Source organism: Pipistrellus kuhlii, unplaced genomic scaffold, assembly GCF_014108245.1.
Source record: "Pipistrellus kuhlii isolate mPipKuh1 unplaced genomic scaffold, mPipKuh1.p scaffold_m20_p_10, whole genome shotgun sequence".
Classification (NCBI taxonomy): Eukaryota; Metazoa; Chordata; class Mammalia; order Chiroptera; family Vespertilionidae; genus Pipistrellus; species Pipistrellus kuhlii.
Genome location: NW_023425405.1, coordinates 22,153,485 through 22,224,856, shown reverse-complemented (window position 1 = coordinate 22,224,856; position 71,372 = coordinate 22,153,485). Strand labels below are relative to the sequence as shown.

At 40.2% G+C, this 71,372-nt stretch overlaps 3 protein-coding genes across 7 annotated transcripts in view; 1 reads left to right on the top strand and 2 right to left on the bottom strand.

Annotated features, from left to right (window-relative positions):
* LOC118711193 (olfactory receptor-like protein OLF3) overlaps window positions 1–1,304 on the bottom strand; it is a 1,626-nt gene extending 322 nt beyond the window's left edge. Inside the window, exon 1 of one of the 2 annotated variants that reach the window (XM_036424210.1) lies at window positions 383–1,304. In XM_036424210.1, coding sequence (XP_036280103.1) covers window positions 383–1,304 — 922 coding nt within the window. Of the gene's footprint in view, window positions 1–371 lie in introns of those variants that run through there. The other variant, XM_045578675.1, reaches the window with a different exon arrangement.
* A 9,360-nt stretch (window positions 1,305–10,664) lies between these two features.
* LOC118711199 (olfactory receptor-like protein OLF3) lies at window positions 10,665–11,769 on the bottom strand. Its single transcript, XM_036424224.1, has one exon. It carries the CDS (start codon window positions 11,706–11,708, stop codon window positions 10,755–10,757), a length of 954 nt encoding a protein of 317 aa, XP_036280117.1. The 5' UTR covers window positions 11,709–11,769; the 3' UTR covers window positions 10,665–10,754.
* Window positions 11,770–28,441: 16,672 nt separating this feature from the next.
* Window positions 28,442–65,590, top strand: TCAF1 (TRPM8 channel associated factor 1). Of its 4 annotated transcripts, none has more exons than XM_036429130.2 (9): window positions 28,442–28,600; window positions 44,002–44,633; window positions 52,299–53,293; window positions 53,564–53,661; window positions 54,673–54,886; window positions 55,175–55,414; window positions 56,215–56,552; window positions 58,695–58,945; window positions 62,598–65,590. In XM_036429130.2, the coding sequence occupies exons 2-9, from the start codon at window positions 44,014–44,016 to the stop codon at window positions 62,605–62,607; spliced, it is 2,766 nt and encodes a 921-aa protein (XP_036285023.1). In that variant the 5' UTR covers window positions 28,442–28,600; window positions 44,002–44,013; the 3' UTR covers window positions 62,608–65,590. The 4 variants fall into 4 exon arrangements, with proteins under 4 accessions (XP_036285023.1, XP_036285022.1, XP_036285024.1 ...); XM_036429129.2 differs by lacking the exon at window positions 28,442–28,600 and adding an exon at window positions 34,850–34,988; XM_036429131.2 differs by lacking the exon at window positions 28,442–28,600 and adding an exon at window positions 36,897–37,039.
* The last annotated feature ends 5,782 nt before the right edge of the window (window positions 65,591–71,372 follow it).

Here is a 71,372-nt window from a genome sequence, read left to right as displayed (position 1 = left end):
GTCAGTTTAAAAAGGATATACTCACTATTATCTATCTTATCAGCAAATCTGAGGACAAAGGACATGTCAATCATTTCCTCTTTGAAATGTTCTCTGGGCTGTTGAAGATAAGTAGGATCCTTTGTGGTGTTTTTTGTTTTTGTTTTTAATATGTTTTATTGATTTTTTCAGAGAGGAAGGGAGAGGAATGGAGAGTTAGAAACATCGATGAGAGAGAAACATCCATCAGCTGCCTCCTGCACACCCCCACGGGGATGTGCCCTCAACCAAGGTACATACTGTTGACAGGGATCAAACCTGGGACCCTTGAGTCCACAGGCCGACACTCTATCCACTGAGCCAAACAAGTTAGGGCAGTCTCCTTTGAAGCTTCACCTTTTTTCATTAAGTTTTCTCAACACTCTTCTTAGGGCACTCTTCACCTCCTTGTTCCTCAAGCTGTAGATTACAGGATTCAGCATTGGAGTCACCACAGCAAAGAAGAGGGTGGTCATCTTCTGTTCTGCTGGAGAGTCAACCTCAGGTCTCATGTATGTGAAAATGGCCGTTCCGAAGCACATGGACACCACAGTGAGGTGGGAAGCACAGGTCCCAAAGGCTTTGCTGCGTCCCTGAGCAGAGCGAATACGCAGAATGGCAGCAACTATATGACCATAGGAGAAGAGGACCAGGGCACAGGGAAGCATGATCACCAGAAATCCTGAGATGGCCACCATGACCATGTTGAAGGAGATGTCCACACAGGCTAGCCGCAGCACAGCCAGGGTCTCACAGGCAAAATGGTTAATAATGTTGTGACACAGGGGAAGCCGAAAGGTGATGATTGTTTCCATCAGGGAATTCATGAAACCAGCCACCAAGCAGCCGGCAGCCAGCCCCAGGCACAGCCCTCCATGCATGATGACTGTGTAGTGCAGCGGGTGGCACACTGCCACATAGCGGTCATAGGCCATGGCTCCCAGCAGAAAGAACTCAGACCCTCCCAATGCCAGGGACACATAGAACTGGAGCACACAGCTTTGGAATGGGATGGTCTTCCAGGCTGACAGGAAGTGAACAAGCATCTGTGGGACAGTGCTGTTGGTGTAACAGATGTCCACAAATGACAGGACACTGAGGAAAAAGTACATGGGCGTATTTAGGCTGCTGTCCAGTCTGATAAGGAAGAGGATGAGAAAGTTCCCCAACATGGTCACCAGATACATGGCCAGGAAAAGGAAGAAGAGGGAGAACTGAGTTTCCCAGCAGCTGGACAGGCCCAGGAGAATGAACTCACTCACCCAAGTCTGATTTTCCCTGCCCATGAGCCTCTGAAGACAAAACCCAAGATATAAATCAATAAATACCAGATACTTAAGGTGGCAGAGAGCCTGATAGGGCATGTAGACCAAATACTAAATGGTATGGTTTCCCTAATTGTTTGGGACCATAGTGAAACACATTAATATGACTCAGGTTCAAGGAGAAAATAACGTTTTTTCTTTTCTCCTTCCTTAAGTAGGAAAGGTTTTATTAGAATACTTAGACATTTATCGATAATTAAAAGATTAACTGTAAAACAAACTTCTCTTCCTCAGAGCCAATCCCTAACCCTGAAGTTTATTTATTTCTCCATTGGAAACCCATTTTCACCTCTTTACTCTATCAAAATCCATATTAACCTGTTAACCAAGCAGGACGTATAAATACGTCAAACATAAACAATATCGGATATGGGTAGGACATATGAATACGTCCTTGAAATATATGTTGCGCCCTGAAACGGGAGGGACATATATTTCCAAACAACAAAGGTATTAGTCATCCATACATGTCTTGACATGAATTTAAGACACAGAGGGAATCAGTATAATTTCGCTATTGAGAGTGGTGGACGTGTTCTGGGTGAGCAGTGACAGGTACGTACTTACACTTACTTACCTATTTTCGTATTATATATATTTTTTTTTTTATATCTCCAACCTTTATATAATAGAAAAACATATAAAATCGATCCAATCATCAATAATTTGTTAGAAAAGTTTAAAAGTTTTTATGTATGTGAACGAGAAATATGCGTAGATGAATCTTTTTTATTATGGAAAGGGAATTTATCTTGGAAACAATATATATCTACAAAAAGAGCTAGAGTTGGAATGAAGTTGTTTATTTTGAGTGAAAGCCAATCTGGATACGTACAAAATATAATTTTATACACAGGCAAGGACACAAATTATGGTTCGAACTACCCACAAGAAAAACAATCAACAAGAATTGTTTTGGAGTTAACACATGACTTACTGAATAAAGGGTATAGGATTTACTTAGATAATTTCTATACGTCAATTCATTTGGCTGAACTCTTGTGTCAAAACAATACAGACATTGTTGGAACAATGAGGATAAACAGAGTCAGAATCCCCAGTGAAATAAAAACAAAAAAAAATACAAAAAAATGAACATATAGCAAGAATCAAAGACAAAGTTATGGTTTTAAAATGGAAGGATAAAAAAGATGTATTGATGCTCAGTTCTATTCATAATGACGAAAAGACAATGATTGAAAAGAGAGGAAGAAGGCAAGAAAAACCGAATACTGTCCTGGATTATAACAAGAATATGGGCGGCATAGATTTGGGAGATGGAGTTATGGTGGCCTACACGGCTGCCCGTAATAGGGTAAAAAAATTTTATAAAAAAAATTTTTCTACGATTAATTGATATGTGCTGCTTCAATGCATATATTATATACAAAAAAGATAAAGGTCATTTGGATCGATTACACTTTTTGATAGAATGTGTAGAGAAATTGGTAGAAAACAACATAGTGAAAACCCACCCAAAGACATCAACAAGCAGCTCTACATCTAAACCACCACGTTTAGTTGAAAGGCATTTTCCAGAACAAATGAAAAGCGATATAGGAAAAACTAAATCCAGGAAATGCCGAGTTTGCTACAAAAAAGGTGTTAGGAAACAATCTACATACTGGTGTCCAGATTGTAAGGTAGCACTATGTATCAACAATTGTTTTAAAATATATCACATGGAAGTTGAGTTTTGAATTTTTACATCTATATTTCAATTTTTTAAACTCAATATTTCTATTTTATTTATGTGCTTTTGTTTATTGTTCTGTAATTGTTAACTTTTTTATATTTTTTATTGTGTATAGAAATAAAAATATATATTTTTTGTAATCTTTATAATTGTTTGTAAAATTTATAATTTTTTAATTCGATGTTTCCATTTTTTTGTTGGTATTCTTTTCTATTTGTTTGTAATTTTGTATTTTCCTTTGTGCTTTATATATAAATAAATGAAAAAATATATATTTCATTTATTTTAATTAAGTATAAATTTAAAAAATAATAATATATACGACCACTGGGCATGACATACTGACACGTCCTAGTGAAAGAGTATGTGCCCGTTATACTTTGCGTAGGTAATTAAAGAGGGAACTCCCCGGTTAACAGGTTAAATGGAACCTAAAAGGCAGAAACAGGCTTTTTTTTAATGACATTTTTTCACCTGGATTCTCTATGATCATGAAACATTCAATTTTCACCTTCTGAATTAAGAAATGTGGAGTTATAAGTTAGAGTGTGGCAAATATACATTAGACTTTTTAAACAGCAAGAAATTGTCAAAATTACATTTCAGAGATAGTGACATACAGAATGAAGACCTGGGCCATTGGGCTTAGTTTTGAAAAATCTTCACCTCCTTGTCTTTTTATCTGGATGAGAGGCTAAGAGGACTGCCATACATAGGTATGTTTCTTAGGCATAACTGTCAAGAAATAAATCAAAGTCAGGGAGGCATTAACTATTTTCCCTAAGAAATAAGAACACAAATACTTGCCATACATATTAGCCTATTAACTAAGAGGTAATGGAAAGCTGGCTGTGCATTCCCACTGATTCTATTTGTATGTATCCTGGACAGTGGTAGTTACGGATTGGAGACTATAATGTGATGGAAAATAATTAACTGGAATTAACCCAGTGCAATGATTGTTGATTAACTCTTTCTTTTCCTTTTGTCCCCATCTGAAATACTTGACTGTCCTGTGCCTCCCCCCTCTCCCCGCCAAAAAAAACTGTCTTCCCTCATCCTCGCACTATACTCCTTCTATCATGATCTGCATGACAAAATGCAATAGGCTAGTCTGCTCAATGCCATCTTTAAACTTTCTTTTTCTTTTTTAATATATTTTATTGATTTTTTACAGAGAGAAAGAGAGAGGGATAGAGAGTTAGAAACATTGATGAGAATCATCAATTAGCTGCCTCTTGCACACCCCCTACTGGGGATATGTCCGCAATCAAGGTACAGGCCCTTGTCCGGAATTGAACCTGGGACCTTTCAGTCTGCAGGCTGACGCTCTATCCACTGAGCCAAACCGGTTTCGGCGATCCTTAAACTTTCTAATCCTGCTGGCATATTGGTATTTCAGAAAGCTCAAGCACTCTAATATTCTCTTTGGAACTCTAGTATTATCTCTAGTAATCCTGTTGGCATCTTATTCAAGTCACAAGTGATTTCCAAAAACCTCATGGATTCAACAAAGTCCACTCTCAGTTTTCCACATATTGTCCTTCTAATTAGTCTGCCCTTTAGGTAGAGAAAGTGAAACCCATATACAGCAGTGCTGAGGAGATATTATTTTCTTGCTGTAATCAGATAGTACCAAAGAATATGTTATGAGAGTCAGACTTTGCATTGAGGGTATTCATGACAGTAGGACTACTAACTGTGGATAAGGAAACTGCCAGAGGTGCTTGAATTACCCAGAAGAAAGGGGTCCATGGGCATCTGCATTTGACAATCCTTCCTTTATCTATGAATAAATTAAGCTTAATAAACAATTCTCACTTCAAGAGATAACTTATGTGGACATAAGGAGAGGCAGTAAAAATACAGAATGTTTTTTAATTCTTTAAAACTTACTCTAGAGCTTCAAAAGGTTAACAAGTCACTTTGCAATATTTCTATCAAAGAAATAGGAAACCTACCTTTTTGTCCTTTGTGAAAAGGAAAACTTGAAATACAAAAGTATCACTGTTAAGGGTTCTCAGGTATAATAGAGAGACAAGTGACTTCAAAGGGGAAGCATTTGTGTCTAGGACCCATCAATGGAGTTTGACCACCTATGTGTAATCTTTTATGAGCTAAGCTAAGAAAGGAGAAAGGGGTCATCTCCAATTCTGCTACAATACTGAAACAATTTATATAAAGGAATTTCACCAGCAGAAGACAAATAATAATAATAATAATAATAATAATAATAGTAGTAGTAGTAGTACAGGAGGTAACTGATGACTCATGATTTTCAGGTACCAAATAAGATTTTGTTGAAAAAACTGACTAATGTAAATCTCTTGGAGTTTTGAGTCTTTCACTTCTTAAACACTAATAATAATTAGTTAAGGGTTTGACAAAGAGAATGTAATCCCTGATCTTTGGTCAGCAATTTTCCTTAAAAGCCCTCAAAGTTATTGGTTAAAAGTAGAAATACCCCTGGTTTGCCTATCATTGTTTCTGTATCATCTTCATGCTTTGTAAAGTGCCTCTCCCCAGGAGTGAGTGAACTCTTTTGCCAATGAACTTTAATTTCCCATTTCAACTCTCTAGTTTCTTCTTCTTGGTAAAGGAAACATAATTCCCAGTCTGTCTTAATTCATTAGAGGCAGGAAAGTTAGGAAGATAATAAAATAAGGCTGTAAAACCAATAGTAAAATGAATGTCTAAGTTACGAAATAAAATAAAATGTTTAAAACATTTTTTGAAAATTTGATATTAAATGGAAGTTAAAACATTTTTCAGAAGTAAGGTGGATGTGTTTTAATTGACAATGATAGCATTCCTGTACCCCCTTTTTTCTCCTAGAATTGTGATTCAAGCTAGTTAATCACATGTGATCTCTAAAGAAAAAAAGAAAAAAAAAACCCATCTGGGAACCTTGAGATTTCCCCAAAATGTTCATTGGCAAAGCTGTTCTCCCCACTCCATCCCACCTCCCTTATGCATATCTATAGCTGCTTGACCATTATCACTTCAGAATGAGCTGGTCAGCACAAACCTATCCTCTCAGTCCAGAATTCCAGTGGGCAGGTACGAAGGGCCACAGTGCAGTACAGTGGACATGACCTGTGTAGCTAAGCCCAGTGACTACTATGAATGCTATCCAAAACCTGTGCCAGGTGCATCATTTCTCAGAGGTATCCAGAAGAACTTTCTCCTCAATTTGGCTCCTCAAAATGGGACATATCTCTCCAGTACCCCAATTAATACAATTATCACATGAGACTAGGAAGGAGCTGTGTGTTAAGGAAAGCCTGGTTTCCTGACTCATGGCCCAAGAACCCACTCTCTGAGCATGACTCTCTTACCTTCAGGACAGGCCAGCAATGCCCTAGGACGGGTGGGGCTGAGCAGGATGTGGGATTTGGAAGAAGTAACTTTCTTTTCCCTCAGGGTTAAAATCTCTGCAGGTCAATTATGCTGTGCTTGTTAGACTTCTGTTACTTCTTCTCTATAGCTGGTGATTCCCTCATCTTAAACCCTCACCTGCTTTTAAGAGAAGTTAGTTTTTCCTGACCCAGAAACAAAGCCCCCGTTTCCCTGGAGACATTCCCCTAGGTCTTTGTTGAACTGTCACTTGCCCATGACTTTCTGTCCATGTTCTCATGATTGGCATTATTTGACCCCAAAACCCCAATTATTCATAGATCTCGTATGAGACTGTCGAACAGTACTTTCTCTACCATGATTCTGAAGTCGTACATGAGTTTTCTCCAATTTTGGCTCACTGTTAGGAGGTTCCTTTTAACTGGGCGTTGTCAAATTATTTAACTACTTTTGTATTTAAGTGTCAGTCCTCATATTCAGCAAATACAGAAATTTACTACCTACTTTAAGCATCTCAAATTATATATCCATTCTGTGATATATTCAAGTTGTTTCTAGTTTATAGCTATTACAAACAATGCTTGCTATGAACTCTCTCTCTCTCTCTCTCTCTCTCAACTTTTGTCCCATATATGTATCCATTTTTGTTTCCCAGTAAAGCACTGACCCATCACAGATTATGTAAATGTCTAGTTTTAGCTAATATTGCCAGTTTTTAAAAAAAGTACCAATTATAGTTGCACCAACTACATATAAAGATTTATTTGCTCTAAGTTTCCTCTAACATTGGATTGTAAATCCTTTTGATTTTAGCAATTCTTATGGGTGTATATATAATAGTTTCCCATTGTTATTATATTTTATATTTCTCTGATGATTAATGAAGTTGTGCATATTTTAAAATATTTATTGCTCATTTGGATATTCAATTTTCTGAGGTATTCAATCTTTTGCCCATTCTTCTATTTAGTTATCTCTCTTTTTCTAATTTTTGTTATTTTAATATTTTGAGTATAGATAATTTGTCATTTATATGTATCATACCAAAAAAAGTGGCTTAACTTTTCATTCTCTTAATGATGTCTCTAATGAAGAGATGTTTTTAATTTTAATGTAATTCTATTTATCAATTGTTTCCAATATATGTATTGCTCCTTTGTGTCTTGAAAAATCTTTGCCTACCCTAAATCATAAGTTATTATTCATGTTATCTTCCAGGAGCTTTAATATTTTCTTTTTCACATTTAGATCAACAATATATCTGGAATGTATTGTTGTGCATAACATGAGAAAGGAACCCACATTCACTTTTTTTCTATGTGACTATCCAACTTTCTTGAGAGACCATGCTTTCCTCACTCTTCTTCTGCATTGCCATAAATCAAATTTCAATTTATAATTGAAGGTTTGAAATTCTTATTTCTGACCCACTGGTCTATTTATCTATTGTTTATAAAATACTGTATTGTCTTAATTGCTATAACAAACCTTGTTTTATAGTGTAAATCATCCAACTTTTTTCTACATTCTCAAATAGTTTTGGTTATTCCTGGCCATTTGAATTTGTAATTTGATTCTAAAATTAGCTCACACATTTCCAGGAAAAAAATAAACTTGCTATTTTAATTGGGATTTTTATCTAAGAAATCAGTTTTCAGAAAAGTCATATTTCTGTGCTTTTGAGTATCTCAATCCTTTAAAATATATATTCTCCAATTTATTTGATATCTGTTCATTTTTTTTCTATGTGCAAATATTGTATCTCATTAGATTTGTTCCTAGGCATGGTGTTTTGCACATGCTGTTTTAAATAATATCTCTTAAACTACATAAAATGTAATTTGGCTTTTATATATTAAACTAGAGGCCTGGTGCACGAATTCATGCATTCTTGGGGTCTGGCTGGCCTGCACCAATCGGGGCCAATTGGGCAGGCCGGCCGAATGGGAAGGGACGCAGGCGGTTGGCTGGCCACCCCTGCCCCCTGGTCAAACTCCCACTCGAACTCCCAGTCAAGGGGACAATTTGCATATTAGCTTTTTATTATATAGGATATGTATACATGAAATTACTTTTATGGATACTGTGTCATTTCTTCCTTATATTTTTGGTAAAATTCACTGATAAAGCCACCTGGATTGAAGTTCTATTTGGTAGAAAACTCTTAAATATGGATTCAAATTTCTTAGTATATAGGACTATTCTATTTCTTCCTGTGTTCATTTTGGTAAGTTTATTTTTTTCTAGAAATTTGTCTGTTTCATCTAACTTCTCAAATTTATGAGCCTAAATATCTTCCTAGGTATTTTAGTGTATAAAAAATCTCTTTTTCTTCCATAATATTGTTTATTTCTTACATTTCTTTCTTATTTTTTTATTAGTCTTGGCAATAGACTATAGTTTATTATAAAATGCTTTTTAATATCATTTGATGCAAGGAGAACAATGTCATTAAACAAAGAAATTAATAGAACCAGATATACTTGGGTATAGAAACTATCTCACAGGGGTTTAATATACTCTCATAAGTAAGTTAAAGATTTAGTGGAAAAGATTTATGGTTTCTAACTGAGCAACTTCAATGGAGAATTCAACAGCATATGGAGAGATTATATGGACATGTTCAATATAAGGAGCACAGTAATAGAAATAAAAATCATTTATGAGTACACTCAACAGATCCAGAAATCAATCAGTAAGTATAAAATAAGTCAATAAAAGTTAGCAAAACTAAAGCACACAGAGGAAAAAAACTAATGATAAAAAGAGAAAAAAGCCTCCCAGAGCTGTCAGACAATATTAAACCATTTAACATAAATGAAATTAAAAAAAAAAACACAGAAAGAAAATGGAGACAAAAGAAGTTCAAGAAATATTTGAAGAGATAACAGCTGAAAATATAAATAAATTAAAGCACAAATCAAATAAATTCAGCCAAATAAGATAACATGTTCTCAAATGGAATAAATGTATACCAACTGACTGAAAGAAGAGACCACTGGAAGATAGGGTTTTGAGACTTCTTCAAGGGAGGGCAAAGATGAACTACTGTCACATTCTTTCTCATTTTTCTTCTTCCTAATCCCATGTTCAGATATTTCTTCCCCCTCTTTTACCTTATCTAACTCAGGCTTTTTCTCAAAAGTGTAGTCCATTCTTAGATTAATCAGTGCTGTGTGCAGAGAAGGGATGGAAGAAGGTTCAATATGGAGATTAGAGGGTGATATGAGCACAGACAATTGAACTATCCTTTTTCCCAAAACCATGTTAAAGTTGTCTTACCTTTCATTGCCTTTGGCTAAGGAATCTTTTCCTTTCTTAAATAACTATGTACTTTATAGTTTATACATTATTTCATATTTTATGTGCTTATTCTTTCCTAAAATATCAGAACAAGAGGTACTAAACTTTTCAGCCAATAAACAGCTTTAAGATTTAAATAATGCCACTTATAATGCAGTAAAATTCCTCTCAAAGTGTTTATATACTCAAGCCTAAAATGTAACTTTCCCTGGCCCGCAATAGCCCCTTTATTTAGATTCCTTAATATCCCTTAATACCTTCAGTTGATGCTTCTCCACTGAGTTACCTCCAACACTCAAATACATTATATTCACATGAAGTAGATATAGCACAAAAGCATCTAATCAGCCTTGATAGCAACACTCTTCTCTGAACAGTGACTCACACAATTACTTGATGTAGTTACATATACCACATTTTTAAAAATAAAATGTGAAATTGATGTGTTCCCAATGAAAATATAATAACCTCCTACAAAATGTGGATGAATAAGAAACTGAGATCCATGAATAGGTCCATGACTATAAACAATGTAACAAATCAAAACAGTCGAGGGTAATTTTTTAAAATATATTTTATTAATATTTTTTACAGAGAGGAAGAGAGAGGGATAGAGAGTTAGAAACATCGATGAGAGAGAATCATCGATCAGCTGCCTCTTGCACACCCTCTACTGGGGATGTGCCCACAACCCAGGTACATGCCCTTGACTAGACTTGAACCTGGGACCCTTCAGTCCGCAGGCCGATGCTCTATCCACTGAGCCAAACCGGTTTTGGCGAGGGTAATTTTTTTTATTTCAATTACTCTCAAATTATAGGAAAGGAGATTTTTAAGGTCTATTATATCTGTCCTTAACTCCCTGAACATGCTGCTGACATTAAAAGACTTTTACATTAAACCTAAACACTCAGTATCCTATCTCATATCAGCAGTATACGTTATGTCATCCCCTTCATGGTTGCCAGGGCAATGTAGTTGATGCCTGTCATATCTGAGTTAAGTGGAAGAACACACAGACAAAGTTTCTTTTTCTAAGTGATGCTCCTGATTCATCAGATTCCAAGTTTTGGCGTTAATCCATTTAATTGCCCTAAAAGTTTCTGCCAGGCCCCCTTCACCTCCTTATTCCTTAGACTGTAAATCATGGGGTTCAGCATGGGTGTCAAAACGGCATAGAAGAGAGAGATCAACTTCTCCTGAAGGGCAGAGGGGCCAGAATGGGGCTGGATGTAAGTGAAAATGGCCATGCCATAGCATAGTACAACCACTGTGAGGTGAGAGGCACAGGTGTGGAAGGCTTTCTTTCTTCCCTCTGTGGACCTGATTTTTAGGATGGTGGAGATAATCTTGACATAGGACAAGAGAACCAGGCAGAATGGTGACATCAGCAGGACAATGCTAGAAACCATGATTGCAATCTCATTGGAGGAGGTGTCCACACAGGCCAGTCTGACCACAGCTAGGAGTTCACAGGATATGTGATCAATAAACTTGTTGGCGCACATGGGCAGCTGAAATGTGATGGCAGTCTGCATGAGAGAGTTGACAGAGCCACTGACCCAGGATGTGATGGCCAACCTAATACAGAGCCCTTCATGCATGATGACCAGGTATCGCAGGGGATCACACACAGCCACATAGCGGTCATAGGCCATCACTGCCAGTAAAACAAACTCAATCCCGCCCAATCCCAGGGAGAAAAATAACTGGGCTGCACAGCTCACAAGTGGGATTACTTTATGTTCTGCAAGAAAATGAACCAACATCTGAGGGACTATGGCTGTGGCATAAGAGACATCAACAAGGGAGAGGTTGGTGAGAAAGAAATACATGGGTGTATGGAGTCGGCTGTCCAGGCTGATCAGAAGAACAATGAGTAAGTTCCCCAGCACTGTCACCATGTATGTGATGGAGAACAGGACAAAAAGAGAGACCTGAGTGTCCCAGTGACTAGACAGGCCCAGAAGAATAAACTCTTTCACCCACGTCTGGTTTTCTGTTCCCATTAAAAAGTGTGAGGATTATTAATCTGCAGAAAGAGACAGAAAAAAAAACAAGCTTTTGAATCAAAGAACCATAAGAATAACTTTTTAGCAACACAAACTTTATACAAGTGGCAAGCCTTAGCCAGATGCTTCAAATTCTTAATTGGCCATCACTACAGGCTTTGTCCTGATATTCTTTGTATCTTTTCCACATCAGAGACAGGCCAATGCCTTCATAAGGACATGATGTGGCTGCAGGGAGACCCAGCTAAAGCCTAGAGATAATGCAGTGCAACATTTATAGCTCTATATCTTCACCAACTTACCTCAGTTTTAAGGTAAGGAGAGGTTGGTAGATGACAATGGTATGTAAAATGATAAACAAGGAAGAAAACCCCAGGTAGAAAGTTATAAAAGCTACCTTAAATGTGTAAACTAGACCCACTGTGATGAGATAGGTAAAGATGTTACAAAAGGAAATATTGGAAAGAGGCTGGGACTAGGAAAAGATTTGAAGTCAGAAAGCCGAGGTTTGAAATATTATTTAACAGTGATGCGATTCTGGTTTAGGGACAAACTTTTACGTATAACATAGGACATTTTATAACTTACAAGTATATTTAAGCTCAAATGTAGTAATGTTAGAGAAAGTACTTTGTGAGCTGTATTGGTGGTAGTACCATTAGTAGTATCATGACTTCTGCCTTGGGGTACATAGGTAGCAAAAGTGATTTTCCCATGCATTCCCTCCAGAAATTCAGACCTAAATAATATTGTACACAATCCTAAAAAAACTGAGAACTTAGAAATGGTTGGGGTCACTTTGAGGACCTAGTAGCCATTGTCTTTTTTATGATGACCTTTGTTCTGTTCAGACTCAGTAGCATATGGTGTGGCAGGAGATTGTAATTGTATTTTGTTCTTTTTATTTGTCTCTTCCCAACTTGTTGCTGTTAGGAATCTATCTACTTCTTGAAATGGGCTCAAAACAGAGAAAATGAGAGTATGAGTAGCTGACTTACTATTTACAAGAGAGGAAGGGAAGCACACCTTTAAGGCCTTGTCTTCATTGTCCGCACCAGAGAAGGAGGCATGAATTCATGGAGATGTACACTGGAACAGAGTTGCACTTGTGGTTTATTTTATCCTGTAAACATTTTTCCAATAGAAATATATATATATATATATATATATATATATATATATATATATATATATATAAATTTTGAACATTAAACAGAAACTGTTTACATTTTTTAATTTTATAGGACTGATTTACGTTTATTTTTCTCTATGCCTATCTATTGCTAACTTTCCTCTTCTTGCAGTGTACAAAATAATGAAGAAAGGGAGATAATGTTGGCAAGAGGAACGGAGGCCAGAAACAGAGCTATTTATTCCATTTCAAAATCCAAAGACCAGGCTGAGGTCTCTGAGGACAAAAGAAAGGACAAAAAAAAAAAAAATAGTTCAAGAAATGCCCATCTCTTCTTTCATGGGTCAGACACACACATTTTTCGAAACCTGTTTACAAATTTCCTCCCCCAAGTCTGATCTCCCCTCCTGTTCTGCTCTATCAAGACCCTAACCACCACCCCTTACATAGTTTTTCTTCAATCATGGGAAAGATGAAATGACATCTACTTTACTCAAAGAAGAGATTTGAATTAAATTCTAGAACATTAAGAAAATATTTAATTTTAAAAATATTTTAGCTGTTGTTGCATATATAGCATATCTGCAGCAGAAAGCATTTTTATTTTTCAAAATTTAAAAATGTTATAGATCTATTTTTCAATTACAACTTATTTTTAATATTACTGTTTACTTTCCTATTAACTTTGCAAATATCTATAAAGGACCATCTTTGCTAGATGCTACTGATTTATGGTGAATATTATACCCCCCTGTGCTTGAAGACCTGACCCATTCAAAGAAGAAATGACATGAAACAGATAGTCATTACTACATCATTTGCTACACATGCAAGTTGCCTGGAGAATATGCCAGCCCATGACTCACTGTGTTCCTCTTACACGCCCTGCACATCTCTCCACTACAGCCTTTGTCTCAATCCAGGGAGTGACAGTGTCGCATCTTAATGCAATTGTGAACTTCAGAGCCTAACAATTTCTGTTTTGCATCCAATCTCTTCTGCTTTCTTGGACTTAAAGCAAGTCATTTCAGAAATAATACTTATTTCTTTAAATCTAGTTAAATATATTTCTAATGATAAATTTTCAGTTGGTGACTTTTGGCAAAATTTTAAAATATCTGGTATTTTGGAGTCCTGGAAATGGGACATGTCCCAACTAGTCTATCACCATTTCCTGAAACTGACTAGTTAATCTTCCACACAGGAATCCCTCCCATGCCTAGATCCCCACATCTCTGCCGTATGCCCGAGAGGAAAGGGTACTAATAACCCCAAGAAACAATAGGCTTCTTAACACCTTCCCATGCTCCTGCTCTATCACTATAAGGCCTTGAAGAACTATGAGCAACTGTTCATCAAGAAAGATGAGAGGCTTTTTTAAGATGGTGGTATAGGTAAACACCTATATTTGCCACTTCCCACAACCACATCAAAATTACAACTAAAATACAGGACAACCATCATCCAGACTACTGGAAAGCAGACTGAATGGAAGTCCTGCAATTATAAGGAATTGTATGAGGGAACTGCCCCAGTCACAGGGCTGACTGGCAGCCATTTCTGTTTGCTCCACACTGGTGATTCCCTAAGACCCCATCTCATTCAATTTACAACCCCTCCCAAGCTGTGTGCGGTGGCTTTTGCATATGAATGGCCTCTCCTTGATCAGGGTAAATCTCTCAAACAAATTGCAGCTGGGTCAGAGAGCCCCAGCCCTATCAATAAAAGGCCCAAGACCTGGCACCAGCACCAACCAACCTGCCTTGTTTCACAGCTGGGCCTCATCTGGGCACTTTCAAACCTGATACAAAGAGAAAGAATCTGCAGATCTCTTTATAGTTGATGCTGGGTGGCCCCAGGCAGTGGATGACTTTGCACCTCTCTGGAGACCCAAGAGCCAGTGTACCCAGTGGTCAGTGTCAGACCATACCAGATTACAACTCTGCACATCCATAAGTGACACACTCAAGGGGCAGACTCAGTGATTACCAAAGCCCCACTGAAGCAAGTACTGCTCCACAGGGGTGTCTCCTGCACAGCAGCTTTCCACTGTAGTCACAACTGGTCTTCACAGCCAATTGCTTGGAGATCAATTCCTCCAAGTGACACCAATAGCAATCAAGTCTCAACTACAACAAAACTGTGCTCACAACCCACAAAGGGGTGCACCTAGAGTGTCCAACTCAGGTGACTGGGGAGGCTGAGCCACTGGGCCCTATAGGACACCTACCACACAAGGCCACTCTGCTAACTCAAGGAGACATAGCAGCTCTACTCAATACATAGAAACAAACACAGGGAAACAGCCAAAATGTGGAGACAAAGAAACATGTCACAAATTAAAGAAATGGAAGCAAGCAAACTACTGGATATAGAGTTCAAAGCCATGATTATAGCATTACTCAAGAATCTTTTAGAAACCTTCAAAAAAAAGGGAAAAGGATCAGTAAGAAATTAAGCATACACTGACTGAAATTAAGAATAATATACAGGGATTCTACAATAGAGTAAAGATTCTGAAAATCAAATCAACGATTTGAAATATGAGGAAACAAAAAACACTCAACCAGAGAGCAAAAGAAAAAAGAATTAAAAAATATGAAGGTAATCTAAGGAGCCACTGAGACAACATACCAATATTCACATTACAGGAGTTCCAGAAGAAAGAGCAAGATATTGAAAACCTATTTGAAGAAATAATGACAGAAAACTTCCCTTACTGGAGAAAGAAATAGACTTATAAGTCCAGGAAGCACAGTGTCCCAAACAAGAGGAGCCCAAAGAAAACCACACCAAGACACATCATAATTAAAATGCCAAGGCCTAAAGTCAAAGAGAGAATCTTAAAAGCAATGAGAGAAAAGCAGTTAGTTCCTATATGGGAATGCCCAAATAACTGTCAGCTGATTTCTCAATAGAAACTATGAAGGCCAGAGGGAGTGGCAAAAAATGTTCAAAGTGATGAATAGCAATGACTGATAACCAAGATTACTCTACCCAGCAAAGCTATCATTTAGAATTGAAGGTCAGATAAAGAGCTTCACATATAAGAAAAAGCTAAAGGAGTTCACCACCAAATCAGTATTATAATGAAATGTTGAAGTGTATTCTTAAAGAAGAGGAAGAAGAAAAAAAAGATAAAAAATATGAACATCAAAATGGCAATAATATATATCTATCAACAATTGAATCTAAAAATCAAAATAAATGAATAAGAAATATAATTAACAGAATAAACTGGTGAATAAGATTGAATCAGGGGCATGGAAATGGAACAGACTGATGATTCTTAGAAGGAAAGGGGTGGGGTGGGAAGAGATTAAAAAAAGATTTTATATGCATATATGCATTACCTATTGACATCCAATGTTTCCCAAAGAGTGGTACGCGTACCCCCAGGGGTACGGGAAGAGTTTGGTGGGGGTACGTGTTGCACGGGAGTTTGGTGGGGATATGCACTGAACTGTGCTTAGCTGCGCCTAATTCTACGTTCTCATGAGTACGAGGGGTACTCAGCATTACGAAAATTATAGAAGGGGTAAAGTTTGGGAAACACTGAAAAGGCCTGGACAGGGTGGGAACCGGGTGGAAGAGGGCAATGCGGGGGAGGGGGGTATTTATAATAATCTCAAAAATAAAGATTGAAATAATCATAATTTTTTTAAAAGATGAGAAACCTGACTCATATATAAAAATCAAATGAACACTGACAGAATTTTTCATATGTTGGTGCCATATTGCTACAGACCAATACTCCAAAATACTCATTTAAACTTTGCAAGGATGGAAGTATTTAAAACTTAACACATGGGTACATTCTCCACTTGCAACATTCATTGCCACATTTAATTTTTCTACCCGTGTTGGTGTATTATATTTTAAAACTAAAGTATTGTCATTTCTATTGATTGGTTGCTTTAATAAAATATCTTCTCCCTCTCCCCATACATTAGAAAAAAAAGAAGTATCAATTTGAAAAGCCTCAGGAGGTATGCACATTATAAAAGGATTCCTCAGCATTTCAATTTCCAGAATTATATTCATTTACTAGAGGCCTGATGCATGAAAATTCAAACAAGAGTAGGCTTTCCTTCCCACAGTTGCCAGCACCGGCTTTCCTCTGGCACTTAGACCCGGGCTTCCTCTGGCTGCCAGCAGGCACCTGGGACCGGGCTTCACTCTGCTCTGACTTCGTCCAGAAGGATGTCCAAAATGATGCCCAGAAGGACACTGGTCTAATTAACATATAACCCTTTTATTATTACAGATATTATAATCCTTTCCACTACTCATAACAATTTAAAGAGTATGGTTGGACAAAACCTTGGATCACCCTTTAAAATCCAATCTGAAACCATTACACAGATTTTTTTCTTGTTCATTATAGAGATGATGCCTTACAGAGAAAAGCATGTTGAGTATCATCTTTCGTAACACTCCATCAAATCTTAAGTATATTTGGTCTTGTTGTTAGAGTCCTCTCCAATCTTAGCAGAGACACACAGAAGTCTTGAACACAGGATTAGGGCACATAAACATAAATCCCAAAACCTAAAGATGTTTTCTTTAATACTGGTCAAATAAAGCAGAACCATACCTTTCACAGTTGAGTTGACAATAAAAACAGAACTTTCAAATAGAGACAGATTCATCTGACCTCTGGCCGAACAACTAGAGATGACATGTCCCAGGCTCCTTGACGCCTAGGCTAAGACCTCACTGGGACTACCTGACATTGTGAGGGAGAAAGTTCACTGGTGCCCCATACTTGGCTCAAACACAACCCTAATGAGGTGTAGCAGTGGGTAATTAGCAATGTGGGCTGACAGATTCTCCCCAGGAGCTCTACGCATCAGAGTTAATTGCTGTCACCACTCCCAATTCATTATTCTGCCCTCTTCTCCCTCAGTAAGTTATTTTCTCCATCCTCCTCAAACTACAGCAATCCACTAAAGGCTAAGGTCATTCTAAAAAGTCCTGGAAGCAATTTTTCTGAGGTTTTTAGGATATCCTCCTAGAGAACAAATCTGACATTTATCCCTCATGCCCTTATTCTAATGAACAGCGACTAGGCATGCATCCAAACCTGGTGAAAAACCAATTACCCCCTTCAGCTCCAGGGTACCTTTCCCTCTCCTTCTGGATTCAAGAGACCTGTTTTCATACCTCTGAGATATGTGCAAAGAAGTCATATGCATGCATATAAGCCTAACCAATGGACACAGACACCAGAGGGGTGAGGGCATGAGTGGGGAGGAGGTTTAGAGGGCAATGGGGGGAAAAGAACACATATGCAATACCTTAATCAATAAAAAAAAAAATAGGGTGCTGTGAGCACTGCAAGTGTTGATGGGCATCTGAATACATTTTTTCATGGTACTACTTAAGTTCCAAAATTAATAACAATGAATAGAAAGATTTAAGATTCCAAATAAGATCTACAAAAATACCTTCTTATGACCTCCAAAGGAAAAAAAAAAAAAGATTCAAAATTCTCAATACAGAAAATTAACCTTCCATACTTCTTCAAGTTTTTAATATTTATAAAAAGATTCAATGTAATTTTGACAGAATGCTTTCACATTACCATTATATGATGTATTCTCTAGGTATCATACACCCTTTAAGTGAACTTTTAAAATTAATTTATTAATTTCTGTACCAAGTCCAATACCCAGTAATTTTCAACATCACCATTTATGTATCCTCTCATTTATGCAATGTGTCTATAATCATCTTAATATTCACACATCCATTTGCTTATCTGCTCATTAACTCACTCATGTTCCTATATTTACATACGAATTTATCTTGTACCTAATATTCATTAATTTTCTACCAAATCTTCTATGCTCACCTAACATATTATCCTTCTGCTTATCTATTAATTTATTCCATTGTGAGACCATGGTCTCTGATATTATAGATCCACCCAGTGGATCTAACAAAGGTTCTGTGATATTCCAGGAAATATAAAGAAAAAGTATAGATGCTTCTTAATCCTCACCTTGATTTCTGAACTCATATAAAAATGACAGAACTGGTTTTATAATTTCTCTGAGGAAAGAGGGGAAATTCCATGACTATGAAGGCTTAAGTCATAGTACCCAGAAATTCACTCCATTTATCTGTGGACAACAAAGGTAAATGCCCAAATTCCAAACTTTTAACAAGAACACAGAACTCTCAATCACTCCTGCTCAAAACCTTAGGAAATTGTTCTTCTCATTCAACCTCTATCATTCAACAAGTTATATCAACTCTTACTTTGAAACAGCTGTCACCTAGGTCCTTCCTTCCATTACTAATACTGCTGACTTGTATTATTTTAGCATTTTATTCCTAAGCGCCTTTCAAAGCATGATGGGCTTCATCCTATCCAGACTGACTGTCAGAAACTATGCAGATAGGGTCCAAAGAACTGTTTTTATGAGATTGTCAGGTGTTTCTGATAAAACATTTTTCAGGTGTTTCAGATAAAATAAAATTTGAAAACTTCCAAAACATTCATTCTGCAGACCACTGTTGAATGCTTTAATTGCATTACTTCATTGTATCATTACCCACCTCACAAAGGTTTGATCTAAAGTCTCCAGTGACTTTAATGCCAAACCTCAACTAACTCAGAATGAAGAGTTTAAAAGTCAACCACAATCTAAGTTTTTCCCTGCTTCTCTCCCATATGAGTCCCACCTACCCTACAATTCCTATTGTTTCCAAACAGGAAATGCTCTTTCTTCTGCCCAGGAAGGTCATTTCATAAGTGTTTTCTAGAAATTGAATAGTTCCTTTAAGAAGCATTTGTGACAGACTCACTAATGTACACTATGAATGTATAGGCTAATATTTGCTAGAAGAACATGAATATAACAAATTGTTTGCTCCAAATGATATGCATATAATTTGGGCTGCTGCTTCAAGATAAGTGGTTTGTTTAACTTAAAAAGTATTTGCTTAAAAATCACTGGTTGCCATTGTTTTATTTTACTTATCTGTAAATTATCCCTCACATCATTCACATATAATTTGTCTGTTAAAACAGACCTTTAAAAATAATTGAAACCGTGCAACTCCAGTGCAGGATGTTTATACTGGGAAGACTGGCAGGGAAGGGGGACTCTTATATTTTCTCCTCAATTTTGCTATAAATCTAAGACCATTCTAAAAAAAAATAGACTCTACCAAAAAGAAAAAAATAAAGTAATTAAACTTGTTATAGCTTCCACTTAGGTGGCTGAAAGCTGGAGAGAGGATTAGTTCCACCCTAAAATAAACAAAAAAATAAGGTTAGACAAATTACAATTATTCTTGAAATCCTCAGTAAGGTGAGACTGCAAAGCAACCAAAAAATGTGAAATCTTGGGAAAGATAGGTATATCCACAGAGAGACAGGAGTGAGCATTTACTTACCTAAGCCAGAGCATGGGAGGAAAATAGGGCAGCCAAACAAGCCAGTAAGAAGAACTGCTTTAACATATGGCTCAAGTTGGGAGTGTGGGATATTGTACTAGTAAGTACAGAATGGCTGAGAGCTACGGCAAAAATAGGAGTTCCCATCAATTTTCAAAATTTTCTTCACAGGGTTAGTCCTCACAATAATGCTTGGGGGAGGGCAGAAAACCAGGCAAAACCTCCTTCATAGTGGAGATCTAGTGTAAGAAGCCACAGCCTCTGTGTAAGCAGGAGGCACGCTCCCATCACCAAGTCTGTCTCCCTAATGGAACAAAGCCTGAAGCCACTGGGGAAGGACAGCAAACCCTGCTCCCCTCAGAGATGAGGATTCATTGCTTAGGGAAGAGAACAGAAGAAAAAAAAACAAATAAGTCAAAACATTCTAGCCCTGAGATTTCCACTGGGCAAAAATCCTTTCTGTGCTCAATGATCCATCTCCTCACACTATGAAAAAGCAAGATCATAAAGGAAGCCCCAATGCTGAAACTCAGAAAGAAAGGATCTGCCTAAGACTGAGATAGAAGCAGGACAACGGAGAATAAACCCTCGTTCTCTATCACAAGGTGAGCAAGAATTGAGGAACAAGGAACAGCGATTAGCCATGGAGGAGAGGGAGCATGTGGGAAGGTCTATGACATTCAGTCCCATAGGGAAAGCTTTACAGTTAGGGTGGAACAGCAACACTGGGAAAACCTTCCAACCACTGAACTTCCACCCCAGTCACAAGTAATGCTAGAGAAAATAGAATTGGTTGGTACACTGATGATAACCACAGCAACAAAACTCAAACCATGACTGATTGATTCCCACACTCTCTCCCAGCAAACAAGATTACAAAACAAACAGATGTGCCCATTTCAATTCATAATACTATTAATCAGAGCCTATTATTCTATACATAAAATATACTGGTTTCAATCCAAATTTAATGCCAGAGGAAAAGGCAAGAAAATTACAATGTCACTGATCAAAGAATTAACAGAACCAGAATCAGATATACTTGGGTATAGGAACTATCACACAGGGGTTTATTTATTTATTTATTTAAAAATTTTAAATATATCTTAATGAATTTTTACAGAGAGGAAGGAAGGAAAAGGGATAGAGAGTTAGAAACATTGATGAGAGAGAAACATCAATCAGCTGCCTCCTGCACACCCACCCCCCGGGGATGTGCCCACAACCAAGGTACATACCCTTGACTGGAATCGAACCTGGGGCATTTCAATCCGAAGGCCAATGCTCTATCCACTGAGCCAAACCGGTTTCGGTCACACAGGGGTTTAAAATAACTCTCACAAATAAGTTAAAGGATCTAGTGGAAAAGATGGAAAGTATCATAACTGATGGAGAATTGAAAAATATATGGAGGAATTACATCGACATGCTCAATATAAGGAGAATAATAACAGAAACAAAGACCATTTATGACAGACTCAACAGAGCCAAAAATTAGTGGGTAAAATAAGTCAATAAAAATTAGCAAAACTAAACATACAGAAAAACAAACAGAAAAACAAACAAACAAATAAAACAACTAATGATAAAGAGAGAGAAAAACCTCCCAGAGCTGTTGGACAATGTTAAACCATCTAGCATATATGAAATTGAAAAATCACAGAAATAAAATGGAAACAAAAGAGGTTCAAGAAATATTTTGAGAGATAATGGCTGAAAAAATAGTGAAATAAATTAAAGCAAAAATAAAATAAATTCAGCCAAATACGATAACATACCAAACAAAACAAACAAACAAACAAAATAGGCACATCATATTCTAACAGTCTAAAAGCCAAAAATAACACAAAAATCTTGAAGGCAACCTTAGATAAAAAGATATACCACATAAAGAACAAAGATGCATAGTATTTCATTGTGTAAATGTACTACAGCTTTTTTACCTTCATCTGCTGATGGCCACTTAGGCAGTTTCCAAATCTGAACTATTGTAAGTTGTTCTACTATGAACATAGGGATGCATATATTCTTTCTGATTGGTGTTTCTCATATATTGGGGTGTATATATATATATATATATATATATATATATATATATATATATATCAGCAAAGTGGAAATAGAAAGAACATACCTCAACATAAGATAGGCCATATATGACAAGAACACAACTAACATTATACTCAATGGGGAAAACTAAAAGCGTTTTCCTTAAAATCAGAAACAAAACCTTGGATATCCACTTTCAATCAACATAGTATTGGAATTTCTACCCCACAACAATCAAACAAGAAAAAGAAATAACAGGCATCCAAATTAGAAAGGAACAAGAAAAACTATGATTTTTTTTAAAGATGACATGATACTATATAGAGAGAATTCTGAGGATTCCACCAAAAAACTACTAGAACTGGCAATTGAATTCAGTAAAGTTGCAGGATACAAAATAAATATTCAGAAACTAATTGTATTTTTACATCCCAATAATGAACTATCAGAAACAATAAATTAAGAAAACAATCTCATTTATAATTACATCAACAAAAACAACAAAATACCTAAGAATAAATTTAACCAAGGAAGTAAAAGATCTGAACTTGGGAAGTTATAAGGAAAGAAATCGAAGAAAATAAAAATAAATGGAAGTATATTCCATGCTAATAGATAGAAAGAATTAATACTGTTATAATGTCCATACTATATTAATACTACAATAATGTCCAATATTGATGAAATCCTTATCAAAATACCAATGGCATTTTTTCACAGAACTAGAACAAATAATCCAACATTTACACAGAACTTCAAAAGATCCTAAATAACCATAGCAATCTTAGGAAAGAAGGACAAAGTTGGAAGTATCATTCTATCTGATATCAAACTATACTAAAAAGTTATACTAATTAATACAGCATGGTACTGGCATAAAACCGGCACATAGATCAATGGAACAGAATAGAGAGTCCAAAAATAAACCCATGCCTATATGAGGGCTTCCATACTGTGAGAGCGGGCAGGCCGGGCTGAGAGACCCCTCTCCTAGTGCATGAATTTTCATGCACTGGACCTCTAGTCTACACTAATAAAAAAGTAAGATGCAAATTAACTGTACTTTCACAACACCCACCAGCCAATCAGGAGTGAGTATGCAAATCAACCCAACAAATATGGCAGGTTAATTTACATACACAGGTGCTGAGTGGCTGGGGGTGGGATGGGACACTTTGTTCTGCACCGCCCCAGTCACTCTGGTCCTCTGGACAGCATGGGAAGGCGTAAAGGTGTAAAGGCAGCTCCGGCCAGAGTGAAGGCAGTACTGGCAGCCAGGGGAAGGAAGGCCCATTCTTACACAAATCTTCATGCATCAGGCCTCTAGTATATATATAAAAGCCTAAGCAACCAGATGACCAGCATGTAGCTTTGACACACACTGACCACCATCAGGGGGCAGATGCTCATGCAGGGGCTGCCCTCTGGTGATCAATGCACTCCCATAGTAGGAGCACCGCTCAGCTGACAGATGGGCACCAGATGCTGGGCTCATGGCTGGTAAGTGCAGCTGGTGTAGCATGAGCCTCTCCTGGGGACACTCCCCCTGGGTGCCAGAGTGGTGGTGGCAGCAGGCACAGTGGGGCTGGGATGAGTGGGAGCAGTGTGGACAGTGGGCTGGAGTCCAATGAGCTGGTGGGTAAGGCCAGGCTATGGCAGTACGGAAGTCCACTGATCCCTGTGGGCCACCCCACCAGTGCATGAGTCCATGCACCAGGCCTCTAGTATATGATAAAGGAGGAAAAATATATAGTAGGGTAAAAACAGTCTATTCAATAAATAGTGTTAGAAAAATTAGACAAATAATGCAAAAAAAATGCAATTGGACTACCTTCTTACACCCTACACAAGAATTATAGATAAAATACTTAAATTTAAGACCTTAAACTACACCCATGACTAGTTCTTTTCATTCCTAGAAGACAGCTCTGCTTTTTAGATTGTACTTTTTAACTTATTGTAATGGGGAGGGGACATCCTACTTTTTCTTTATGCTTCTTTACCCAGTAGCCCTTAGTGATCATTTTCAAGAACATATAGAAACTGGCAACTTCCAACTGTGCAGAATGTCTCTGATAGCACTTCAGTGAGAAAGAAAAAAAAAAAAAAAAAAAAAGCACATTTTAACAAAACTAAAAAAAAAAAAAGCTAAATGATTTTACAATTTCTTTTCACTCAACTCTATGAATTTCCCAAGCCTTTGAGTTCCACAAGCTATATCTTAACTCTCATTGAATGAGCCTTCACAGCAACTCCAGCCCCTTAGGCCTCTGGTGAAGCCCAAAAGGAAGAAAGATTTCTATGGACAATAAGTCTCCTTTTTATTCTCTTTTCCTACTTTTTAAACTTCCAAACTGTTATCTCTTCATCACTTCCCTAAAGAGAAATCTAAGCACATTCTGAGCTGAAACGGTAGCACAAACTAGGGAGTTTTACCTCTAAGACTTTCTGGAACATGGCATCAGGATGAGGGGGCAGAGGGACAGATAGTTCCCGGGGCGGGGCAGGGAGTGAGGCAGTCATAAAGGTGCATGTGGCTGGAATGGCAGGTCTTTGTGAACGTGTGAAACATAGGTGGGTATATGAGTTAGAGACTGGTCCCAAACGTTGCAAAGCTTTTCTTGGCGATCATCTATTTCTGTTTTACTCCATTAATATTACTCTCATGCCTTACTTCCCATCTCTGAATTTTACAGCCCTGATATATTCCTTTTTATTTTTCTGGATGTCCGCATGACACTAGGAATTAATGACAGAGCACAGGCAGAAGTCCCCAAGTTTTCTGATCCACAAGCCCAGGAGCTGAGCACACTCACCCACTGGTTAAACAAGCAGGTGACAGGAGATGGGGACCTACCACTCATACACACGGTCCCCAGACCTGGGTACAGGCTCCACTCAAGATGGCAGGCGTGGGCACAATTTTCCTCTCCTATCTACCTTTGTTATCCCACCCTCACTCTCCCATCAACTCCTGCTCCACTTGAAAATTAAAATTTCATTTTATATTTAATTTCCCAACAACCTGACATATCAAATGAATAGTTCAATGAAGATTCCAAATGAATAACCCAGGGGGGCTATATTAGTTGAGGTTCTCCAGAGAAAAGAACCAATAAGGTAGGTAGTTAGATGGATAGACAGACAGACATTTATTATAACGAATTGGCTCACACAATTATGGAAGCTGGCAATTCTCAAACCCTGCAGGGTATGAAAACCAATAAAGAAAGCTTCCTTTACCATGGGTTCCGGAAGCTCTGAATTGGAAACTCTGGCGTTACTGCTCATCCACCTCACAGACTCCTCTGACAGAAAGAAGCTGATTTTACTACTTCAGTACAGGAAGGAAGGTTTTTCTCCTTGCTCAGCAACAGGCCCAGCCAATGAGAAACTGCCATGACTCAACCAACGGGAAACCACTACACCTCTACCTCCTGTTTTCCTCCATTACACGTTTTATTAATAACAGATCCTGATAACTCTCATTTTTTCTCTTTAAAGTAACTTTCCAGTCCTCTGTTCTCTGGACTTGCCTATGGTTTGCCATAGCTTGCATGTCCTGAATTGCAATTCCTCTGTCATTCCCTAATAAACCCATTTTGCTGGTAAAGTAACTAGCTGGGTTTTGTTTGTTTGTTTGTTTGTTTGTTTGTTCTTAAGGCTGAAAAGGTGAGTTAGCAAGCTGGATACTCAGGAGAGATGATGGTGTAAATCAATTCTGAAGGCCAACAGACTAAAGACTGAGGAAGAACTGAGGGCAATGTCCCAGTTCAAAGAATGCTCTCGTACTGACCCAGAGGATCAGCTTTTTCGTTCATAGGCACAGCCACTGCTCTTTCTCTCTTACCTCCTTTACTTTCTGCAATGGGTTTGTCCTTCACTTACTTCCCTGTCAAAGTCTAATCTCCCTCAGAATCCACCTGCAAGGCCTGGCCTAAGATTGGAGGGCAGACATGGGGTGTATTTTTCAGATTTCTAGAAATGAGCAACCCAGCCTCCCAGGCACAGAGGGGTAGTTTCTGACTGCAGTTCATTTGAGGGTGAAAGGCAAAGCCAGTACCTGGGCATGTCTGTGCAGTTGAGTGGGGTGTCTCAGGGAACCTGTGGAAGCACATGGGGTTTTAGGGATTGCAGATTGAGTGTTCCTAAAAAACTGAGGATCCTTGGCATTGAGCCTTTTCTCCTTCTCGTTCTCTCTGCCAAGACAGCTGCATTTCTCTCCTGCTATATCCCTCCTCCTCTCAGAAACTTACAGTGAGCAAGGACACATGCCTGCCTGCTCTCACTCTCTGCTAGACACACCCCCAGAGCCTACCATTTTTAGTTGGTGGTGTTTCTCTGTGTATTTGGTCCCGGTTTAAAGCTAAAACATATCATCCAATCTCCTCCTTTATTTAAAAATGGTATCTTGAAATTCAGGCAGCAGAAAGTGTTAGCACAGATAGAGATGACCATGACCTTGACATTCAGAGGCCCACTTAAGTCTCCAGTGCTTTCAGTACAAAATCCATGAGGCCAAAATGCTGCTAGTCCTCTAGACTTTGTTCTGTGTGTGTGTGTGGGGGGGGGGGGGGGGGGGTGTTGGAGGCCGGAAGGAGACAGAGCCAATAAAGACTGCTACCTCCTCCACCCTGCAAGCGCACACAGACTACAGACCCAGGCAGCAAATCACTGTCGCCAGGCTGTTTTGCTCAGTTCTTCTTCCCCAGATGCTTCCTCTTACCCTAGGCCCCTCACCCCTATTCCTCTGATGTCACTGACAGGCTCTTTGTGGACTGGCTCTGGAACTAGCCAAGAAAGTTTAGCCTGGGTGAAGGCCTGGAGAGGAAGGAGGAGAGAGCGAAGCCCACGCAGACTGGGAACTTAGTGCTGACAGCCTCTGAGAGTTTAGAATGTCTTTTCTCGCATATTGGTTCATGTATTTCAACAACTCTGAAAAGCATCTGCAGTAAGTGGACAGCACAAGTGTTCTGTTGACCAGATATTCCACTCGTTATACTTTCTAGCTGTAAAGAACTAAATTATCTGGGGGATGAAGATGAACATCACAGAGGACAGAAGATGGAACAGAAAGACCTAACGGAAATTAGGAAAAAAGGGAAAGTGGGATTTAGAATTGAGGAAGACCTATTGGATCCAGGACAGAAAGGTAACAACAGGTCAAACTTGCTCAGAAATAACTGAAAGAGGAGAGAAAGAGACATGACAACAGAAGCAGAGGGTCATGTGATGAGATTGCTGGCTTTGATGATTGATTAGATTATTGGCCTGAAGCAAGGTCCCAGGACAAAGAATTTGGGCAGTCTCTAGAAGCTGGGAAAGGCAAGGAAATCTATTCTTCCCTACAACCTTCAGAATGAACATAGCCCTGCCTACACCTTGATGTTAGCCAGTGAGATGCTACAGAACTGTATGATAATAAAGATTATAAATGTGTTGTTTCAAGCCACTAAGTTTGTGGTCATTTCTTACCACAGTCATAAGAAACACATGCACTGCCCAGCTGGTAAGTAAAGGATGTCATAGTGGCTTCAAAGTCCAATTTAAAAATTTACCAGTCATACCTTTTCTCTCCCTCTTGTCCAAGCTGTCACCTATTTATTGGTTAGTAAATTTAACCCCTTCCTGTTTTATTTAATCCATAAAACAATACATATGAAATCTTTAAAACAATCCAGTGGCTATGAAGTATCAATAGTCAATTCTTCACTCTTAGCCTTGCCCTTATATAAGCAATGTATATTTTTATTAAGACTGTAATCATACGTTCCATTTTAATACAATTTGATTCTTCTCATTAAAATTCTATCTTTAAAAAATCTATCTACAACCCACAGATTTTTAATTTGTCCTTAGCAATAATTGTGTATTATATAAATATAGTATTTATTATTATTATTATTATTATTATTATTATTATTATTATTTAGCAACCGCTCACTTGTTCATAAATAGTCTCACGGATTTGTCTTGTTACATTCTCAGGGCAGGCGCCAGTGTCTCCATCCTGGATTTGGGGCCTCATCTTTGAGCTGAAATTGACACAAAGCCAGCCCTCTGCAGTCCGAAGGTATCCGGCCAGGCTCCGCCCCCGCCCTGGAAGCCGCCAATCGGTTTCCAGAACGACCCCCCTACTCGTCCTCTTTCCCCCCCGCCCAACATTCCACCTCCCAGGCCTTGTCCGCTGCTCAATCCTTTCTCTGCTGAGCTCTTTTCCTTGGGAGCTGCCGCTGCCCTCTCTTAGCCAGTCTTCTCTACCCCCTACCCCGCGCTGCTGGGTTCAGCGGGACAAACGGTGAGTGGGGGTCAGAGATAAATTATGGACCACGAGAGGCCTGGAGGTGTCACAGGCCACCCCGAGCGCAGGTGGTCGGCGGGAGAAGAGAGATGTGAAAGCCCTGGGAGGCTATCTGTGTGCTTGTGGGGGTCGGGGGAGTTAGTGGGGGCTCCATATCCCAGATGGGAGGGTGGTAGAGGTGTTCCATGCAGGATTCCTCGATGTTATCTCTGGGATCCTTCACTGGTGTCTCCCTGTAGCTCGGCCTCTATTTCCGTCTGGCCACATCATCGTTATTCATTCACCCTTGCTCATCCGGAGGCGTTGATCCACTATTTTCTTGTGCTCCACAGGAGCCATTGTGATTTGAGCTAAAAAGAACCATGGATTGAGGCGATGTCACCTCTGTGGCTTGTTCTTGAATAATTAGAGTATAGCCTGCCTCTTCACAATCCCCCCCCCCCCCAGGTTAAAGTCCTCACCTATCCAAGGACTGTATGTGGGGCCCCAGAGTGTTGTGGTGGGGGAGGGAAGTGCAAGGTAAGGAGGGTGGTGGTGAGAGTGGGTGCAGGGAATCTTGTGGAATATTCAGTCTGGAATGCATTTGGCCTTCAGGTAAGTACTGAATTATACAGTTATCAGATGATAAACAGTCCTTGAGCTGGCCTCTGAGTTGACTCAATCTGCAATAGAGGGAGAAGTCCTTAAAGGAGGGAGAAAATGATTTACCAGTGGGACAGTCATGGAAACTATTGGAAGAAATGCAGACTTAACTAGACACAAAGGACAGAATAGCTGTCTAGATGACCATCCATCTTTTTATACTCCAAACTATTTACTTGTCAATTGATTTCATTTCAATACAGTACTCCCTATCTTCCATTTTGCGGTTTCGATTACCTCTGGTCAAACCAGGATCTGAACAGAAAACCACTATCTATTGAATAGAAAATTCCAGAAATAAACAATTTTAAATTGCATACTGTTCTGAGTATGATGATGAAATTTGGCACTATCTCTAGCCTTCTCAACTGAGATGCCTTGACCAAAACATCACTGTCAGGTATCATGGTACTTGTGTTCACCCTTATTTTACACATCCATTCTTTGCAATATGGGCCTCTGTATAAGAACTTGCTTTCTCCTCTCCAGAAAAGGCAGAGAGAGAACGTGAAAGCCAGATTCTTTTGTAACCTAATCTCAGAAGTGACGTCCCATCTGTTTGCTATCTGTTCATTAGAAGTGAATTACTAGTTTCAGTTCACACTCAAAAGGAGAGGGTTATACAGGAGCAGGAATACTCAGAGCAGGGTTTACTGGGGCCATATTAAAGGCTGCCTACTACAGGGCATATTAACAGTAATGTCTTCTAACATTCTCTTACATGACTCCTGGTTCACATGGGCAGGAGTTTCCCTGGAGTACACACCAAGGCATTGAATTACCAAGTTTTAAGATTTGTGTATATTCAACATTATTAGGTTATTTCCAAGCTGTTTTCAAATGCTGAGCCAGTCTGCACCCCTTTAAGCAATAGATAAGAGTCCCTGTTGTTCTACATACTTGTCATAACTTGGTATTATGAAATTTCATTTTTAGCCAGTCTGGCAGGAGTGAAATAGCATTCCTTTGTGATTTCAATTAACATAAGTCTGATAATTAAGTTGACCTTCTTTCCATACATATGTTGATAATCTGTGGTGCTTTCTCTCTGTGATAATTCTGGGCTTTGTGTGTGTGTGTTTTCTCATTTTTATGTTGGGTTGTCTTCTTCTTATTGAGTCATTGGAATATTTTCTTTTAGTATATGTGCTGCCCAAGCAAGCACTGGAATGCTTTCATTATATAAACTAAATGCCAATTAATCCTTTGTAAGCAACATATGCTGGAAATATCTGCTTTAAATTTGGTGCTTAGCTTTTCTTTCTCTGTAAATCTGTCTCTCTCAATGAACTAAGTTTTGAATTTTTATTTTAAGTGTCCAGTACTTTCTTTTATAATTTTTCTTCAGAAAAATAATTTCTCAAGATAGTAAATTAATTTTACTATATTTTCCTCTAAAAGATTTTATAATTTTGCATTTGGCAATTAGTCTTATTCCATCTGGAAATTGTTATATTTTTTATTCCATTTGGGTAATCAATTGTCCCATCACCTATGAGTGATCAGCATGAATCAAGTTTTTCATATATGCATGAATTTGTTCGAAGCTCCTTACTCTCTTTCATTATCCATTTGTTTAACTGCATCAACACTAAAATTGGTTTTAACAACTATAGTTTTGTAATTCTTGAAAGATTTCCCACCTCTTTCTGACGTTTTAACAATTCTTGGATCTTTGATCTTCCATATAAATATTTAAATAACAAAACAAGAAACAAGCTAACAGACAAACCTGCTAGAATTTTTATTGGTATTGAATTAATTCTACATATCTATTTGAGGAGAAATGGCCTCTTTAAGATGTTGAATCTTTCCATCTATGAACTTGGTATATATTGCTATTTATTTAGCTCGCCTTTAATGTTTTTTAAGGCTTTGTAATATTTTTATTGCTTTTTCTCATTTTTGTTATACTTGTTTATACATACATTATTTTTATTGCTATTGTAAATTATTTATTTTATAAAATTATATTTTGTACCTTATTATTGCTGGTGTGTAGAAATCTAATTGCTTTTTATTTATTGACTAGTGTCCTGGTGCACAGATTTGTGCACATTGAAAGGAAATTAATTAGAAGAAATATTTTAATATTGCTATTCACCTTTTTGCTATAATAGAAGTGGCAACCAAATTCACAATCGACAATGAGAGATCAAAACACACGTATACTATTGGTGCCGGCAAGAGCTTTATATGTACCACACAGGTGCGAGTCAACTTAACCTTTTGTATATAGAGAATAAACTTGCTTAATTAGACCTGCTTTCTGATATAGCTAAACTTTTTCCAGCCCAGTGAAGCACACCAACTTCTCTTTCAGGTAATTGTCAGCAATAAAGCAGTAAATATCAACACAAAGCAGATTATTATTGGAGATCATGCAGAGCGTACAAAGGGTAAAATATTTAACTGCAGCAGTGTTTGACTATATTCTGTGCAGTGAGAAAACCTGAAGTCATTTCCAAGTTCCACCATTTCTTACTTCTTTTCAGTTGGGTCAAGTTTCTAAACTTTCTAAATCTCAATTTTCTGGCTAATGAAAAGAAAATAGGAGTCTCCTATCTACCTACTCCAGGACTTCTGTGAAGATCAAATGAGATGAGGCATGTGTAAACACTTTACAAACATTTGGTTAAATTGTAAAACGTTTGCACCTGGCTCTAAAGCAAGTCGAGATCTTGGGCTGAAGAAACTCCAAGGAGGCTAATCACTAGGGAGAGGAAGCCGGGCATTGCTACATGGTCTCAGTTACCCTGCAGTGTGAACTGGGAAATGCCCAAAAGGAAAAAGCCATAGTGAATGTGGAGTTCATGTTCTGTTTTCCTTCCCTCAAGATCAGAACTTTTCAAATCCTATTTGTTTTGTTGGTCTTCAGAATCTTCCATTGTTTCCTATATTTTGTTCAACTTTTATTGCTATTTTCAGCAGGAGGGTTTTTCCAAACAAGGTATTATTCTCTCAGTGTCAGCATTGGAAGTCTCTCACTGTTTTATCTCGCATCTCAGATTATCAAAGATTATTTTATTTCTTCTTGAGCTACATCCTTTAGAATTTCTTCAAAACAGACCTTTTATAATAACACTTCAGTATTTGTTGGTCTGAAAATAAAATTTTAGAATCTTGCAATATTAGATAGTGCCAGGGTTCCCTATCAGTGAGAAAGCAGGAAGGGTAGCACTTGGGTAGCTTCTGGTTTTAGACTATTTGGCTGATGCTTCTTTGAACTCTATCTAGTACAAGTTTTTGGTGGTGTGTGTGTGTATTTCTATTGGGTATATAAATAAGAGTGAATGGCCATGTTTGTTTATTTTTCAAAGTGATTTTTGTAACATATGAAATGTGTAAAGAAAAAAATTACTGGCTTACCCTCCTCACTTCCTGAAGTCACTAAATATGTCCTTATTTTTCCTGTTAGGTAGACATAAACATAAAAACAGAATCAGCCCTGGCCTGTGTGGCTCAGTTGGTTGGGCATTGTCCCATGCATCAAAAGGTAGCCAGTTTGATTTCATACCAGGACATATGCCGGGGGTAGCAGGCTCAATCCCCAGTAGGGGGAGTGGACTGATGTGTCACTCTCACATCCATTTTTCTCTCTCCCTCTCCCTCTCCCTTTCCTTCTCCCTCTCTCTCTTTCAAAAAAAAAAAAAAAATCAATTAAAAAAATAAAATCATAGTTTTTCACTGAAAATATAGATTGAAAGCATTCCTCAAGCTCATCCTTTTTAAGAACTACATATTTTGTAATATGATTTTTAATAAAGTGTTCATTCATTTCTATGTTGCTGGGTAATTATACAACTTAATATTATAAAAGTTATTTCAATACTTTAAAAATTTCATGGTAGTCTCTATTACTCAAGGCAGAAACTGGAAAGGAAAACAGAAACTATAGAGGAATTATAAATAGGGAATGATATAGGATTTAAAATTGAGTTATTAATGTTCAGTCTGAAACAGAGAAAGAGGAAAGAACCCACTGAAATTTGGAGAGATATAGAAAGAAAAGGTTTAAGGGAGGAAATTAAAGGAGCACAAAGAAGACGAGGAAACTTTCAATACAGGAAATTTGTAATTTAATAAGTGTTCTACATCAAGTTGCTGTTTGTTTTTCTTTTTTAAATACATTTTTATTGATTTCAGAGAAGGGAGAGGGAGAGAGAAAAAAATAGAAACATCAATGATGAGAGAGAATCATTGATCGGCTACCTCCTGCGCACTTCCTCCTGAGGATCGAACCTGCATCCTGGGCATGTGCCCTAACTGGGAATGGAACTGTGACCTCCTGGTTCATAGATCAATGCTCAACTACTGAGCCATTCTGTCTGGGCTGTTTGGTTGGGTTTTTTTTGTTTGTTTTTAGGATTGATCCTAGGATTGCCTTCCTCAGCATTTCCACCTATTTTGTCCATCAATTCATCCAAGTGGACATTACAAAGCACCTGTTCATGGCTACATGAAGTGGAGAATCAAAAGAAGGAAAAAACACAGTTCTTGGCTTATGCTTACTCTAGTTTGAGGATTGTAATAAAATCCTGAAGTAATTACAAGATGTGGTTCTCTATCCCCTTTACCACTAAATCCACATTCCCGTGCAAGGTCCAGCCTAGACACTTTTGTGGTTGGGAGAAAGTTTTTTTAATGATTTTTCATAGGGTCAGTTAGATTTTTCAGTCTGTCTGAGAACAGAGGCCAGAGAGATGATTGGTGAGGCGTGAGGAAACAGGAGAATGTCCAGAGACCACATAAATCTTTCAGGGCTTTGGGACCAACTATAAAAAGGGACAAATGGTTTTCCCCCAGGATCTAAACTTGAGCTCACAGAGCTAGATGAGGAGACACTGGTTCAAGGCAGGCCTTGGTCAGGCATAAAGCCTGGTCCTAGCTCAAACCTCAAGGGCTGGATTCAACTCTTACTTAATTAAAATGAGTCAGGACTAGGAACAAAGTTCAAGAAGCCCACACAGAGAGAGAAATCATATTTATGGAGTGGACACTACCAGCTGTTTGAACAAGGATATTTTACCTATTTTTTAGTTGATTAAATTTATCTATTTTTTTCTCATAAAATAATATATACTAATAATAAAACTTTAATGAAGTGTACAAAGAAAAATACTTATAAGTAAGCTACTCTTTCCTGTCTGAAGTACTGATTCTAATAGTTTGATGTAAGTTTTTCATATAATTTCTATGTTTATGTAAGTATATAAAAAATTTTAAATTTTTTGAACAAAAATGCAAACTCTTCATTTTATTAACACGTTAAATTATTATTTAAAATGAGTATAAATATAGCCCAACATTTGGCAAATATATAGAGATATAACTCATCCTTGCAAATAGCTGTGTGTTGTTTTATATAAAGATTACTTGTTAGTAAGTAGTCTCACAGGTTTATTTTCCAACGAATTACCCTCCCACACTTCCGGTGCAGGCGCCAGTGTCTCCATCCTAGATTTGGAGCTGCATTTTGATGCAGAAACTTACACAAAGCGGGGCCATTGCAGTAGGGAGAAGTGGGGGCGACCAGGCTCCGCCCCCACCGCCAGAGCTGCCAATCAGTTCCCAGGAAGGCCCCTCCTCGCCCCACTCTGCACCACAGACCACCTCCCCCCACAAGGCTCCCAGCCACCAATATTCTAATCCGCAGGCTGTCTGTCTCCTCCCTTGTCACATCTCTGCAGAGGAGTCCCTTCCCCCTCCTAAGTAGCCCGGAGTGGAAATTTCTGGACAACCGGTGAGTTTTGTTCAGTAATCGTTTCTGGAATCGGAGCAGGCCCGGGCTACCGACCGAGTCCAGTGGTCCAGGGTGGAAGAGGGAGGGTCGGGCCGGGGCCTGGGGAGCACTTGGGAGGGGGTACCTGACAGGCCCGCGGAGGTGGTCGGGTTTGGGGCCTGAGACCGCTTGGGCCAAAGGAAGCAGATGTTTTTCAAAGATTACCTGCGTTTTCCCCTTGTCAGTTCCTGCGTTTTTATACCGCGCTGGTTCTTAATTATTGCGTGCTGTATTCTCCTCCAGGAATTTAACTATCAGGAATCTGATATATTCCTGGATCAGAGGCTGACATTTTATAACCTTTGTTTCAGCTGTGGGATGTGTGTTGTGTGTTGTGTGTTGTGTGTGTGTGTGTGTGTGTTCCTTGCTAAGAAACAAAATCTGACAAGATCTTTCCCCCACCAAATCTCATGTCCCCTCCTCAGAGGTAAGTCAGGTGCTATCCTTCCCATGTATTTAGGCGATTTTGTTTTTTTGTCTTTGTTGTGTGTCTCCCTCCTCCCCCTTAAAACTCAGTGTTCTGGGGTTCTACCTTTTGGTGCTATTAGTCCTAGCATTTCAGACCTGAAAGGGACTTAGCAAGCAAGTGTCCAATCCACCTTGTTTATCTGAAAACCCTCGGCCCTGGAGAATATCAAGGAACTGCTCACTATCAATCAGATGGTCCTGGACGGATCAGGATCTTGAATTCGGGGTCTCTAGATTTCTTTCTGGTGTTTTCTCTGTGTAAACCCTGCCACTGAGCTCACCCACCCACATTCCTTGTTGATTATTGTTTATATGAGTCAATTTGGGGAAAAGAGATTGAAGGGAGATGGGGAAAAGAAATATGACTTTGACTGGAAACAAAATTCTTGTCGGGATTAAAAAGATATGCATTTTCCTAAAAACATGAAATACTGATTGTTAGGATGACCTGAAGATTTGTTTTACTTAACAATCAACAGTCTTACTATCTGCCAGATAGTGATTGAAGAGATTTACAAATCCACTCACCTAATTTAAACCTTACAATAAATCTGTAATATAGGTACTCATTTCATCCTCCCCATTTTACAGGTAATAACACTGAAGCATAAAGGAATTAAATAAATTGCTCAAAGTCACTCGGCCCATAAAATGCAGCCCTGAGGTCTGAATCCTGGCCATCTGGTGACAGTCTGGGCTTCTAACCACCCTGACTTCACAGGCTAGAAGTAGCACCTGAGCCAGGTGAAGTCACCACACTAAGTAGGAACTTGCAATTTATAGAAGGGACGAGCAACTGTCAACGAATCATTACAGAGGACTTAGGGGAAAGAAATAGGGTTTGAAATGTACACTGAAGAATAAATTTAGCTACCTGTTGTTTGAAATATATTATTTTTATTTACAAAAGTAACACATAACAATGCAAACAATGTAGTGCTATATAAAAGTTGCCCTTCCCTGTTCCTCTGGTTAAACGGTATTATTACATACAGATGTATCCTTCCCTTCTCCCACCATAATACAAATATGCCCAGGGCTGGTTTTATTATAAAAATGAAAGCATACCAAATAATTTCTACAATTTTTATTTTTCCGTTGGCAATACTTCAAGTACATTCATCCAACTGAATGGAGATCTGAGCTCTTCATAAGAATTTAATAATAATACCCCATACAATGTATCCTATAGTTTGTTCAGCTTTTCCGTATCAGTGGCCAGAGAAGTTTATGTCTTGAATAAAACGGCCGGCCCCACTGCACCCGAATGGGGGCGCCGCCGCAGTGTCCAGCTGACAAGACCGGGACACAAAGAAGAGCAGTCCCCTGCCAAGCACCGCCCTCCGGGCTCGATCCCGCCCCGGAGGAAGTGGGGAGGAGACTGCTTGGGAACCCCTCCTCTGCTCCCGCTCCATCTCCTCTGCGGTCTGCGCTCTTAGCTGCTTGCAGAGAAGACCCTTCCCCGCCACACTGCGCGTGCCCTCTGCACCCAGGGCTGCCCACCCCTCCCCCAGCCGCCCGGTTGTAAGTTGCAGGGCGACCAGGTGAGTAGCCCTCTTCGAATGTCCGCAGGCCCGAAGAGGGCCAGTAGGGGCGGATCGGCCTGGGTCTGGGGGAGGACGGTGCGGGAGGCCGAGGAGGCTGCAGCGGACCTGCGGGAGCCCAAACCGGGGACAGATCTCTCGCTGTTTGTGTCGCAGTCCTGATCGCGATTGTTCTCTGCTCAGGGGCTCTGCGTCGCGCCTGCCGCAGTGCTCCTCGGGGCCCTGATGTATGATGCTTGTTTACCTGCTTTGTGTCGCTGAGTTATGCACAAGCCTGACCTAGAAGAACAGCATCTAATTCGAAGCTTTAGGGGATGAGAATACCGTGGCCCAGGGAGAAGGATGGGCAGGCTCAGTCACACAGGTGGCTGGTGACAGAGCATCACTTCTGCCCTACTGCCCTTCAATCTTTATCAACACCTTGCCTGGGACCAAGATCCCTCACCCACTAGCACAGGGCCCCTGGAGCCTAGAATGTGTGGTAGAGGGGCTACTGGTCCCTCCCAAACCTCAGCGCCAGCAGGCCTGCAGAATTCCCTGCCAGCCCCAGCTTTTCCTCTCTGCGCCACTCCTCCCCTACGTAGGCCCCCTCCTCTCCTCTGACGTCGCCGACTTGCTCTTTGTGGACTGGCTCTGGGCCTGAGAAGGAAAATCTCGCCTGGGTGAGGGCCTGCAGAGGAAGTGAGGGAGAGGGGTCACACCCCAGAGCTTAGTAGTGACAGCCCCTGGGACTGCAGACCGCCACTGTCCAGCACTGTGCATTTGGTAGAACACCCTCTGAGACAGTCTGATCCACAGCTAATAAGAGAATTTTTAAAAATACAAAACAGGCCTCCTACTGGGCTAGTGGTCCTCCATTTTGCTGTTCGGCTGGGAGTCTGATAGTGAGATAAGTGAGCAAATATGAGTGAAAAAGAGCCCCAGGGGAACTCGGGAATCCAGAAGGAAGTGTAGTAAAATCAAAACAAGGGAATAGAAAAAGCAAAGTTTTGAATGGCGCTTTTATGGGAATGGGGGAGGGAATGATTCCAACGAGCTACAGGCAGACCTTCAGAGATAATAGGAATGGTCTGTTTTTTAAGGTGAGTAGTGGTATATGAGAGTCCAAGTTTTAAAATTATTTTATTATTTTATCGTCTATATCTTTCCACGTGTATTACGAATTCTTCTAAATATATAAATTAAACAATTTTAAGTGAAAATCATTTAAATAAGATTGAGCTGGGAATATCTCAGACAGAATACAAAAGAGGTTGGACCCACCCTAATTCTGGCTTAAGAAAAATTCATGGACATTTTAAAACATATAAGGAAAAAGAAAAAGGTTTCATGGAAGACAATGGCATGAAGAAGAGAAGATCTATCAAATTGGATGTTTCTGACATGCATCATTTTTCAAGGCCAGGGTAGCTGTTTGCTAAAGAAGTCATCCTAGGTTGACCCTTATACCCACACCTTATATCCATCATCCATTCAATCCCATCTACAGAGTATCTATTCATTATCCTAGGAAATCCAAAGAATCTGACCTTAGACACTTGCCCTACTTTTAGGATTTGAAAAGAAATTATAATGTAGGATATGGAACAATAAGCAAGACAGGCCCACTACCCTCCTTCCTATCTGTATTTATGTACTTCCTTAAGGGAAACCCTATTTAGGTACCATGGGATCACTTTGTGGGGAGGGGGGAGGTCTGTGAAGCTCTCTCCCTGAGTTATAAGTTGTGCCTGGGGTACATTCTGTTTTAGAGGTGCCTTGGGTTGTAGAAACTTGGTGGGCCTGAAAGAGAGAAGGCAGGATCCAGGGAAATAGAAGCAATGATCAAGAACTTCAGGGGAGAAGTAAAAGGGGTTTCTCCAGGCTGTGTGCATCTGAGTTCACCATACTTGGAGGGCAAACAGTGACATAGGCATAGAGAGGAGGCTTTTGGTTCAAAAGTCAAGTGTCAGAGTTACCAATAGCTGTTAAAGTAGGAACAGAACCAGCTGCAAAGCTCAAGGAACCCCCACAGAGGAAAATCAGATTTATTGATAGACAATTGCACAACTTGTTGGGAAGTGAAGAAGGCATTTTGGGACAAGTAAGATAGGATCAGTTGGTCAATCGAATTTATATAGTAAATCAGAGTGTATTTACTTGGTTCATTGAATTTATATTACCTGTGCTATTTTTAATTGTAACAGTAATACAGAAAACAATTGAAAGGATGCAAACATATATAAAGGGAAAGAACACTGCTTGTCTCTTCCCTTCCTAATGTTAGTATGTTGAAATGTAGCTTCGTAGATTTTCTACCTATATAAGAAACAGGGACTTAGTAGGCTTCTCTGTTGCTGGTACGTAAAAATGTAGACTCCAGAACTAGATTTCCTGTGTTTGAAGGCTGATTCCACCACTACCTGTGTTACTTAAGCAAGTAACAGATTCTCTGAATGGCACGCTTTTGTTTTCTTTGTGGGTTTGCCAATATATAAATAGGGAAAGTGACAGTACATACCTCATCAGGATTAAACAATTTTATGTAGGGAGTAGACACAGCTGATGTTCACATCCAGTGGGCCTAGAGGTCAATTCCTCTCAGTGATACCAACAAGAATCAAGACTTAACTACAACAAGGTTGTGCACGCAGTCCACAAAGGGGAGCACCAAGAGTGTCTACCTCAGGTAACTGGGGAGGCTGACCCACTGGGCCATACAGGACACCAAACACACAAAGTGATCCTACCAACTCTGGGAAGCAGCGAAAATGCCGAGACAAGGAAATGGATCTCAAACAAAAGAGATAGAGGAGAACAAAAGACTGGAGATAGAGTTCAAAACCATGGTTATAAGGTTTTTCAAGAATTTCCTAGAAAAGGCCAATAAATTTAATGAGACCCAACTAGAAATTAAACAAACACTGACTAAAATAAAAAAATACTATACAGAGATCCAACAGCAGACTGGAGGAACACAAGAATCAAGTTAAACAATTTATGTAAAGCACTTATAAGAATGCTGGGAACCTGGTTAGCACTGTCTTGTCATTACTACTACAAAAATTATTAGTTCTACTACTATTATTTACATCCACACCAACATGGGTTTGTGTCCTCTATATTACGATGATGTGAAAATTTCACTTAAAATATACCTAGGACATTCTTCTAGGTAGGTACAAAATAGATGTAACTCATTCTTTGTAATAGCTATATGATACTCTAACATGCGTATTATCATGCTTGACTCAAGCATTCTCCCTCTCAAATGTTGTCTTGCCATGTACACAGCACTGGTGTCAGAGTAGGGCTGACCCTGCAGCCTCACTCACGGGGAAACTGGCAAAGAGAAAGGGAGCCCTGGCATACACCCCACTCACCGTGGGTCAGCAGTCCAGCCCGGAATGGAAGAAGGAGGAGGCCTTTCAGCAAAAACCTCCTCTTTTCCCTAGTTCCCTACTTTTCAGATCTCCAAGCCACCCGCCTACCCCTTGTCACTTCGCAGGTATTTCTTCTGGGAACTTGCTCAGAGGACAATCAGAGAGACAAAAATGTGAGCTCCCTGTTCTGGATGTTTGCTGAATAGCAAACCAGAAGTAACATAGTCCCAGAGAGAAGCGGTCTAAGAATTGCGTTTCATGGGGAGTGTATGGGTGGCTGGTGGGGATTGTGTCCCACGGTCGTATGTTGCAGCACAGTGGGCTATGGGGGCACATATGTGGAAAATAAGTGTGGTTTTGGGTTAGAGTTCCTATCTATACCCACAGGAGTCAAAAATAATTCCAAGAAACATTCCTTGTCATTTATCTCAATTTTTAGGTCAGTTTTTGTGAAGCGCATCCTTGTATATATACTTTAATAGAGCTACTCTTATTTCTAAGAAAGGTTAGTAGAAGATGGATCGCTGGTCTAAGGATAGGTACACCTTTGAAACTGATTGCCGCTGTTAGATGGTTGTCAGTTGTTCAGCCCTTTCAGCAGAAGTGACGTCCCCAAAGTCTTTTGGACATTAGACATTATTAGCTGCCTTTGTCTTCTTCACTTTCTTCTACTACCTCCTTTTTTGACAGTATGGGCAACATACATTATATTTTCCTTTGCCTGACCAGTGACATTGAGTATATTTTCATAGACTAATTGGCCATATAAATTCCCTCTTCCATGAATATTTTCTCTTAGGAGAATAGGATTTCAATAGGTAGAAAGATGTGGGAGAGGGAGCAGGATGGGACAGAATGGGAAGAGAACTAAAGTGAAAGCAGGGCATATCCAGGGAAGCTGTGGAGAGACTGTGGCAGGAGATACAGCTGGAAAATTAAGGAGCAGCCAGCCCTGGAAGCCTCACACCCCAGTACTGCTCAGATTTTCCCCTGTGGGCCAAGATGAGGTCGAAGGGTTCTCTTCTGAGAAATAATGGTGGCTTTAGAAGAGTAGAGGTGACAACAGGTAACTGGTGACAGAGAAACTGGATCAGTTTAGTGAAGGAGTGAGGTACTGAGGACCTGAACTAGGTTAGTGGCAGTGTGATTGGGAACTGTTTTTTTAAAAATATATATTTTATTGATTTTTGTACAGAGAGGAAGGGAGAGAGATAGAGAGTTAGAAACATCGATGAGAGAGAGTCATCGATCAGCTGCCTCTTGCACACCCCCTACTGGGGATATGCCTGCAACCAAGGCACATGCCCTTGACCGGAATCGAACCCGGGACCCTTCAATCCCCAAGCCGACGCTCTATCCATTGAGCCAAACCGATCTTGGCTGATTGGGAATTGTGAATGGGGACATTGACAGGATATGGAGCAGGGGCAGGAGGGACACAACTGTGACTGTGGCCTGCTGTCCTGGTTATTTGTGAACACCAGGAGAAGCAGGGAAGGGACAACTTATTAACGAAATGTTTGCTGATTGTATCTTCTAAATAGTTCTCTGGCATAGAGGTTATTCTTTTTAACAACTAGGGACATCAAGCTTGGATAATTACCTAAGAGAAGCTAGTTTGGAGGGAAAAGAATAAATGTAAGACTTCTTTAGTTTTAGAGACTGATGCCAATGTGGCTCTTGCACAGGGGCCTTGAATGGTTTATCTGTTCTTCACCAGTTACATCAGGACCAGGGCCTTTCCATCGAGGAAAGTACCCGTGCCAAGGGCTCATAGAAATACTTGAGAACTCAGCAGAGTATTAATATTGGCTCCAAAATTATGAAAACTATAAAAATCAGAATCAATAAATGCTTAATTAAGTGTTTGTAAAATCTAACATTAGGTTAGATTTTTTGTTTACTTTATAAGAATTTTCTATTATGCACATATTCAGTTTACATTTAACCAAATAATTATAAGAAAGTATACATAGATATGTGTATTTCTATATTTTCATATACACATATAATAAATAATAGAATATTCATAAATATAACAAATAATTTAAAGACACTTAACTATGCAGTTTCCTTTAATCCTCAGGACCACTTTATGTGATAGATCTTATTATCCCTATTTAATGAGTGAGGAAACTAAGTCTGAGATGAGTTGCCTGATTTCCCAGTTAGTAACAGCAAAGCTGAGATTCAGACCCAGACAGCCTAACTCCAGAGCTGAACTTGTAATACCTTGAGAATGAGCCTGTTCTCTGACAAAGGAAATAGAAAAATGGTAAGTGCCAAAGATTAAATCATAAGGAATACCTACATTTTCAGAAGAGGTAAGAGAAGGAAAGGAAGTAAATGGTTCAAGAAGTGGCAGATAATGTGGGCTTGGGTCATAAGGTTAGAGGCGGGGAGAGCCTCAGGAACCAAGAGAGCAGTACTGCCCAGGGCCACTGAGTAGAGTGATCAGTGAGGATGACAAGCCTTGGATGTTCACAGTATGGAAACACATCTGTCCTTGGGGAACTGTTTCAATAAAGTGGATACGGAGGAGGTAAGACTGTATAGTGTCCTTAGTGGGGAGCTCATGTGTAGAAGCCGAGGATTTTTGTAAGTACACATCCACAGACATACACACCTTCCTCCACCTGGACAGGTGCAAGTAAGCATCTGCCATAATTTCATAACTTGCTGCCTTCTGCTTATCTGGTACATGGACTCCAGCCACAGAGGATTTCTGCTTTCCTCTTAGCCCAGCTGTGACTGTGGCCAAAGCACTGTCTCTTGAAGACCCAGACTTTTCAGACTGAAATTCTGGGTTCCCCAAGCTGGGATTAAAAAGATCAATGTGGGAACCAAGTAGGAGTGGGGGTGGGAGGGATAGAAACAGCATGCTGCATCACTGTATTAGTTTCTAGGAGCTGCTGGAACAAATTACCAAAAACTAGGTGGCTTAAACAACAGAACAGTATTCTCTGACAGTTCTGGAGGCTTCTGAATTTTCAGTCTAGGTGTTGGCAAAGTTGTTCTTTCTGGAAGTTCTGAAGAAGAATCTGTCCCATGCCTCTTTCTAGTTCCTGGTGTTTGTCAGCAATCTTTGGCATCCCTTGGCTAGTAGATGTTTCATTCCAGTCCCTGTGTCCTCTTCTCATAGCATTCTCCCCTGTCTATTTGTGTCTCTGTCCAATTTTCCTCATCTTATGGGGACACCAGTCATTAGATTAGAGCCCCCTCAAATCCAGCATGACCTCATCTTAACTTGCTCATATCTGCAAAGACCCTATTTCCAAATAAGGTCACATTCACAGGTTCTGGGGCTTAATACCTAAACATGCTGTATCTCTTTGGGGACACTGTCTTCACTTCTGTTTGTTTCCTTTGGTGACAAAAAAGTATTGCTCCCTTTTAGTTTGACCCCAAGAATTTAAGAGCACAGAGTGCTATGGGGTCTCCTAGATTGGAGACACTGCCACCCCTGGTGAGTGCCTGAGTCATTTCACAATGCCAGACTTACCGGGGTGAAGGAAGAATTGCCTTGGTTAGTGGAGGAATGACCTGATTTGTTTGTTTATCTGTTCTTCACCAAGCTGAATCTTTGCTTTCTTTCTGCAGAAGCCCATAGCCATGGCGACCCCCTCAGCTGCCTTTGAGGCCCTTATGAATGGAGTGACAAGCTGGGATGTCCCTGAAGATGCTGTCCCGTGTGAACTGCTTCTTATTGGAGAGGCTTCCTTCCCAGTGATGCTGAATGACGTGGGCCAGGTCCTCATTGCTGCGTCCTCCTATGGCCGAGGCCGCCTGGTGGTGGTATCCCATGAGGACTACTTGGCGGAAGCCCAGCTCACTACCTTTCTCCTCAATGCAGTGGGGTGGCTTTGTTCTTCCCCTGGGGCTCCCGTAGGTGTACACCCATCCCTGGCACCTCTGGCCAAAATCCTTGAGGGCTCTGGAGTGGAGGCGAAGCTTGAGCCGGAAGTGAAAGACTCCCTGGGGGTTTACTGTATTGATGCCTACAATGAAACCATGACTGAAAAGTTGGTCAAGTTTATGAAACATGGAGGAGGTTTGCTGATTGGAGGCCAAGCCTGGGATTGGGCCAACCAAGGTGATGATGAAAGGGTTCTGTTCACATTCCCTGGGAACCTCGTGACCAGTGTGGCAGGCATTTACTTCACTGACAACAAAGGAGACACAAGTTTCTGTAAAGTGTCTAAGAAGATGCCCAAGATTCCAGTCTTAGTTAGGTGAGTACATTCCCTCAGTGGGGATTGGGCCCAGGTTAAAAAACAGACACTGTATTTGTGCTCAGAAGAGACCATCAGAAGAGAATTTGGCAGGTTCACCATAAATCAACCAGATTTTAAAAATATCCTTAGTCACAAGAAGGGCAGGGTCTCCATTGCAGCTGCCTCCTCAGACCAGACCACTTATCTCTTTGAGGGGAGAAATTTCTTAGTGACCATTATGTCCCTCAGCATCTAGCTTAATAAAACATATTGCTGAATCCTAGAATTGGCATGACAGATCTGGAAAGGTTCATAGAAGAAGGTTGCTTGCAACTGAAATGTGATGAAAAGAAAACGGACAAGAGGGACCCCATAAAACAGTGTAGAGCAGCAGTGGCTAACCGGTAATCAATCCCGGGACCACTGGTGGTCCGTGAGGTCTGAAAGGTTGGCGACTGCTGGTCTAGAAATCAGTGGCAAAGATTTTTAAATGTCTGCCCAGGTGAGATTAGGATGGCAGTGAAAAGCTGAGATAGCAGAAAAGATGGCTCCAGTGATGTATGCTGTATCTAGGAGTTAGGAGAGGATTTTATCTCTGAGGACAAAAGACCTGATGGTGGAAATGAAGGAGGTACATGATGGGTACAGAGACAGCTACACTGAAAGTCTTTGAGAGCACTGCCCTGCCTGTTCTGTTCACACTGTGCTCCCACCCCTCTGACAGTGCTGAACAGAGTAGGTTGGTTGGTGGTCGGTAAACTTGTATTGGATGGATGACTGAAAGAGATTAGAACTTGAAGCCCCAGGAGTAGGAAAGGTGTACCAGGCCACACCCTATATTGTAATTAAAACTCTCAGCAGAGGTATTTCTGACCAATAGGAACAGAGTAAGATGTGATTGGGCAAGGAGGGCACACAGGGTTAGTAGAGAGACAGGGAATGAGTGTCCTGGCATAGAATTCCTATAACACTGCCAGCTCCGTTCTCACATGTGCAATGAGGAGAGACACAGTTATTCAGAGGCATGGTGACTGATTAAATTGTTCAAACTTCAGCTTATCAATGATCTTGATCCAAAGGAATGGGAAGGTAAGACTTGACCATAGTTCTATTTCTTACCAGCTTAATCCCCTTTGTTTCCTTAAAAGATGTATTTCTCTACCAAAACCATGCCTCTTTTTTCTTTAGCTGTGCCTAAGTCATCTCTTGTCATCAGTGATTCTAATTTGGGGCTGGTTGGGTTGTCTGTCTGTGTATGTGTGTGTATATGCCCACGTGTGTTTGCGCATAGGTGAAGACTAACTGTTGAGAAAAAATCTGACTTAATTAGGTTAATATATAGAATCTATTGTGGAATATATGGATTATTATATTGATTATTTATTAGGTAAGATTACATCACACCTTTTGACTCTGGTTATACAGGTAGGTATATGATAGCATCACTTATATGGTAGATGGGTAATTTTTTGATTTGTGTATGAATTGAGAATGACAATAGTGATTTTCCTGAGTGAACTGGCAGAGAAAAGTAAGCAGAAGAAAATAAAAGATACAATGAGTGTGTGTGTGTGTGTGTGTGTGTGTGTGTGTGTGAGAGAGAGAGAGAGAGGGGGGGGGGGTATGAAATAATTATTATAACAATTCATAGTTGATATTAGAGAAAATGAGAAAACAATCCTCTCTCCTTTTCTCCACAGTTTTCTTAATGTTAGCTCTCAAGTGCCCGATGCTGAAATATAAGCATTGAGCTATTTTTCTCCCACCTGGTGTTGTGGGGGGAAAACTATGCATTTTTCAAAATTCATTAAATTGTACACCTATGTTGAGATAATTTTACTTTATGTAAATGAAATTGCAATAAACCTTTAAAAATAGGTTCTTTTAATAGCACTTTGGAAAATAAATAATCAGGATGTAATGAGATTTCTATATAAGGATATGCAATTCAGCATTATTTATAATAGGGAAGAGTGGAATGGCTAAGTAAATTACAAAATTATTAACCAACCACCAGAAATACATGTTTCCAAGAATAGTTAAGGACATGGAAAAAATCTTTTGGGGAACACTACTAAATGAAATGAAATAGGATACTAAACTGTTGTTCAGTATGTTCCTAATTTTGCTAAAAATATATGGCTATATTTAGAAAATATTACATAAGAAAAAGGCCAAAATATCACTAGTGGGTAGATCTTTTGAATCTATATACAATATATAAAAGCCTAAGCGATCATTTGACCATTAACTATGACATGCACTGACCACCAGGGGGCAGATGCTCAATACACAGGCATGGCAACATGGAACAGACTGATAAATCTCAGAGAGAAGTAGGGGGGGTGGTGCTCAGAGAGATTAACCAAAGATCTTATATGCATAATAGAGGCCTGGTGCATGGATAAATGGGGCACATATACAACTCTAAAGATTATATAGAATAAAAAATACTTATGAGCAGAATTCAAAATAGCATGCATAGCAAGATGACAACAATGTATAATTATGAATGAAAGGGGGAAATAATATGTAAAAACGAAAGAGTTGCATTGTGTATTTAAAATGTAATACTTTTAAAAATATATCTTTACAGAGCAGAAGGGAGAGGAAGAAACATCAATGATGAGAGAGTATCATTGAGTGGCTGCCTCCTTCACTCCCCCTACTGAGGATCCAGCCCTCAACCTGGGCATGTGTCCTTGACTGGAATCAAACCCTTCAGTCTGCAGGCTGACACTCTATCCACTGAGCCAAACCAGCTAGGGAAATCCAGCAATATTTACTAGTAAAAAGTAGTTTAAAAGAATATCACATGAAGAATCATGATTCAAAAATATTGGTAATATATATACACACATCACATACAAATATCATACATATATACAACATATTTTATATATAATACCATACACACACACAAATATATATACCATCTTTCTCTATATAAAGCCTAAGCAACCACTATGACCGAATGACAGGATGACCAGCTGGTATTTATGCTGTGCACTGATCCAGACCTTGCTGCTGGGGCCCTGACAGTCCCAAATCTGGTTCACCCACACCCTGGATCCAAAGAGGAGAGAGGAGGAGGCTGATTCCTTGCAGAATCGACCATTGGTTAGCTTGCTGACTGCCTCAAATCTGGTTCACCCGCACTCTGGACCCAGACAGAAGAGAGGAGGGAGACCCATTTCTCGTGGAGTTGGCTGTTGGTTAGCTTGTTGCTGGGGCCAACCTCCCACGGTCCCTCCCCCCAGCAGGCCAGCCCCCCTGATGGCTGGCCAATCTCCCACTGCCCATGGTTGAGCACTTGGATCTCCCTCCACTCCTGTTGTGATAGGTAATACTATACAAAATATATTCAAAGCATCTTAGAAATATTAGATAAGAGAAGACAGCAAGATGTCTCTCTCAGAATTCAAGAAGAAAGATTATTTCCATTGTAAGCCGAGTGAGATTACAATTAAAAGCCCCTGTGGATTTAGTTCCAAAGTGCCTGTCCTCTTATTTATTTTTAAACCCTCATTTGAACATATGAGTGCACATTGACCTTTAACCTTTAATCTCATTACTTGCACATTTCTTACTCAGTTAAATTCTAAACAAAAACTTGTGATTATCACAACCTTCTAAAATTAGAGTTCACGGGTCTTATTAAGATGAGTCAATTTTTAACAGAAGAAGCTCCTACTTTTATGATCAGAAAAAATAAACTATCCTATTTAATAAAGAGGGAATATGTTAATTAGCCCTTACACCATCACAAATATGGCAGCACTCACAGCCAATAAGGAGGGAATATGCTAATTGACTGCCCTGCCCTCAAAGATGGTGGTGCCCACAGCCAATAAGGATGATCTGCGTCTTAGTTGATATTTATAAAAGCGTTTGCTTCTACCACTTGGGGAGCTCCTGTGTTCCTTAATGATTCATATGAAGTATCACCTCCAGACACTGCTCCCTCCTCTCCTATTCTAATATACTAATAGATGCCTCTCTTCCGGGAACCCATAGCAACAGGATGCTCTAGGACTTGCCACAGCTGAGTATTGGTTTACTTATATGTTTCTCCCAGGATTGATTGCATGCTTCTTTCCAGAGGAACTTTCCCTCCCCAACATCACAACATTGTGTTATTGGTTCTGTGGTTGTTTTTAAATTCGGTTTGCCTTAGTATCACTCTGTACTCATGGACCGCCCCCTTCCTCCCCCCCCCCTTTTTTTTTTAAAGAAAGCAAACGTATTATAATTCATTTATAATTGGTATTCTTTGAAGGTCCAATTGTCCCAAATTTGGCAAATAAAAGCCCCACTCAGATGAGCCCTGAGTCCTCTGACACACTCCATCAGTTTTCAATTATTGACACAACAAGATGTTGCAGGTTTACCTGGTCCTCTTCCTGTCCAAAACCTAGATTCAGCCGTTGCTTCAAGGAATCCTGATCCTTTTAGTGGTGAATAGTATTTAGAAACCAAGTTCATCTATGTATGCTCATTGCCATTGTGCTGTCATCATTTCTGGACCCCTAAAAAAACAAAGCCAAGAAATATATAGGTTTTAATCCTGAATCTATACCAATACCCCAAATTTTAATCCAAAACCACAGAATTCTTCTTTTCTTCCACCCACTCCATGTTTGTATCTTCCTCTATCATAGTGAGAACACTGGTTTCCAGCAACGTCATTATGTACTCATTTCCTCAGTCTGTACTGCACACAAAATAACTTACTACTCCCCTACTATTACCAGTAGCAAACTCACTAAGTTCAGGATTTTTTTGTAGTTAGTCCCCAGAATATTCTACATAGAGCATAGAAAATACTCTATTCAAAATTACTTGAATTGTTTTTTCATTTGGTCCTATTTTTGTTTAAAGTGAGTTTTCCACCATATTTGTTGATTCAATTTTAATTTTAGAATATGTAAACTTTAAATAACGTTACAACAGAAGAATGTATATTCTTCTTAAATGCATGTGAAATATTCAGGAAGCAAGACCATATGTTATACCATTAAAATGTCTCAGCAAGATTAAAAGGATTTAAATCATGCATTGTATGCCCTGACCACAATGGCATTAAGTTAGAAATCAATAGCATAAAAATATTTGTAAGTTAAAAAACACGAATACTCTGTAAGTCAAAGAAGAAATTACAAAGGGTATTAGAGAATATTTTGAACTGAATAAAAATGAAAACACAGCATGCCAGAATTTATGGGATGCAGTTAAAGCAGTGCTTAGAGAGAAATTTAAATGCTTTTATTAGAAAAGTGAAAAATTTAAACTCAGTGGCCTAAGTTTCCATACCAAAAAGCTAAAAAAAAAGAAAAAAAGGAAAATCAAATTAAACCCAAAATATGTGGAAGAAATAAGATAATCAAAATAAAAGCAAAAATCAATGAAATAGAAAATAGAAATACAATAAAGGAAACAAAACCAAAAGCTGATTTGTAGGGGAAAAAAGCATGATAAATTTCTAGGTATACTGGTTAGGACAATAACAGAGATAACACAAATTATAAATTCTAAGGATGGAATAAAGGACATTAATACAGATATTAAAAGGATAATAAGGAAATATAACAACTTTATGCCAATAAATTTGACAACTTGGATGAAATGGGCAAATTTCCTAATAGACAAAAACTATTAAAATTGACAAAAGAGTTGAACTGTAATTAAAAACGTTTCAATACTAAATTCAATGTGGTAGCTTTGATTGGATCCTAGAAAACATTAGTGGTAAAACTGGTAAAATTTGTCTAAAGTCTAGACTTTAGGTATCAGTATTTTACCAACATTAACTTCCTAGTTTTGATAAATGTACTATCTATATATACTAATAAAAGCACAATATGCCAATTAGACAGAAATGCTAATGGATAAATTTAACAAAATATGTTTCTGTACCTGTATGTTGAAAACTACTAAACATTATTGAGACAAATTTAATAAAACCTAAAGAAATGGAAAAATATGCCATGTTAATGTATTAGAATACTCAATATTTTAAACCACATGTGTCAAACACAAGGCCCGCGGGCCAAATCCGTCCCACCAGGCCTTGCAATGTAGCCTGCACCATGCTGTCATCACTGCACTCCGCTGCGTTTCCATCACAATGACAGTTTATGACTGTTCAGTAAACCATTCGGCCCGCGATTTAGGCTGGATTTTAGATTTTGGCCCCTTCTCTGATTGAGTTCAACACCCCTATTTTAAACTATGGTGGTTTTGGCATAAGGATAGATATACAGATGAATGAAACAGACTAGATATTTAAAAAATAGACCCATAGTTTTATGCTCAATTATTTTTTGGCAAGGTGCTAAGAATCTTTTCTACAGATGGTTGAGGGGAAAAATAAATCTTGAAATGTATCCCACTCCATACATAATAATAATTAAAAATGAATTTAGACTAAATGCAGAAGCTAGAATTCACTGTTTTTCAGTGTTTCCTTGCAGCTTCCTTCTGACCATACAGTTGCCACAGCCTTACCTATCATAAGTGATATAACCAGCTCTGGATCTCAGCTTATAGAGGTCACTCTGCCCCCATATTCCCTAATAATCCCATAGGCTGCATCTCCATTTTGGGCAGGAATAGATGGTGCTCTGAAAAAACATATAGCATGGATATGCAGCAGTCCTGTGGGCTGGCAATTAATGGGTGAAGAGCTGGAGTAGCAGTCAGTCTTCTTGGGTTCAGGTAACAGGAGGATCTCACTAGAATTTAGACCAGTCAGCTCCCCTGGCCCACATCTATATACTATATATAAAAGGCTAATATACAAAGTGTCCCCTCTGGAGTTCGACCAGGAGACTGTGAGTTCAATCCCTCACTATGACATGTGCTGATCACCAGGGAGTGGTGCGGAATGAAGGAAGGCCCCAGCCGGCAGCCATAAGGAAGACCCCAATTGGCCGGGATCACCAGCCAGGCCTACGGACCCTTCCCATGCACGAATTTCATGCAATGGGCCTCTAGTTTTGAGATAATAGTGATTCTAACAGCACCATTAACTCAGCTGTCCATTGAGAGTTTTTTTGCAGAAAATTAATAGCATGAAATTTATAAACAAAACTCCTTATAAGGATGAAAAGATGTTTTCTAGTCAGTTCTCTCTTTTTGTTTTTGTTTTTTTGTTTAATATATTTTTATTGACTTCAGAAAGGAAGGGAAAGAGAAAGAGAGATAGAAACATCAATAATGAGAGAGAATTATTGATCGTCTACATCCTGCACATCACCCACCAGGGATGGAACCTGAAACACGAACATGTGCCCTGACCAGGAATGGAACCCTGACCTGGTTCATAGGTTGACACTCAACCAGGCCATTTCTACATATAATGCTTAAAGGGCACTTTTAACACGTAAATCCAGAATATTTCACATATAGTGCTGGGTAAACACAGCAAGGCTTTCTTCAAGATTTCCTTTGGAGAGTTTGTACCTAGAGATTAAGCAGAGCAGAATTATTGCTGAGTCCCTCTGTCATCCCTCAAAGGAGTCTCCATACCAGTGAGGTCAGATCTGCCCACTAGATTCTCTGGCTCTCCTGGAAGAACTAAGAATGATATTAATAAAGCTGACTCTTGCTATATATGCCAGGAGTTGTTCCAGAGCTATCTGCAGAGCCTCTCCTTTAAGAGAACACCTGTCTCTTTTGCAGTTGTGAAGACGATCTCTCCGAGGACAGAGAGGAGCTTCTGCACGGGATTTCTGAGCTGGACATCAGCAACTCGGATTGTTTCCCATCCCAGCTGCTAGTGCATGGCGCTTTAGCCTTTCCCCTGGGGTTAGATTCCTACCACGGCTGTGTTATAGCGGCTGCTCGCTATGGCCGGGGCCGGGTGGTAGTGATGGGCCACAAGGTATTATTCACTGTGGGTAAACTGGGCCCCTTTCTGCTCAATGCCGTGCGCTGGCTTGATGCGGGCCGCCGAGGCAAGATCGTGGTGCAGACGGAACTAAGGACAATGAGCGGCCTGCTTGCAGTGGGGGGCATAGATACCAGCATTGAGCCCAATCTAACCAGTGATGCGAGTGTCTATTGCTTTGAGCCCACCAGTGATGTAGGAGTCAAGGAGCTGCAGGAATTTGTAGCTGAGGGTGGGGGCCTGTTTGTTGCAGCCCAAGCCTGGTGGTGGGCCTTCAAGAACCCCGGAGTGTCCCCTCTGGCTCGGTTCCCAGGGAACCTCCTGCTCAACGCCCTTGGCATCAGTATCACAAGCCAAAGCCTCAATCCAGGGCCCTTTCGTACTCCAAAATCGGGGATAAGGACCTATCACTTCCGCTCCACTTTGGCTGAGTTCCAGGTTATAATGGGCAGGAAGAGAGGGAATGTGGAAAAGGGATGGCTGGCAAAGCTGGGGCCAGATGGTGCAGCTTTCCTGCAGATCCCCGCAGAAGAGATCCCTGCCTATATGTCTGTACATCGGCTCCTCAGGAAGCTGCTGAGTCGATACCGGCTCCCAGTGGCGACCCGAGAAAACCCAGTCATCAATGACTGCTGCAGGGGTGCTATGCTCTCCCTGGCCACTGGTCTGGCCCACTCTGGGAGTGACCTCTCTCTGTTAGTCCCAGAAATTGAAGACATGTACAGCAGCTCCTATCTGCGCCCCTCTGACTCTCCTATCACCGTTCAGGTCAACTGCAACAATCCAGGTATGGAATTAGGGGTGGGAGCTCAAGGTTGGGGGACTGAGACATGATGACTTAGCTCACTTCAGGGACCTGATCACCTCCAGAAGGCCATCTTCACCCTTTGCCATGCACTTTTAAGGAGATAGGGATTAGGAATTTAGTAATGTTTGTAAGAGTTGAGTCAGGGCAGCATAGATAGGAAAGATGTACAGAGTTCATGAAGGGCTGTGGAGATTCTGGGTGGAGATGGGATTATGGAGAGGGAGTAAAATCCTTCCGTGCTTTTGACAGGCACCCGATATTGCTGGATGAGCACTGGGCTGTACATACCTGGAAGGCAAATTATAGAGGTCTCACTGCCTGAAGCTGCTGCTTCTGCTGACCTGAAGGTAAGGCCATATCCTACCTCCCCAGAAAGCATGGAGCCCAAATATTCTTGCTTTCACAGTTGGCATCTTGATCCTCATAAAAACTCTATTGGCAATATGGGACATGTACTTTTACCCCCATTTTAAGGATGAGGCAACTAACATGCAGAACAGTTAAGTGATTGATTGAAATGTATAGACCTGATATATTTCAGAGCTAGGGCTCAAACCTAATCACCTCCTCACCCTGAAGTTTTGTGCATTTCACTGATACCGTAGAGCAGGGTAATAGGAACAGTGCCATGTGGAAGGTGCCCTAGCACCCAGTGGTATTCAGTAAACTTTAGTTCACTTCCGTCTCCATATGCATCTCCCTCTGTAGCACGAGGCCTTTCTGACTCCAGTTTCTTCCTGGGATACCAAAGACTGTTCCTTGCTATCCCTAGACTTTCTCAGCTCTTGCACATACACATACCCTAGTCACATATTAAGTTGCGGTACGGCTCTTTTTCCCTTGATGGTCTCTGTGACAGGACTTATTCTGTACCTGCATTTATCCTAGAATTTGATTAGCATAAACCCAAGAAAACAATTCTAGGACTCCACCAAGGACAAGGGTCACTCCATTGGCTCTGGAAGGGGGGTCTTATAGATTGGAACTGAGTCAATCCTCTACCACATCAGCCTGTCACACTAGTTGCCACTGGGCCTCCTCTGCAGTCAGCAAAAGGCTATATCCCTTCCATCCCATTGCCAATACTAGCGTCCCCATTGTGGAACACTTGGTGCCCCTCGCATCAGCATCTCAGCATCACCTTAGAGCTGTTTTGACTCCCCTAGGAGGATATTTTCACACCATTTAGTCCATACCACCTAAAGAATGTTGCAATTCCATAGGTTTAGCACACACGGTTCATGGACATGGGGTCATATAGTCTGGTGCCCTTCCTGTCCTCACCTCATGGGCTTTATCATCTTCCACCGCATGCACCTGAGGTGACTCTGGGGGCGGGGGGAATATCTCTGTTCCAGGTACAGATTGGCTGCCACACAGATGACCTGACCAGGGCCAGCAAGTTGTTCCGAGGCCCACTGGTAATCAACCGGTGCTGCTTGGACAAGCCCACAAAATCAATCACCTGCCTCTGGGGCGGCCTCCTCTACATCATCGTGCCTCAGAACAGCAAGCTGGGTTCTGTGCCCATCACTGTGAAGGGGGCTGTGCATGCTCCATTCTACAAGTTAGGTGAGTGTGGGCTATGAAGTGAACCCTGGGGACAGGAGAGTTGGGAGTGAGGAGGACAGTGGGACTGTTTGGTACAGGAAGAGAAAGGTTCAGATTGGAGGAAAGAAGAAAGGTAAGCCTCCTTAAATTCAGCTTTGGGGCCAAGGAGATAGACCAACCCACATGCATGGGGTGCCATAGAAGAAGGATGGAGATGGCCTTGGTGTTCTCCTCCTGGGTTTCAAGTGAGGTGTTTTAACCTAAGGGATTTGGAAAAGGGCATTTCAACGCCATGGCCTCTCTTCTCAGGGGAGACAACCCTGGAGGATTGGAAGAAGTGTCTCCAGGAGAATCCAGGTCCCTGGGGAGAGCTGGCTACGGACAACATCATCCTGACAGTGCCAACTGCCAACCTTCGCACACTGGATAATCCTGAGCCGGTGCTTCGCCTCTGGGATGAGGTGATGCAGGCTGTGGCAAGGCTGGGGGCCGAGCCCTTCCCCTTGCGTCTGCCTCAGAGGATTGTTGCTGATGTGCAGATTTCAGTAGGTGGGTGCCCTGTTCCCAGTAGCCCTGTGGGACTTCTTTCTCCCAAAGGCCATGCATTGGGCAGCCAGCAGAGTAAACAAGCTTTTCTAGCAAGACAAACAAGATGTAATCCTTGCTAAATGAAAAGGAAAAAATGTGTATTAAAAAAAAAATAGACTCAGTGACTTTCACAAAATTTGGAAACAACCTACAATGTACAACAATTATGGAATGGATAATTAATAAATTGTGTGTAACCTCCATAGATATTGAGGAAGACGTTTAAAGTGGTATTTTGATGGTGTTTTACCAGTGGGCCAGGAGGCCTAAAAAATTTGGGGTGGGAAGGGGGGCGTCTATAGAAATTAAATAAGCATGGACATTATTCTAGACTAGATTTTTTTGGCTTACAATCACTATACAATAATATTAATGTGGGCAACTCCACATCTAAATAACAAAAAGGGAACACCCTCAATGAATCCTTAATTTTGAGAAAAGAGTACAATGACACAGGTTCCCAGGGATAGGACACTCTCATAAACATAGAATTCTTGAGTAGTAACATGAACAGTGATTTGGGACCTGCATCACCTCCCATAAGCACATGCTCTCAGGTCAGAGTGAGGATGAGGGATTATTACAGAGTGAGAGGATAAGGAGGAAAGCCCAGGAGGATCTGGATTTGGATTGACTTTCTGAGCAGTACGGGGTTCTGGAAGTCATCAGGGTTACTAAGTATTTTGGGAGATTCAAAACAGAGAACTTTGTAAGATATGTGGGGAGCGCTCTAACCCTCCACCTCCCTCCTCTATTTTCAGGCTGGATGCATGCGGGGTACCCCATCATGTGCCACCTGGAGTCAGTGCAGGAGCTCATCAATGAGAAACTCATCAGAACCAAGGGGCTATGGGGCCCTGTCCATGAGCTCGGCCGCAACCAGCAGCGGCAGGAGTGGGAATTCCCACCACACACCACCGAGGCCACCTGCAACCTGTGGTGTGTTTATGTGCACGAAACGGTCTTGGGCATTCCTCGAGGCCGCGCCAATATTGCCCTGTGGCCCCCAGTACGGGAGAAAAGAGTCAGAATCTACCTGAGCAAGGGTCCCAATCTGAAAAACTGGAATGCGTGGACAGCACTGGAAACATATTTACAGGTATATTAGGCAAAAAGGGCGAGTGATGGGAACCCCTTATTCTGGGGATACCAGAGCATCATTATTAGGTGATGTTCACGTAACCCAGAAGACCTCCCACTACACCTGCCTCCCATGTTAGGCCTCAGGAGACCCTGACAAAGCCCAATTGTGACAGTCCTATTAGATGAGGCCTCTCAGTATATCATTTTGCATGATCCTAAGTAGAGTTACAGTAACCGCCTTAGCCCCACCCTCACCCTATGAACTTGAAGAGATGCATGAGAATAGACAGGAAGCACTGAAAGAGGTGAAAACATGGTAGAGGCATGTGTATTGCTATAACAGTTACTATCACAGGCTTTAGATCCAGACATAACTGAGATTGACACCAAACTCTTCTATTTAATAGCTATCTATAACCAAACAACCTCCCCACACACACACACACAAAAAAAAATATGGGATAGGACCTATTTTTTTCCTCAGATGAGTATACCATCTTTTCAATATGACTTGGCTGTGCCTGTTTCCACCTTATAGGCAATACAAGATTTCTCCCTGGCCTGGACATGGAGGTTGTCTTTGCCTTGAATTATCATTCAAACACCCCAGCTCTGCCCCTGAGTCCCTGGATTAGTTCCCAGTTCATTGTGGAGAGTTTTATCACCTTGGATTCTGGAACTTAATCCCAGACCAGTCAGACTGTAATCTGGTTTGTCCACCTGCTCCAGTTTCTCTGTGTTTATTCTGATGGCCTTGAGAATGACAGTGAAACTGCCTGGGGGACTGTGCTTAAACTTGTTATTAGGGCCACTTCACCCCAGGGACAGAAGTTCCTCATCTGTGAAATGAAGTTGAGGTTGTTCTAGGGAATTGCTAACATCTCTTTTCATGCTAAAGCTCTATAACCCAGCCCAACATGGGCTATTTCCAATGGCCTTAGGATGGGTGCCTTTCTGAAATGATACTCTTAACTCTAGCTACCTAGAAAATATATATATATATATATATATATATATATATAGTATCCTGCTTCTACAGAGTCACTTTTCTCCTCCAAAGGCCATTTAGTTGCCTTGTAAATTGACAAAGACCTATGATTAATGAGGATTATGTCAGGACTAGAGGCCCAGTGCATGAAATTCATGCACTGGAAGGGAGTGTCCCTCAGCCCAGCCTCCACCCTCCAATCGGGGACATCCCTCTCACAATCTAGGACTGTTGGCTCCCAACCACTCACCTGCCTACCTGCCAGATTTCCCCTAATCGCTTCTGCCTGCTAGCCTGATCACCCCCTAACAATTCCCCTGCCAGCCTGGTCCTCCCAACTGTCCTCCCCTGTTGGCCCAGTCACCCCCAACTGCCCTCCCCTGCCAGCCCGGTTGCCTCTAACTGTCCTTCCCTACAGGCCTGATAGTCCCAACTACCCTCCCCTGCAAGTCTCGTTGCCCCTAACTGCCCTCTGCTGGTCTGATCACCCACAACTGTCCTCCCCTGCTGGTGATCTTGTGACCACATGAGGGCGGCCACCTTGTGCGAGGGTGTGGTAGTCAATTTGCATATTACCTCTTTATTATATAGGATAGGAGTTCCCAAAAAATTGGGTTTAACTTTGCAACTATGAAAGATATAAGGATTTTTTTCCCCATGCCAGCCCATTTTAAAGTTTTATATGATATCCTAGTGAGATATTACATGATCTAGTGAAATATATGACTAATGATAGATTTAACTGCCTCAGCCCCACAAGCACACCACACAATAATTTATTAAGTATCTATTTTGTGCTGAGCATTGTGCTAGCTGAGAGGCCCCTTTTTTTATTTCAGAGAAAGAGAGAGAAACATGAATTATTTGCTTCCTGGACACCCCCTGCTGGGGATCAAGCCCACAACCAGGGAATATGCCCTGATCAAGCATTGAACTGACCACCTTCTGGTGCTTGGGTCAACACTCAATCACTGAGCCACACTGGCCAGGCGAGAGGCCCATCTTAAGATTCGAATATGAGAGAGTAGGGAATGAAGTCATCAGGTAAAACAGGAAAGAGGGTCTGTCATAGCCATGCAATTAGTGTTGAAGGGGTTCAATGCAGTAAATTCATTTGTCAGGGTGTTTGTAGACTACCTGTCTCAACCTGCCTCATCCTTCTCTTTTCAGCTCCAGGAAGCCTTTGGTTGGGAGCCCTTCATCCGTCTCTTCACTGAGTACCGTAACCAGACCAACTTGCCCACTGACAATGTTGACAAGATGAATTTGTGGGTGAAGATGTTCTCCCACCAAGTGCAGAAGAATCTGGCTCCCTTCTTTGAGGCCTGGGCCTGGCCGATCCAGAAGGAATTGGCTACAAGCCTGGCCTATCTGCCTGAATGGAAGGAAAATATTATGAAGTTGTACCTCCTCACACAGATGTAAGGAGTGCCCAGCAAGGTGGCAGATAGGGAGGTGTGGGGAGGTAGACAGAGACAAGGATTCACTCCTCAACCTCTGTGTCTTAGGGCTCTAGCCTTGTCCTCTGGGCTCACTGCCCTGGTTCTCTCTCTAGAAAGTGGGTTAAAAACACAGTAAGAAAGTGGAATCAGAATTTTTCAGGGGCAAGGCCTTCTGTTTATGAGTCTTGTTCCATAGCTCTCTGCTATCAAATTCACTCCTGACCCTAATTGGGCCAGTTCTGAGAGCTTTGGTCCCTATGTCTATGCTAGCCCTTGGTTCACCATCACGGCCCACAGCCCATAGAGAGTAGTTCTCAGCCTGGCATCCTGACGACCCACTGTATTTTATTTCTAATGAGTTATTCCAAAAACCCTGACCACAGAACCCAAATGAAATACAAATTTATCATGATTTTCATAGCTCCCTGAGGTCTCATATATTTTGTGTATTGGGTAGTTTTCAAAAAGCGTGAAAAGTAATCTGGAGAAATAGAATCCATAGCTAGGGTTAGCTCTTAGGAAAGTTGTTTTATTTTGGTATTCTTATTTCTTTGTGTATATAGTGAGGATAAAAATTCCTACCTCCCCCACCCCCCCGGGGGTTGTCATAGAGACTCAGTAATTCTGAAGAGGTTTGTGAATACAGTGCATGCTGTCCAAGGGATTGCTTGATTTTGGGTTGGTTCACATAGTAGTAAGCTGACTACTTCTCGTAGCCTAGAGATTAAGATCATCATCTCTCACAGTTGACTCCACTGCCTCCAAAATCCTGATTCTCTCACCTGGTAATTTTATGACTCTGGGCAAGTTCCTTAATTTCTCTGTCACTCAATTTCCTCATCTCTAAAATGGAATTGATTTCATAGGATTATTGTGAGGATTAAATTTTAGTGCCTCTAAAAGTGATAAGAACAGTTAGCTGGCCATTAGTAAGTATAGAGAAAATGTCAATTGCCATTATTATTATCTAACGAGAGGCCCAGTGAATAAAATTCATGCACTGGGTGGGGTGGGAGGTGTGTGTCCCTCAGCCCAGTCTGCACCATCTCCAATGTGGGACCCCTCAGGGGACATCCCTCTCACAATCTGGGCTGCTGGCTCCTAACCACTTGCCTGCCTACCTGCCCCTAACTGCTTCTGCCTGCCAGCTTGATCACCCCCTAACCACTCCCCTGCCAGCTTGATCGATGCCTAATTGCTTCCCTGCCAGCCCAACCAACCCCAACTGCCCTCCCCTGCCAGCCCAGTTGTCTCCAACTGCCCTACCCTGCTGGCCTGGTCCCTCCCAACTGCCCTCCCATGCCAGCCTGGTCCCCCCACCCCCCACTGCCCTCCCATGCCAGCCTGGTCATCCCTAACTGCTCTCTCCTGCTGGCCTGGTCACCCCTAACTGCCCTCCCCTGCCAGCCAGGTTACCCTTAACTACCCTCCCCTGCTGGCCTGGTTGCCTCTAACTGCCCTCCCCTGCTGGCCATCTTGTGGTGGCTATCTTGTACCTTGGGGGCAGCCATCTTATGTGAGAGTGTAATGGTCAATTTGCATATTACTTCTTTATTATATAAAATTAACTCACTATCATTATGGACTTCACTTATAGATGGCTTTTACAAATTCAGTGTAATTAATCCTGTGCCCTCCTACACTTCCTACATCAACCTCTGGGAGGAGTCTGGCAGGTTGCTTTATGATCTAAAGAAAGGGCTCTAAATTTACAGGGTTTTACAAGCTACTTAGGGTTTTGGTCTCTTTACTCAGTTCCATCGTTTAGGTAGAATTCCATCTTTGATTAAGTAAAGAGTGAAAGTTACTTATAAATTCAGGAAAATTCCAGGAAGATGCTTGTCTTTATCAAACAATGGGCAACTGGCTCAGTGTTGGTGTTTATATTTCCATAGTGACACAGATTTCTATCATTGTCAAGAGTTACTTACTACGGTAGTTGGGCTGATAAAGTTCACATAATATAGAAATATTTACTTTGGAACAAAAGAACTAGAAATAACCAACTCGAATTTCACTTGATTACAGCACATTAAAAGATTTTCTTAAATGTTCTTCTAAACATATTCAGAAACCTCCCATTTCTTTGTAGTTTCAACTAGAGTTGAGGATATAGGATTAATGTTGTGTACATCCATCCAGTTTTCTTTTAGCTCACTTCTTTTTATTTACTTATTTTAATACACCATTTTATTTGCTTTATTGAAAAATGGGTGGATGCACGAATAATAAGATTTGACCTAGATGTTTTTCTTTGGATATTTTAAAATAAATTTTTATTGATTTCAGAGGGAAAGGGAGATGGAGAGAAAGAGACAAACATCAATGATGAGAGAGAATCATTGATCAGCTGCCTCCTGCACATCCCCTACTGGGGATCGAGCTGCAATCCAGGCATGTGTCCTTGATTGGAATCGAACCAGAGACTCTTCAGTCTGCAGGCCAATGCTCTACCCACTGAGCCAAACCAGCAAGGTCTGGATTTTTTATTATGTCCTTTCTCAATCATAGAAATATTTTCTCTTATTTCATGAACATCTTTCATCTAGGTGCTTTAAACATAGATGTTGAATGTCCATTCAACCTTTAAAATAATTGCTATCAACCCCTGACAGTAGTTAGAGCATTGGCCTGCAGACCAATGGGTCAAATATTCAATTCCTGGTCAAGGGCATGTACCTCAGTTGCAGGCTCGATTCCTGGCCTTGGTCTGGACACGCACAGGAGACAACCAATCGATGTGTCTCTCTCACATCAATGTTCCTCTCCCTCTCCTTTTCTCTCTCTCTCCTTCTCTGTGTCTCCTTCTTCCTTCCCCTCCTCCCTCCCTCCCCCCCCCCTCTCTCTCTCTCTCTCTCTCTCTCAAAAACATAAATAAATAAATCCTCACAGTAATCTTATAAGATGGAAATTTACCAATCCTTTTTTAGGAGTGAGCAAACTGAATTTCATGGAGGGCAAGTGAAGTACATAAGGCTACACTGCCAACAAGTGATAGAGCTGGGATTTGAACCTGGGCATTCTTATTACAGTGGGTGTTAGTAACTACACTGCTTTGAATAACAAAATAAATGTTTAAATAAAGAAACCAACCAGAAAATAGATCTTTATGTCCCTACTTGCCAGAACTTTGGCTGCTTGTACTTGCTCCTCATCTAATTTTATAAGAAGAAAAAATACCTTTGTTTATCTCAAATTCCAGTTTAAAGGAAGGATTTGAGGTAGGCTCCTGGAGTGCTTCCCAATAGACAAAGATGGGATGATCCCTTTAGTGTCATCCAACTCTTTTTAGATTTCAGGTTATTCAGGTTTCAGTCCTTCCCTCTAGGGCACCATGAAAGCATTTATTAGCTTACTGGATTTTGAATAATGGGTTATTTTGATAAAGTGCCTGATTTCCCAAAGTCCCAGACATTGCATGTTCTCAGAAAGTAAATTAGATCCTCAGTTATTTAGAATAATATTTTTATCTATTCTTCCCCTCTTTAATCCATTTTCATCAGTACAGCCTTGGGGATGTCTTAAAAATGCAGAACTATCCATACCACCTCCTTATTTAAAAGCTTCCAGTGCTACTTTGAATTTAAGATGATACAGTGAACATACAAGTTTACCTCTCCTCCCTCTACAGGCCCCACTGAAATTGAAGTGAAAGAAAACTGGAAGGCTTTTGGTTATGAATGAAGCAGACCTCAACACATTTCTGGAAGAGAGAAAGTGGATGAAGCATGAAAAAAGAATGAAAGAGAAGGTACCTTTCAGACAGAATATAAGCTGATCTGAGTAACATAACCACAGAGAGGCTTGGGCACCTGAAAAGTCTATCTCATAAAGAATTATACCAGTTGTAAAATTGAACCCCATCACATTCTACCCTATCCCTTGTGTATAGAATATAGTCAACTATTGGTACCAGTGAGAACTCTGTTGTTGCTGTTATTGTTGTTGTTATTGTTGTTTATATAAAGGAATTGAATAAATTTCCTGAGAGAGGTAGAAGTTGGTGCGTCAGAATGAAATTTCTCTTTTTGTGGAAATAAGTGATCCCTTAGCCTACCAGCTAATTCTTTATTGACTACTGAAACCCCCCTACTTAAGTAACCAAGTGTTTCCAGTCATAGAAGAAGCTTACTGGAAAAACAGACCAAACCATACAATGGCAGAGGAAACCCATATCAACTCCTATAAAAGGCAACAGTTATATTGATGCTTAAGTGCAAATGGTCAGCTAGGAATTCCCAGACATTGAGCATTGGGGTGATGGTGGGGTGGGAAAGTGGGAGGGAGGGCCAAGGGAGACGAGATGTATATAAGAAAAAATTACTAATTGGAAGCAGGAGATTGGAAAACTGCACCCAATTCTGGAGGAAACAAAGTCAACATTGAAAAAGTTACTTTAAAATCTAGTTATATCTTCAGAGAGATCTGAGGTGTATTTGTAAGATGAAAACAGGATGTTACAATGAAAGGAAAAACTCTGAGAATAAGGAGAGCCCTTCAAAAATGAAATATTGTCAAAATACCCTGTAGACAAGCTAGAAAAAAGTTGATGTAATCTCCCTAGATATGGAGCAAAAATAAATAGCATAAACTATGAAGAAAGGAAAGATCTAACCATTAGTGTGTGTGTGTTTTAAGAGAAAACAGAAAATATAGGCAAAGAAAAAAAATAATTGAAGAACAGAAAGAACTAAGTCTCCAGATTCAGGGGGATCTAATAAAACCTATACCAAGACACAATTATGTGAAATTTTGGAATATTAAGAATAGAGAGAAGACATTAAAACTGCCCAGAGAGAAAATAAAATTGGGTCATCATAATTAGCTTAGCCAAAAAGGTATGAGAAATAGACTAGGCAGCAGATTTTTCATCAGCAACACTAAAAGCTAGAAGCTGCCCTAACCAGTTTGGCTCAGTGGATAGAGCGTTGGCCTGAAGGCTGAAGGATCCCAGGTTTGATTCTGGTCAAGGGCATGTACCTTGGTTGTGGGCACATCCCCTGTAGGGATTGTGCAAGAGGCAATGCTTCTCTCTCATTGATGTTTCTAACTCTCTATCCCTCTCCCTTCCTCTCTGTAAAAATCAATAAAATATATTAATAATAAAAAAAGCTATAAGCCAATGGAACAATGTCTCCACATACCTTATGAAAAATTTTGTACCCCGAATTCCATAGCAAGCCAAGCTGTTGAGTCATTTTCTGACATGCAAGTTTTCAGAAAGTCTACCTTCTCTGCACCCTTACTGAAGAAATACCTTGAGGAAGTTCTCCAGCAAAATGAGGATGAGAACCAAGAAAGAAGAAGAAATAGAATCTAGTAAACAATGGACCTCACCCAGGAAGGATGTGTCACTCTAGAATGACAGTTATCCAATAGGATCTCTCACTCTAGAGGAGGGGTAGAGAACCATTTTTCTGCCAAGGGCCATTTGGATATTTATAACATCATTCTTAGGCCAGACAAAATGATCAACCTAAAAATTAGCTTGCTATATTTGGTCAAACATTTAATTAACTCATCCCTAATGCCTTGGCAGGGCCAGACCAAATGATTTTTTGGGCCTTATGTGGCCCGAGGGCTGGATGTTCCCCACCCCTGCTCTAGAGTAACTGTTATCCAACAGGATGTCTCATTCTAGAGTGATAGTCAGTTATCTAGCACACAGACCCCATTCAGATGAGAGTATAGTCTCAAGCTCTCTTGGAAGAATATTCATTTTGTGCCAAGGATAGTATCACTGAGAAGCTACAATGTTTGAGAGTATTGAGTACATACATTCGTTAGTCAACAAAAAAGAAAACAAAACAAAAATATGTCAAGAAATTTAAGTCCATTTCTGAAATAACAACAACAAAAATATCATGGAATATAAGAAGAGACTCAATTTGACATTGGCGGTGAGTATATTTCCTTTCAAATAACACAGGCATGATATTGGATGTGTATGAAAGAAAATGTCCTAGCTTCTGTGTGGCTTTCAGTAAACAGTATTTATATAGCCAAATAATATAGATGCTTTTTATAGGTTCTGATCAGCCTATAGGCAAAACATGAAAGGCTTCATTTTTTTATTCAGAAATGAAATTGAAATTAACCCTGACAAGGTACAGAAAAAAAGAGATCAGAAAGAGGTTGAAAACTGGCTGTGGGAAAAGAGGTGGAAGGAAGAGTAGGGCTACTCATATATTTAAAGTGGGGATGGAAAAAGAGTCTACAGTTAATGAAACAAGAACTGGAGGATTGGTATGTTGTTCAAAACTATAAATTAAACCATTAGAAGCATTAAAATGATAATTATAAAAAATTTGTGGAAAGATAAGCAAAGGACAAGTGGGGATAGTGTAAGTTAAATCCTTATCTTTTGTAATGGTGTATTATTAAATATTGTCTAAAGTTAGTAAATCAAGAAATTATTGTTCAAGCATTATTTAATGTTAAAAAGTTAGAATATCTAAAAATAGAAATTGTTACATGCATTGCCTCTAGGGAAAGGGAATAGGGTTAAAAAGGGTGGGGTGGGGTACTGTGTTTTTCATTTCAAGTCCTCTGTACTATTATATTTAATTTTTTACCTCGTGCATGTATTACTTTGAAAATTTGTTAATAAACTCAAATAAAAATTCTTAAGTGACTTCATATCGACTAAGCTATAATCCAACCAAAACCCTATCTGATCCTAACATCATGATAGGAGCTGTTGACCTCAAAAAAACACAACTTTTGAGTATCTGTCCTCAAACTTCCAAATCAAGTCACACTTCACAGTATATTCTGCAGCTTCTCTCTGAAATTTCTCTATGACTAAGGATAAAGAGGGGCTCATCTCAATGGTTGCTATGGTCTCTGCCAAAGATAATGAATGGAGACATAACTCTGTATTTTTATAAACTAAGTTCTGAGCCCCTGGCAATGGCCTGATGGATCTAGTAACAAGTAAAATTTGGGATCAAATTCAATGGGGAAAATTTATCTGGAAACGATTTAATAAATTTGAATAGCAATGAAAGTTTTAGTCTTACATTTTGATGTTTAGAATAGTGGGAAATAAACTCAGTTACTCTTGGCTTCTCATTTCATATCCTCCCTACTCTCCTCCCTCTGCAAGATGACTGATGTTTATGTGACCTCAGTTAAAATTTAAAAACTTTGGATCACAATTCTCAATGATAATGGAAAACCTTGAAAGGAAGACCTTAATGTCACAGGGTCTTTAGAATAAATGAATTTGGAAAGAATTATTTACATTTACAGGGGAAAAATAATGTTGGGGCTATAAAACTAGGGACTTTCACACATTCTTTCTCTATAGGAATTTTGTCATACAGATACTTGATCTTCCATGACTCACATTCCCCACACACTAACATTTTAGCATCTTGATATCTGCAACCCTTATCGGATTATATGTGAAGACATATAAACCACACTGATTTGGATGCAATTATAGGAAATTGGGGCTATTGTGTCCTACTCAGTGAGTCTGATATTTCAGAACCAGAGGAAAGACACCCACTCTCAGCCTTGGGTTAAGTCAGTTCCACCGGCTCTCAGATGACTGAAATTTTCAGTGCAAAACTAAACTTCATGTCTAATCTGGTGATGGGAGGAGTTTAGAAATATAAGAAAACCCCTCCCTATTCCTTACTGAGAGAGTTTCAGATGGCTATCTCTGGAGTGGCAGTGATAGGTTCTGGGACATCCTCTGTGATTGGAATATTATTGGCTCCTAGAATATATGTTTCACATATTGATGACCCAAAAAGAAAATACAGGCCCAGGTTAATTTCACAAAATCACCCAAGGAGAATGAAAATTTTTATAACTCTGAATTAGGGCTGCCCACCTGTCAAGAGAAGCAGCAAACTTCAACTTCACAGGAGCTTGCCCTTAGAGATGGACCATGCTATAATTTGAATAAAGGTTACCATACACATATTAGAGAATGGAAATGTAGTGACTAAGTCATAAATATTCTCAAATTAATGTCTTTGCTCTTTATTCTTTCTATAATACTATTTTAATAAAAACACTTGAGTGTTTTAATTTGGGAGATATAATTATAACAGTACTTGTGTTAGCCTGGTCCTTCGGAGTCAGAAGCCAAGATGAGATCAAATATGCTGGGAGAGCCATCAGACTGTGATATGTGATATGGGAGAGAGCAAAGGAAGGAAATGCTTACACTGCAGTGCAGGACTCAGAAAGTTTGGTCAAGGCCAAGGGGGAGTCCTCGAGCCAAAGTTATCATCAGAAGAGTCCCATGTCTCCCTGGAATGGGCCTATCTTAGTACCCCCACCACACTTAATCACTTGGTTTTAGAGATGGACCATGCTATAATTTGAATAAAAGTTATCATCCTTAGCCTTGGTGCCCAGGAATCCAGAGCCACCAGCTGGGGCTGTCTGTCAATCCTCAAAGTTGAAGACCTGAGCAGACCATTTTCATGGCCACCACAGTACATATTCTTAAAACAGTTGTAGACACCTGTTCTGGATCATCTTAAATGGTGACTTAGTCAACCTCCCCAGTGACCCATATGCACACAGATGGACTCATCCATCTCTATTCCTAAATTAGAGACTGGATAATCCTTTCCAGATTCTTGGGGGTCTTTGGGGAAAGAATATATAGATCACATAACTTTAACACATAACTAAAAATAATTGAAGGCAGCCAGTAATTCTTTATGTTGGCCCATAAATGGAAAGCATATCTATGAAGTAATCCCTTCATTTGGCTTAGTGAGAATTTCTGAAGGGATTTTCTTCTAACTGACAAAAACAGACTGATTTACAACAACAATTGATTTGTGTGTGCTTCTTGCATATGCTGGACAATTAAGTATCATATTGCTTATGTATATTTATTGATTATAACCCAGAAAGAGCAGGCATTGCAGTGCAAAGGAAATGCATTAGCTTGCCTGGCTTAAGCCCATTCATATCTAGCCTTGGAACTGGAGGTGGCTTCACTTTCCCCTGCATCCTGTCAGGAAGAGATGGGTTATCTGAACAGAGTTGGGGTTTAATTAAAAAGGACAATAAGGGTGGAGTAGGGAACAGAGTTGAGGAGGTGGCCCAGCGTTTCCTACATGGCATCTCTTATGCACCTTTCTCCAGACTTTAGACCACAATCCAGATTCTTTCGTACAACTTCAACACCTGACCCAGGGTCTCTTCAGAGCTAGCACTACATGAGTCTTGTCAACAAGTGTCAGTCACAATGAACAATTTGTCTTTCTCAAATCAAGCCTTTCGCTTTCACATCTCCATGCTGTGCCTGTGATGCAGTCTTATACTGCAATGCTCTCTCTGTCCACAAAGGTCATATAGATTTTTTTCAAAGCTAAGTTTTGTGCGCCTTCTCTGTAAGTTCTCCTCTGAAAGCTGAATTAGAAGTAATTGCTTCTCCCTTTCTGTTCCTTCATACTTAATTTGAAACCAATTTTGGCATCTATAGAAATTGTTCTGATATGGTTGTTTTTCATGCCTGCTCTCCTCTAGACTTATTGACCATAGGATCATTGCCATCTTCCAAAATGCCTCCCAGAATATGTACCCAATGAGAATAGGTTGACTTTCATGGGATAGTTTCTATTTTCCCTTCAGTGGGATGAAAGGTCTGAGATCTGCACTTCCACATAAGCAAGGACCCTTTAGTCAGAACCCATGCTAGTCATCTTTTATTTCCATGGGTTTAATAGGCCTTTATTCTGAATCCTATGTTGTTTTGTTTCTTTTTTTTCCCCCCAACTCCTGATCCCAAAGGGCATATATCTTGGTGATGGTGGGCTTGCTTCTGCTCCCTGACCCTGGAAAAATCACCTTTGCACAAAGCTCTTTCTTCTATTAGATCAACACCAAGATATGCTCAGGAGTCTTTGCAAGAGTGGACCCTGGTGGCATGGCTCAGCAGTTGGGCGTCAACCTATAAACCAAGAAGTAATGGTTCTATTCCATGAAAGACTGGTTAAAACCCTAAGAGCACAGCCGAAACCGGTTTGGCTCAGTGGATAAAGCGTAGGCCTGCGGACTGAAGGGTCCCGGGTTCAATTCCGGTCAAGGGCATGTACATTGGTTGCGGACACATCCCCAGTCGGGGATGGGCAAGAGGCAGCTGGTCGATGTTTCTCTCTCATCAACATTTCTAATTCTCTATCCCTCTCAATTCCTCTCTGTGTAAAATCAATAAAATATGTTTAAAAAAACACACACACACACACAAAAAAAAAACCTAAGAGCACAAACACATGGAAGAGAGCTCAGCTTTTGACAAGTCATACTTTTGACCTACTCCCTCCATATCCATCTCTCATTTGGTTTCCCAAAGATCAACTGTTTCCTGATATGAGACCTAAGAACTCAATTAACCTCACCTCACAGTGGGCTTCCATCCTGATTATTCGAAATCCTGATAGTTTTATCCAAACTGTCTCCCTTGTGTGGGTTTCTCCTTGCTCTTTCTTTCTGAAACCTGATTACATTTGGTCCTGTGCCAAACAGGTCCCATTAGTCCTCCAAATACTCAGTTAATTACTCACTAAAAGAACAGATATTTCTTGAACATTCACTATATATTTATTCATTTATTCAACATATATTTATATATTTGTTAAAAAATTGGAGTCTCCAACATGCCAGAAATGAAACTAGGCAATGAGGACCCAATGGTGGGCAAATGGAGGCAAACTCTATACTCACAGCATGAGATCCTACAAAAGAGATCAACAGTAACCAGAGGACCATACAACTAAATATAAAATTATAACCTAGATGAGAGCTAAGAAGAGAGGTATTGGGATAGTCAGGAAGAGGCTTTGGTATAGTTTACAGGTTAGAAAAGTCTTTTCCAGGGAAGTGGTGACTGAACTAAGGTAAGAAAAAAAGTCATTTTCTAGGAGAAGGGAATTTCACTTTCGGAGGAGTGAGTGTCACATACTGAGTAAATTTAAAGGAAATATATGGGGTAGAGTCCTGAGAGAAAAGAGAAACCACAGTGTTAAATCAGGCTGAAGAACTGAGCAAAGGTCATGACATGTGAAGGCTGGATATCTAAGTCAATAGCCCAAGGCAGGTGGGAAGACATTAGTATACAAGAACTTTCATAACCAGACTTGAACTTTAGAATGAACACTAACTACAGTGTTCATCTTACCTCAGTATTATTTGAACACCAGCCATACTGGATTAGAGACCCACCTCATCAGCCTCATTTTAATTTAATCACATATTTAAAGATCCTCTCTCCAAATACTGTTACATTCCAAGGCCAGGCCGAGGTACTGAGGACTGGGACTTCAAAATATAAATTTGGGGGAAGAGATGAACAAAGTTTAGTCCATAACAAGAAGCAGTTCAAGATGTATAAAAATAAGAATCAGCACTTCATTCCTGGTTGCCCCAACTCTCAAAAAAAACATAATTATTTTAAAATACTGAAAGAATGGTTTGGTACAGTTCCAAAGGGAAGTACAGTAATAATACAGCATTCTGTCAATCTAAGAGAAAAGACTGAAAATGAATCAGCCAGCACTGCAAAGTGTGCATTGGAGGCAAGCGGTAAGGATGGAACGTGGACTCATGGTAAGGGGCTCATGAAAGGAGCCCCCTGGTGACCTTGGAAGGAATAAAGTGGTACAGTGGTGCCTCGCATAAAGAACACCTCGCACAGCGAACGCTGCACACAACGAACTTCATTTCATGATTCATACAACGAACTTCGTTTCACACAACGAAGTCACCCGAGCTTCCACGACCGCTTTGCCCGAGCTTCCACGACTGCTTCGCCCGAGCTTCCACGATCGCTGCCGATGTATTGCATCCTTCCGCGCAGGCACTGCAGGCAGTCGTTATTCACTGCGCTTAACTTAAGCACGTATCGCGGCAATCGTTCTTCATTACGAATTAAATCACGCACGTATCACGGCAGTCGTCCTTTTAAGTTAAACTCAATATTTTTTTTATATCATGATGTATCTAAATAAAAATAATAACAAAAAATTTATCTTTTTTATGTCATCTTAGCATATTTTATGCTACAGAACGAATTATTTTTTTTAACATGTATTGTTATGGGAAAACGCGTTTCACATAACGAACTTTTCGCATAACAAACTTGCTCCTGGAACGAATTAAGTTCGTTGTGTGAGGCACCACTGTAGAAGTAGAGGCTGCATAGCTGAGGTCTGAACCTCATTCTTGACAAAGAAGTGGGTGAACCATGGGGAAGAAATGGTGTGTTCTGCACAAGGATGCAAGGAAGGGAGTTTAACCAATATATATTTTAGTCTAGGAGAGAGATCACAAAATGAAAACACAAAAAGGAGAGGGAACTGGACAGCAATATCCCAGAGGAGGTGCTATCTGTTTTATAAAGAGCATGACCTTCAGGTGTGGTGAAGAA

Bases quoted from the DNA above. Each gene is read 5' to 3' on its own strand.
- LOC118711199 (XM_036424224.1), bottom strand. From the start codon at position 11,708: ATGGGAACAGAAAACCAGACGTGGGTGAAAGAGTTTATTCTTCTGGGC.
- TCAF1 (XM_036429130.2), top strand. From the start codon at position 44,014: ATGGCGACCCCCTCAGCTGCCTTTGAGGCCCTTATGAATGGAGTGACA. The intron at 44,634-52,298 runs GTGAGTACATTC...TCTCTTTTGCAG, and splicing joins AAGATTCCAGTCTTAGTTAG to TTGTGAAGACGATCTCTCCG. The intron at 56,553-58,694 runs GTATATTAGGCA...TTCTCTTTTCAG, and splicing joins CACTGGAAACATATTTACAG to CTCCAGGAAGCCTTTGGTTG.